Source organism: Cornus florida, unplaced genomic scaffold (assembly GCF_030987335.1).
Source record: "Cornus florida cultivar Cherokee Brave unplaced genomic scaffold, ASM3098733v1 CherokeeBrave_3.0.0_Hap2_Chr08, whole genome shotgun sequence".
In the NCBI taxonomy this organism is placed as follows: domain Eukaryota; kingdom Viridiplantae; phylum Streptophyta; class Magnoliopsida; order Cornales; family Cornaceae; genus Cornus; species Cornus florida.
The window spans coordinates 12,853,955-12,921,794 of record NW_026775578.1 but is presented as its reverse complement, the minus strand read 5'-3'; the positions used below and the strand labels follow the sequence as shown (position 1 = coordinate 12,921,794).

Below are 67,840 nucleotides of genomic sequence, written 5' to 3'. Positions count from 1 at the left end.
ACTACCCGAGGATATCAAAACAATTAGTAATAAACGAACACAGAATATAATTAAGGAAACATGAATAAATAAAAATTTGCTGAAAAGAAACTAGAATGATAATCCAAATACTGAAACCTCAGAATAAAATTAAATTAATAAAGAATTATTCTGATACATCCAAATTCTCCATTTCTAATACAGCTCTGGAATCCATCTGGTGGACCCCTAAAAACTCCAACACTGAAATCATCAACTGAAGAACTCCACTGCTAAATCATGAAGAAGCTCCTACGTCGTCGGAAGAACGAAAAGTCGTCTCTGCTCAGCACGAACAAGATCTAAGACCTGGAACCGTCCGTTACCTGAAAAATAATAGTGGGTCAGGCTTACGAACAAGTTCTATCTTAACTATAATCCAAATAGAGACCCGATACGCAGATACATCCTAGATGTCTCAACCATATCTATATAGTCCGTAATAGATAAATATATATCCACACTACAGGACTCTCACTAAACTGTGTTGAGGGTCTCAACTTGAATATGCACCTGAGTGGGCATAACTACCTAAGCCTAACAGGGTATACCTCAACTAACATAACTAGCTACGCATCATACCGTATGTACGCACCCTAACCGTCGACTATGAGACTCAAGCTCAGATCGCGGTACCATAATTTATATATATATATTCCCATCCAAACCAATGCAGTGACACTCAACAATTTGTTGCCATGACACGACATAAAATTAGGATTTAAGTGTTTAAATTAAAATCCCTATCCATTCTACTAACAGAAAATATAAACAATCATCCGTTATGTCATTCAATTGTTTTAGTTAACAGGGCATGCACCCATGTAGGATTTAACTATTTTAGTTAATCCATTCCGTATGTATGAGTGGGTTGGAATTAGCGTTTTGATCTAATCCGTCCCTCCGTATGTCACCGTCCTATACCGGTACATACATGCAAATGATTCGTAAATGATGCAACATTTTATGCAATATATCAAACAAATCCATATAATCCAAATAGATAATAAACAGAAACAGTTCATTATCTATAATCCAGAATCCATCCACGTAACTAACAAAACAAGATTTAATAGTTCATCAAGTTAATTATCCAGCATCCATCCAAGTAATTGACAGAAAATATATATAATTAATTCTTCAATTAATTCCAGGTCAACCTCCAATTAGGTTAACAGAACCTAATTACTAATTCAGCAATCTAAGTCCAAACCCTAATCCCAATAATTGCTGTGTAGTGCTTAATATTACAGCAATTACAATCACAAGCTTAATTCCATGTATCGCAGTACAGAATTTAATATTTCCAACAATTAACGTCCAAGGTATATATAGATCAAAAATGATATATAAATGACCCCAGCATGCAACCAAAATAAGATTTATGAATATATATATATATAATCCGTTAAATTACTAAAATTAAATTAGGCAATTAAACCCCTTCCATCCGTTAACAGCCGGCACCGCTGTGTACTTTCCTACGGTTAAATCCAAGAGTACCAAGCCATTAATTTATTTAATGTGGCTCTAGTATAGCCTAATATCATGTTTAGAGTCCATGCTACAATCCGTTAAATTTTTAAAACAAGATTTAGCAATTTAGTCTTTCTTATCCGTTAGCAGCGTACAAATTTGCTTAATTTTTACACTATTTATTCCATTTGCCCTATGGACCAAATTATACAATTAGAAGGATTAAAATCCATTAAAATTACTTTTAGAATCCTCATTCCAATCCCTGAAACCATTTAAAATTCCAAACAAGGCCCAAATAGTGTCCATGCAGTGCCTCAAACACGTCCAAACACTAGACAACCAAATGAGCCTACTCTAAAATCATAGAGCAAGCTCTAAACACTTTAGAGCAGGCTCCCTAACCCCTTGGAGCCGGCTCTATGAAGGGGGCAGCTGGCTCCCAACTTCCTGGAGCCGACTCTCTCCTCATTTGAGCCCACTGTTCCGCTTCCTGCTTCGTCTTGCATCATCTGTTCATCTCCGGCCTCTTCCTACCCTTCTGTTCTTCCTTAACACTAACTTTAACAGTCTAATATTTATACATTATCATCCCAGTACTTGGTTTACAACAGTAAGTACCACAACAACAATTAAAACCATAACAGTTTCATATTTTAAAACTAACCACGAAGAACAGAAATGCAAGGAAAATTTCAGACATATTGTAAACATATACAGATGATTATTTTGGCATATGATAGGCATGTAAAAACTCAATTAATATTTAATTAAAACCCTATAGACCATCTAAGAGTGCACAGAACACAGGCCAAGGGGAGAGAGACAGAATAGAACTTGTCTTTACAGTTTTGGATTCAAAACCATGTCGTCGTCTTCTTAAGCTTTCCGACAACGTCCGAGTACTGTCAACTCCACCTTCTACTGCTCAACCTTCCCTTCTCCTAAGTCCGAACCCTAATCCGCAGCCGAAACCCTCACCTAGGTTACTCTGTTTTCCTCAAACCCTCTCTTTGTTTTCATTCTAAAAGCTCTCTGTAAAATAAACCCTTATATACGTGAATAGGGTCTGTGTTTATTTTCCAACCCTAAAACGACCTATTGTTGTATTTATATAAGCTTAAAGAAAACCTAATTCCAATTCTGAGAGGAGATGGGAAAAAAATAAAATTATACTAAGTCGGCTAACTCATGAGATTAAACGAAACCCTAAAATTAATATTCATTTAATAAAAAATTTCTAATTTAATTATTAATAATTCCTTATAATTAAATTAACCCAAACATACATATATCCCCATAAATACATGAATATAAAATCATGAGTATTAACCGTACCCATGTAATCCAACCCATCCAATCTGCTAAAATAAAAATAAAACAACTAACCACAGTTAAATCAAATAGACTAATTAATCAGATACGAAAAATTCAAATACACTATGAACAATTAAATCAAGTTAAAATAAAATAATCAAACACATAACCAATTTGACACATAAGCACCTAGCCACAAAATCAAATTAAAATTGCACATAGAATAAAATTTAAATTCCAATCTTATCATTTTGAAAACTAGGGGTATTACAGTTCGACACCAACTTGATGTTCTTAATGTGTTTGTAGAAAGGCTTTCCAAGGCCCCATCGTCAGAGAAGGAAGAACAACTGGTTGGCTCGTCCAATAATAGTACGATTGTTTTTGGTATGGGCACTCTACAGAACAAGGGGCCAAAGATTGACCTCTTCAAATATGATGGTTCAGAGGACCCCTCTGGTTAGATTTATTAGCAGATCAATATTTTCTCTTATATCAAATTCCTGTTCATCAGTGCCTTTTATATGCCTCCTTTCACTTAAAGGGTGCAGCTTTCCAATACTTCAAATACTTGCAACATGCAGGAGAGCTTTCAGATTGGGCGTCCTTTGTTCAAGCACTTGAGAAGTGGTTCGGACCAACTGAATATGAGGACCCAGAGGGCGAGTTATCCAAGCTACGTTAAACATCAACTGTTGCAGCTTATCAGAATCAATTCGAGAATTTAGCCCAGCGGATTGATGGTCTTCCTGATAAGTTTCTCACTTGCACCATCATCAGTGGCCTCAAGAAGGACATTCGGATTATGGTAAAGTCCTTTCGCCCCACCTCTTTAAAGGATGCCATTGGACTTACTCGTCTCCAAGAGAAGAATTACTCTAAGGATCGCAAATTTTTTTCTACAAACAAACCATCTTCTTCGACACCAACAGCCCCTCAACCAACTATTAAAAAAATTTCCCATGAGGAAATGAAAGCCCGTCATGACAAGGGGCTTTGTTATAACTATGATGAAAAGTTCAAACTTGGCCATAAGTGCAAGTCTTTCACTTTGTTCCTTATTGAAAAGCGTAATTTCAGTGATGAAGACATGGATTGTTCGCTTGACGATGCTGCTGTCACACATCCCCAAATCTCTCTTCATGCCATAGATGGTACTCAAACTCCACAGACCATGCGTGTTACTGGAATTATTTGCAGCAAGCCCCTTTACATTCTTATTGATTCCGACTTCACCCATAATTTTTTGGACCCATTAATTGCCTCCCGAACTGGTCTTCCTATCTGTTCTAAGGCTCAATTTGATGTTATGGTAGCTAATGGTGATCGATTATCTAGTGAGGGACAATGTCTTGATGTAAAACTTAACATACAAGGAGTTCCAGTAACAACAAACTACTACCTCCTTTCCCTTGGTAGTTATGATGCCGTATTGGGTGCACAATGGCTCCAATCATTGGGGCCCATAATATGGGACTTCTCCAAAATGTTGATGCAATTTTCTTATAAAGAAGTTACATTTAAGCTTGTTGGTGTCGCTGCTAAAGAACTTTCTATTCTTTCTCGTCATCAAATGGAGCACTTTTTTAGACGTCTCTTTCCGTGTTTATTATTGCATATCTCAGAAGTTTGTGCTGTTACAAAAGTACCCAGTCCTCCGCCAAGCATTCAAGCCATTCTCACTGACTTATCTAATGTGTTCTTTCCACCATCTAATGTGCCCTCACTTCGGTCGCACGATCATCGCATCACGCTTCTTTCAGGATTGTCACCAACTAATGTCCGACCCTACAGAATATCCATTGATGCAAAAGGCAAAAATAGAACGCATTGTTAGATAAATGCTCTAAGAAGGAATAATTAGACCAAGCTGTAGCCCATTTTTATCCCCTGTTGTGTTAGTTCGTAAGCATGATGGTAATTGGCGGCTATGTGTTGATTATCAAGCTTTAAACAGTGCAACAGTCAAAGAGCGGTATCCAATTCCAATGGTAGATGAACATTTGACTTAAGGTCTGGATTCCATCAAATCCAAGTAGTGGAGGACGACATTCCTAAAACTACTTTTCAAACACATGACGGCCATTATGAATTTCTTGTGATGCCTTTCGGCCTCACAAATGCCCCATCAACATTTTAGAGCCTCATGAACGAGGCATTTCGTCCGTTCCTAAGGAAATTTATTTTGGTATTTTTTGATGATATATTAGTTTACAGCTCTACCGAGGTAAACCATGTCACTCATCTAAAACAAACCTTGGAGCTCATTCGTCAACACAAATTGCATGCAAAATTGTCAAAATGTCGTTTTGGATGTTCATAGGTCAATTATTTGGGACATGTGATCTCTTTTACTGGTGTTGCCGTAGACCAAAAGAAGGTGGACATAATTCTACAATGGCCTCTACCATCAACATTGAAATCACTCCGTGGATTTCTTGGCCTAACAGGATATTACAGAAAGTTTGTTCTAGGGTATGGAAAGATTGCAGCGCCCCTTACAACTATGTTGAAGAAAGGAACTTTTCATTGGACAGATAATTCCAAGGCAGCATTTGAGTTGCTTAAGCAAGCATTGACTTGTCCCCCTGTTCTTGCACTTCCAGATTTCACCAAAAAATTTGTGATCGAATGTGATGCTTCTGGAGTTGGAATTGGTGTCGTGTTAATGCAATCAGGTCGTCCAATAGCTTATTTTAGCCAAGCCCTTCATGGTAAGCATCTTCATCTCTCTACTTATGAGAAAGAACTACTTGCATTAATCTTATTTATTCAGAGATGGCGTCCATATTTGCTGGGAGGTTGTTTTTTAATTCGGACTGATCATCGTAGCTTAAAATATTTATTAAAGCAACGAGTGGGGACACCTTCTCAACAACGTTGGTTATCAAAACTTTTGGCTTATCATTATATATTTGAGTATAGACGGGGATCCATGAACTTAGCAGCTGATGCATTGTCCAGGCGTGATTAAGATCTTAACTTACATTTTGTTTCACGAATTATACCAGTATAGATGAAAGAATTAGACAACCTTTTTCTCGCAGATCTGGACGTTGTTGCCAAGTTACAATCTTATCAGGATGGGAAACTGGACTTATTTAAATATTCTATTCGGAATGGGCGACTCTTATACAAGGGAAGATTTTATGTTGGTACTAATTATACTTTTCGAAGTACTGTTCTGCAGGAGTTTCATTCCAGCCCCGTTGGTGGACATTCTGGCTTCCATCAGACCTTGTATTGTGTTCAACAAGATTTCTATTAGCCAAATATGCGCTCCTTTATTAAGAAATTTATACAAGAGTGCGAAATTTGTCAAAGAAACAAGACTACAAATACTTTGCCTGCTGGTCTTCTACAACCTCTGCCCATTCCGAATCAAATTTGGGTTGATATCTCAATTGATTTTATTGATGGCTTACCTAAATCAGGTGGCAAGGATGTTATTTTTGTAGTAGTTGATAGGTTGTCGAAATATGCATACTTCATAGCTCTATCTCATCCTTATACAGCTTATTCCGTTGTGCAAACCTTTTTTGATAACGTCTTTAAATTTCATGGAATGCCTAAGACAATCGTAAGTGATCGAGATAGAGTTTTTCTTAGTGATTTCTGACAGCAATTATTCAAGCTACAAGGAACAAGTCTCCAATTCAGTTCGGCCTATCATCCTCAGACTGACGGCCAAACTGAGGTGGTGAATAGGTGCCTAGAAACTTATCTTCGATGTTTTGTAAGCCTTTGACCTAAAGATTGGGTGAAATATCTCACCTTGGCAGAATAACACAAATATTCATTCTTCTACTGGTATCTCTCCCTTGAAGCAGTCTATGGTTGCAAACCTCCGAAACTTGTTCCTTATACAGATGGGTCAAGCACATTGCCACAACTTGACGAACAATTAAGGGACCGTGATTCAATTTTAAAGTTGTTGTGTTAGAATTTGCATGAAGCTCAGAACAGCATGAAGATTTTTGCAGATAGGAGGCGTGCAAAACGAACTTTTAAGATCGGTGATTATGTTTATTTACGCCATCAGCCTTATCGCCAATGTTCGGTAGCAGTCCGAAAATCTCTTAAACTTTCACCTCGTTATTATGGACCTTTTCAGATTTTAGAAAAGGTTGGAGCAGTGGCTTACAAATTAAATTTGCCTTCTTTAGCAAAAATACACAATGTTTTTCACGTCTCTCAGCAGAAGAAAAAATTGGGCGATCAAGAAGTACCACAAATTTCACTTCCTGAAATTTCTACCGAAGGAATATTGGAGCCGAAGCCTGCTCAAAATTTGGAACGTTGTATTGTTCGCAAAGGTCAAAGAAATATCACAGAAATTTTAGTTCAGTGGGTAGGTACTTCTAGAGACAGTGCAACATGGGAACGACTCTTAGATATGAAGAGGCATTTTCTAAAACTTAACCTTGGGGACAAGGTTAATTTTGAGGGGGAGACACTGTTACGTGCATAATGGGGTTGATAGCTGAAGTAGAGTTTCCTTGTTGTAGTTGAATTAGTCTCCCAGCTGAATTAGTCTCCCTATTTTCTCTCTTTTTATCTCCTTTAGAATTGGTCTTCTATTAACTTTTTGTTTCCTAGATAATAGGAGTTTGTTTTGTAACAAACTCTATCCTTCTTGTATTTAAGAGTTTGACATGAATAAAGAAAGTAAGAATAAAATTAGACTTAAAGTCTTGTGGAGGTTGCTACCCTCGAAGTAGCTTGGAAACTTAATATTTTTCCATCCCACTCTCTTTTATTTTCACTATAAACTCTTGTTCAGTCATAAGGAACGTATCAATATGCTACTAATCTCATAGTATAGGAGTGTTATGTGTACATTATCTTATATATATATATTTTTAAAAAAACTTTTTTCTCTATATATATATATCTAAATATTTTTTTTAAAACTTTGAGAATTTGTAGAATAAGGATTTGAATTTTTTGAGATTCCAGTTTACTCTTTTCTACTATTTTTTTTTTCTTTATATATATATTTTTGGTACCAACAATGTTAAAATAAATAAATAAATAAATAAAAATTTGTAATATCAGTGTGCATTAGTTTTCGGAATTTGGAAAATTTTTGTTTTATTTAGTTTGCACTTTATTTTTATTTTTTATTTTTTATTTTTATTTTTACTTTTCTTTTGTAATTTTATTTTTATTTTATATTTTTATCTTTACTTGTTCATTGCCGGCGTCCTGCAATGGTGTCATTTTCGGTCATTTTATAAAACTATTTATTTTTATATATTTTATAAAATGATTCAGTAAGAGTAATTTTGTCAACTTAGGGTTTAAATTTGTCAGAATGATCTATTTGAACCGGATTGAAACTTTTTTAGGGATGTTTTTTTGTACGTAAAGGGCATCATTCAATAGTGTCATTTTCGATCATTTTACAAAATTATTTATTTTTATATATTTTATAAAATAGTTAAATAATAATAATGCAGTGAACTTAAAATTTAAATTTATTAAAAAGATCTATTTGTATTAAATTAAAATTTTAAATATATATTTTTTTGCACACGAGTAGTGGGACCTTTAATCTAATTAATGATTGAATGAATTAGTTTTGTGACGGGATTGATTGTGTCACGTTTGAATGGCAGGTTGTGACCCATGATTATACTTTTGCAATATAAAACCGTACATCATATAAAAGTAGAAGATTTTGTTAGATATGGCGGGGGGAATTGTCTTTTATTCATTTAGTAAACTTAATTGTTTAAACAATACATGATTTACATAATATAAAGAGTACAAAATTTATAATTGGACCTCTCAACAAACAAATTTAATAATTAAGGAAAAATACATCTTTTAGACAATTTTTACAAGATGAATAATGGTACAATTAATATAAAATAATTAAAATTAATAATAGCAAAATAGACTTTATGAAATAGCTGGCGTAATAAAAGAGTGGATGATGCAATATATATATAATCTGGCAATGATACAGGGAAGATTCAAAGATTCAATTTTGGCACACACACAGTGAACACACAGAGAAAGAGAGAGGTGGGGTCACATTTTCATGAAGGGAAAAGTCTGAAAAATACTTTTGTGGTTTTTAATTTGTGCGGATTATATCTGTTTTTATTAAATTTGTTTATATAAATTCATATTTAGATATAAAAATATGCAATTAAGCACTTTCGGTGAGAATTTGGTGAGTTGGTCCTGTGCATGACAGATGACCATTTTAAACTCTTTATTTCTAAAATTGTCATTTTATATATTTTTACTATCTCTCACCATATATGTGTGTGTGTTATATGTGTGTGTGTATGTGTGTGTATATATATATAATTTCACTTTCTCTTTCTCTCCCTACAGTCTTTCTCTATCTTAGTTTGATTTATAGTCTCCGGAATTGGCACCAAGCGAATTGTAAATTACTGAAATAATAACAATAATAATAGCGGTAGTTATCATAGCGAATGAGTATAGTAGATTTAAGTAGAGTAGGGTCATCTTTCAATATTGTTTGAATCTGGAATTTTTGGATTTGGTTGATGTGTGAATATGAAATAGCTGGCGTGATAAAAGAGTGGATGATGCAATATATATATATATATAATCTGGCAATTATACAGGGACGATTCAAAGATTCAATTTTGGAACACACACAGCGAACACACAGAGAAAGAGAGAGGTGGGGTCACACTTCCATGAATGCAAATAATTATGAAGATTCCTGGTAGATTCATAACATAAAGTGGCGTAGTGAATTGCTGACTTGAAAAGTGGACTCACAATTTGTTCAAAATTGATAAATAATGAGAATAATAGTGCATGAAATGATCCGAACCGTCCGCTGTGGTGGAGGATCTGAGCTCATACCCAATACCTCCTAATAACTCTTCCCCGAGCAGACAATGCAGGCCAACATAATCCTAAATGGTGGGCCGGCGGCTATAGCCATTTTGGCACCATATATTTAATAATTGAATGCTCTTCTTTAAAAGTGCAAAGACAACTCATTTTAACACGATGGCCTTGAAATTGGATTTGAAGAGCTCGTTTGGGGTGGTTGTTGGAATAAAAAAAATGCTTTTGTCAATAAAACTGTTAAAAAATTGAGATTGTGTTTGGTGACATAATTATTTTTTGATTTATTTTTAAAAATATTTTTATTGCTAATTTTATAATAATACCAACTTTATTAAGAAATAAATATAATTTTCTTTATGAAAAATAAAAATAACATAATTGACTAATGAAAAATAGTTACTTAAAATATTCAACTTCTACTCCTTTTAAAAACTCCAAATATACTAGTTTCATTCAAAAGCTCTATTGAATTAAATTTAGTAATTATTAAAAAACCAAACACATCTAAATACAATTTTTTTAAATAAAAGCACTTTTAAGCAGTACAGAAGCAATCTCAAACGGGCTCCAAGTCGAACTAAGGACAGGTTGAATCTTGGTCCGCCTTCAAAATCAGGATCCTTTTTTTATGTCTCAAAGTGTCTGATAATCTCTAATGTAATAACTTTACATTATTTATACACTAAGTTTAATTCGACAATATAACAAGAAGTTAAATTAGAAGACAAGTCCGGCTTCGAAATGAGGATCCCATATATGTTAGTCTCTGATGCAATAACTTTACATCATCAATTAAACTACTTTTAACCGACAATATAATAATGTAGTTCTATTAAATTCTTAATTAAATGATGCTATAAAGTTGATATATTTTTAATATAAATGTGTTACATAATTTATTTAAATTATTATTATTTTTTTATAGAAGAGATATTCCCACATATTACAATTGAGATTAATTCACGCACAAACAACACTCCCACAAGACGTACACTAGATAAGACCGGACAAATGGGGCTCATCCTAACTTATTTAAATTAACGTTTTGAATTTCTCCTTCACTTTTGATTTATATAAAGTAGGTTCACTAATCTTTATCACGAAGGAGAATAAAATAAAATAATAAAAAAATCTTTTAACATGAGAATTAATTAAATAAACAATAGAAGCAAATAGACAAAATGATAAACATGAGCGTCCAGGTTCATCCTCCCGAAATGAGTATATAAAAAAAAAACCTACCTAATCAACACTATAAAATCTAGACGTGAAATCTATCCCAAGTCCAGTAACTATTTCATATTGTATCCCACGTTGGAACATCCCACATTTTATTCCCAAAATACCCCCTCTGTCTCTCTCCTATCTCCATCGTTATTGTTAATTTAGTAACAACTATACCAGAGAGGGGTCTAAAAGTCAGTCTCGACCTTCAATGGCGACCATGGCCTCTCTCTGCATCAAAACCTCAAACCCGTATCACTTTGTACCCAGAACCCACAAAAGTCATTTCATTGCACCCCTCAAAACGTCCATTTCTCTTCATCCGAACAAGAGGACTCATCAGAAGGCCCGAATTTCTTGCGGGTTGATCGACCCGGATGGTGGGAAGCTTGTGGAGCTCTTCGTTGACGAGTCCAAGAGAGATGAGAAGAAGAGACAAGCCTTGTCGATGCCTCGAATCAAGCTGTCTCGGGTTGATATTGAATGGGTTCATGTGCTCAGCGAGGGCTGGGCCAGCCCATTAAACGGATTCATGAGAGAATCCGAGTTCCTCCAAACACTTCATTTCGGGTCGCTCCGACTCGACGACGGGTCAGTCGTTAACATGTCGGTGCCGATCGTGCTCGCCATTGACGATCTGCAGAAGAATCGGATTGGCGAGTCGAAATCCGTTGCTCTCGTCGACTCCGACGATAACCCGGTTGCTATTTTGAGCAAGTAAGCATTTTGGTTTTTTTAATTTCCTCTAAATTCCATTTTTGTTATGTCATATATATATGTATGAAATTATTATAGTGTGAAGGCTATTTAGTAGGAGTATATGATTTTCTTTATTGTTTCTTGTGATTTCTATATATATATACAATGTGATAACCGTGTGTAAATTTAGTTGTATGATGTAAATTACTAAATTATGATAATTTTATTTGTATCAATGCGATAACGACCACTTTCTTGGTTGAATTCCTCCAAATTTTCATTTTGATTTGCAAATTTTGTTGATTTGGACCCTATCTCTCTGTCTTTCCCAAGTTTCATTTAAAGTTCAAAATGGCTTTTGGTGGGTTGATTGTTTGTTAAATTTTAAAAAAAGAAAAAAGAAAATATATGACAGAGGCTGACTTTACGATGTTCTCCAGTATACTTGGGATATTCACAGCACAAAACAATGGACCAGTAAACATGAATACTAGGAGTATCAAAAGATTCGTATTAATTTCTATTGCCGAAAATTACCTCTAAAATTTCCTCAATTTTATAAAAATTTTAGTTTCTTCTCAAGTAATTTTATGTTTTTAGTCCATCAGATTTCGATACATAGATAATCAAATGCACATCTTACTGATAAACCTTCACTTTTACTGTTTAAGCTAAAACTTCTCCGGTGAAATTGGACATATGGCTTGCTACAACATCATGCAGCTTGTAACAGGGTGCCTTATGCTTCATTTCAAATGCTTAGGGCTGCCTAAAATATCAAAATTTGTTAATTGTTAAGTATTTAATTTTTTACTTAATGCTGGATTGTAATTTTTTCTTGGGAGAATTGCAAAAAAACCCCCCTCGACCATCACTCACTTGCAAAAAACCTCCCTTCTGAATACTTTTAGCAAAAAAAAACCCTCAACTATATACTGAGGGGGGTATTTTAACTTAACACCGTGCAATGATTTTTTGAGGCAATTTTTTGGACCAAATTACCCCTCAATGTTGTGGACCGGGTCATTGTTCATTCCTCCATTAAATCCGGTGAATACCAAATTCAGTCAAACCCAAATGTTCACTCCTCCTTCTTCCCCATTCACATTCACGCCATAACTGTTTAAGAACTGGATACCTCTGCAACAATTTATTTATTTTTGGGTAAAATCTCTGCAACATCTTCCTTGGGCGAAAGCAAGAGAATCAAACAGAACAACGTAGTTGCTGAGACACAAGCTCCACAAGAGGCAAAGACTGAAGTTTTAAGCTTGTCTCAAGCTGAAAGTAATAAAACAAGTGCAGAGCAAGATCAAATTATTGCTTAGCAGTTCAATGGTCTGAACTGTGAAGGTTTTTTTCTGGGGGTGTTTTACTGCCTTCATTCCTTATTTTATCTATTTGAGATTGGTGTGGAGAAATAAGGTTTCGTATTAAGTATATAGAATTTAAAACAGACCTAATATTTGGGAATGTTCCAATCATCATTGTTGATTCTGTAGAATATGCGTACTAAGGGGTTATGAGTTGTCTTGCTATAATGGAATTAAGGATTATAATATGTAAATTATTGTGCCAACTATGGAATTTATGATTTAAACTTCTATGATTCAGTTTTGTTTGGATTCTTCTACCGTGGACTGACTTCTTGTTTTCTTTTTAACGCACTCCTTCAACAAGAAGGGTCCAATTACACAAGGAAAGCATAGCTTTCACAGAATTATATATGCCACTCCCACTCTCTATTCATTCTGGTGCTGCAGTAACGTTTTGATAATAGATGAGAGAGAGATGTTGCAGTGGTGGTATGGAGAGAGAAAAAGTTGGGGGCGGTGGTGGTGGTGGTGGTGGTGGTGTTGAGAGAAAAAGTTGGGGAATAGAAAAAAGACTATTCATCTTCTTCTTCGCATCTTAAAAAATAAATTTCTTGCAAACCTAACCTCTCTCTCCCTTTACTGTTACACCCAAACAAAGAAAACTAGGATGATGAATCATCCCCACCTACCCAACAAGGAATACTGCTGGCGTCAACTTGGAACCCCATAGAACCCACACACACACACAAATACAAACACTATTTATCTTCTTCTTTGCATCCTTTTGATAAAAAAAAAAAAATTTCTTGCCCGTCGTCGAATTGATGGTTCAAATTGAGACCCAATTGATTGTTTCGGCGAACCCAAATTGAGAACCCAGCATATCCTATCTTCATCAGCTCCTACAAATTTGGGGGTTTCGCCCAAGGAAGATGTTGCAAAGATTTTACCTAAAAATAAATAAATTGTTGCAGAGGTATCCGGTTCTTAAACAGTTATGGCGTGAATGTGAATGGGGAAGAAGGAGGACTGAACATTTGGGTTTGACTGAATTTGGTGTTCTCCGGCTTTAATGGAGGACTTAACAATGACCCAATCCACAATGTTGAGGGGTAATTTGGTCTAAAAATTTGCCTCAAAAAATCATCACACAGTGTTAAGTTAAAATACCCCCCTTCAGTATAGTCGAGGGAGGTTTCTTGCTAAAAGTAATCATAAGGGGGTTTTTTTGCAAGTGAGTGATAGTCCAGGGTTTTTTTTTGCAATTTACCCCTTTTTTCTGCAATATGTTCCATAACATGGGATTTTGTGAATTAACTCAAATGGACATTTTACCCCATATTTCATTTACTTTATGCATGTTTAGCTATATGACTTGTCAAGAATTCTCACACCTTTCTTTGTCGCAATTACAGTATTGAGATCTACAAACACAACAAAGAAGAAAGAATTGCAAGAACATGGGGTACCACTGCCCCTGGTCTTCCTTATGTCGATGAAGCTATAACTAATGCTGGAAACTGGCTGATTGGCGGTGACTTGGAGGTTATAGAACCAATTAAGTATCATGATGGTCTTGATAGGTTCCGCATGTCCCCTGCAAAACTTCGTGAGGAATTTACTGCACGTGGTGCAGATGCAGTTTTTGCTTTCCAGCTCAGAAATCCTGTACACAACGGCCATGCTTTGCTGATGACTGACACTCGTCGTCGGCTTCTTGAGATGGGCTATAAGAACCCTGTCCTCTTGCTTCATCCATTGGGAGGCTACACAAAGGCTGATGATGTTCCACTAAGTTGGCGAATGAAGCAACATGAGAAGGTCCATTCACTTTCTTATCTTCTTAACTGTTACCATAATTATAGGCATTGTCTGACTGTTTGTTGGATACATAAACTCCGATAATGTAGTCCGGCAAGAGATTAAAAATTACCTCAGTAAAGGCCCTTTGCCGTAGGCTTGATTTTCCCAAAGCTCCTCTCCCAACCCAGCCAAAAGAACAAAGGAAAATGAGGAAAAAATAGGGATAGGATCCTAATCATTAAATTAAGATGACTACCAAAAAATCTGCTCAATCTGAGTTTGTTCCCATCTCCAACAAAAATCTCGAAAAATTTGACAAATCTCCTATAGGACCTAAGAAGTACGGACACGGATACGACACGACACGGACACGGCGACACGGCAAGTCCAAAAAAATTAGGACACGGACACGGCGAATAGTATATATATATATATATATATATATATATATATATATATATCAGCATTAATAATTTTTTAAAAAAAACACTGATATGTTTAGGTTGGAATATATATATATATATATCACTGATATGTTAGTATATATATATATCAGCATCTTTAGGATACGGACACGGCGAATTGTGGCATCTTTAGGTTAGTATATATATATATCAGCATCTTTAGGGTAGTACAAAATAAAAAATAGAACATATCAGCATTAAAAAATTTTTTTTTTAAAAAAAAATTAACATATCAGCATTAAAAATTTAAAAAAAAAAAAAAAAAAAAAAAAAATTCCAGAAAAGTGTGTTCCGAGCCGTGTCCGAGCCGTGTCTGAGCCATATCCGAGCCGTGTCCGAGCTGTTTGAGCCGTGTCCGTGCCGTGTCCGAGCTGTTTGAGCCGTGTCCGAAAATTAAAAAAAATAAAAAAATTCCAGACACGTTTTTTGGCGTGTCCGACACGTGTCGGGGCGTGTCCGACGCGTGTCCGTGTCCGTGTCCGTGTCCGACACGTGTCGGACACGGATTCTTCGCCCATTTTGGAGTGTCCGTGCTTCCTAGTATAGGACTGAAAAATGCGGAAATGAGCCCAAACCAACTTATTTCATGAGCGTAGCTGGTGATTCTTAATCGTTTGATTATTTCCAATCGGAAATGGGTCTCTGTGGGTTGAACATCGCTCGCTCATCAAAACTGCACCGAAAACATTGTCGGTCCCACCATTTGGGTTTCTAAGGGACCAAACGGCTCACGTATGCTTCGGCAATCTTTTCTGCATCATAATCTATATTCTTTTTAGCGAAGAGAAACATGTTAATTCCATTTTTAATTGGGAAACAAGTTCACCTTTGCCAAGCGGACAATGAGACACTATTTACAATTGCCCGGCCTTGTGGTACTGACTTTATATTACAAAAAAAAATGAAACTTCAGGTGCTTGAAGATGGTATTCTTGATCCAGAGACTACTGTGGTATCTATATTCCCATCTCCTATGCATTATGCTGGCCCCACTGAGGTGCAGTGGCATGCAAAGGCTCGGATTAACGCAGGGGCCAACTTTTACATTGTGGGTCGGGACCCGGCTGGGATGAGCCACCCAGTTGAAAAAAGAGATTTATATGATGCTGACCATGGGAAGAAGGTACTGAGCATGGCCCCTGGACTAGAGCGGCTAAACATCCTCCCCTTCAAGGTATGCAAACCAACCTAGCTTTTGTTAGCTTCACGATGTCAATCTTCGTCATTTGATTCTGTAAAGACTCAATATTCATTATTTGAGTACAACTATAGGTGGCTGCATATGATAAGACCCAGAGTAAAATGGCATTCTTCGATCCCTCAAGGACTCAAGATTTTCTCTTCATCTCAGGCACCAAGGTATCTTTTCCTCACATAATACTGGAGTTTTATTTTTGTTTTTTCAAATGTATGACTGATGTTGAACCCAAATACCCAATTAAGGCTGTAAACTGAACCAAGCTACTTAAGCTTAGCTCACAATTAGCTTGATAGAATCTTTTCAAGATCCTATAGAGATAGCAAGTCAAGCTGACCAGAGTTTGAAACCTGTTAATTTGTTAAACTCGGCTAGAACTTGGCTCGACAAATTAAGCTAATAAGCAGCACTCTACGATTTTATAAAAGAACCAAGATAATTAAGCTTGGCTAGTGATCGGCTTAATTTGAGGATCATTCGAGATTAGCTCCAGAAATGAGACTGGTGCAAGATCTGCTCATGATTAAATAAGCCGAGCTTGATTGTATTTTGGAGCATTTTTTTTTTTTTTTGAGCTCATCAGCAAGGCTCATTTGCAGCCCTATAACCAAATGTTACTTGAAATAGGTTGGAAAGAGAAAAATTATTGAAATAAAATGCATTATGTTCTTTTGAATTACATTTCTCTGCGTGATTTAGCGTTTAGCATACGTATATCTGATTGCTGCATGTTTACAGATGCGAACACTTGCAAAGAACAAGGAGAACCCTCCAGATGGATTTATGTGCCCCGGTGGCTGGAATGTCCTGCTCGAATACTACGACAGTTTGGCTGCCGCTGAGACTGGCAAAGTCCCTGAAGCTATTCCAGCTTGAAAGGATTTGTATTGGCAAATGCTTGGGAGAAACATTAAATCTTATTTATCTCCAATGCGTGGTTGGTTGGCTTTGATGTTGTAAAGGTTTCATGTCCACCTCTCTAATAAATTATGCGAGGCGCTATAGAGATGCAGAACTTTGCCTCGCTCTGTAATTAGAGCCAAAACGCTGTCACGAATTGTATAATATTGTGGTTGTAAAATAGCTTGTCGAATGCAGTTTTAAATGAACATGACCCATATGCTTTAACATTTGGTTTGGATTGAGAAAATTGGAGAGAAGAAAGGAGGGAGAAGATAAAAAAGGGGGAGATAGGAGAGAGAAGGAAAAAAGGGGGGAGAGGAGAGGAGAGGAGAGGAGAGGAGAACTTATCCAGTGTTTGTTTCAAAAAGCAGGAGAAAAGGAGAGAGCCAACGTTGCCTAACCCTTTAAACAGGGTTATTGCTTGAATTTCTCCAAACAAAATGCATATGATGCCAAATGATAATTGTATATTTCAAGAGAAAAAACAAAAAACACCAGTGAGAAGGTGACAATTGTATCTGGACAATCCTGTCCTTTTACTTTTTAGTGATAAGTTTAGGGGCAAGACTAGGCTTCACTTTAATCCAAATAATATGCTAGTCCTTTCCTTGGTTCAGGAATTATGTGGTGCTATGCTGTTCCAACACAATACTGAAATCAGAGGCAGGAGTTGGTCAAGATAATACCGCGGGTTTGTCACGTTTGGTAGAATAGGTTCTTTACATCAGATAGCATCAAAATCACGTATTAAAAAAAAATAATAATAAAAAAATATCATGTTATAGAAAGAATGTGTTAATAGCTCTGTTATATAGAACAATCTCTACTACATGAGGTCTTGTGATTGACACCCCATTTACTTTTTAAAATGAATGGGAGTTTCGTTGCATTTTCTAAATTGAGCATGTAAGGATATTTTGTGACTAAAATAACTAATATGCCCTTAAGATAAAATAAAAATAAAAAAACATTTATTTCAGTCTTTTAAGAAATATTAAGGCTATTATGGAGTTTTTATTATTAAAAAAAAAAAAAAGATCAAAATTGACAAATATTAGAAGCGATTTGGACATATTTTCAAATGTTAGCCTACTAACAGGAAATACATTCATACACCCACTTGCCTCTATATGAACTTAAACTCTGAACATTTTATTTTATTTCAAAAGACTAAAAAATATCACTAAACCACAACCTTGTATATATACTAAAAAAACAAGCGTGATTTTTTGCACATGTTTTTGATTAATCTTTAATTTATTTTAATTTTACTGAATTAAAATCAAGTAAATCATACAAAATAATAAATAAACTAAAGTTAGGGATAATATATATATATATATATATATATATATCCAAAACAAAAATTTGAGACTACATTAACAATTCCAATAATATTACGGAGTATATTTTGCAATACAAATAGGTGCAATTCACAAATCGCATTGAATAGCGAAAAATTGTTACTAGCAAAAAAAAAAAAAAAAAAAACTGTGTCAGCATATTTCAACTTGGGAATCTCGGTTCTCTCACGCAAATACACAACGTTTCTTTGAATATGTCAACCCCTCTTCTCTCTTGTCTCTTTCAACAAGTGTGACTTTTTTTCCAATATACTTTAAATTTTTCCTCTTCTGATTACATAAGCAAAGCTCTTATTTATTTGTTTATTTATTTTGGAAACAAGAGCAGGTGTAGAATTAGTATATGAATCAAAATGGATTAGTTATGCTTTGCCACTTCTACTCATCTTCTACAAACTATTCTAGATTTCTTTCTTTTGTTTTTTTCTCTCCCTTTTGAGCCACCATTTGTTCTCATTTGATCAATTATGTCACCCTTTGGCGGCAACAACAACGGTACCAATATGGGTTCCCCTTTTCTCCATGAACTCAAGAAGCAAACATCTTTCTTCTTCAAGGAGAAGATCAAGACTGCCCGATTGGCTCTCACCGATGTCACTCCCGCTCAACTGTAACCCTTTCTTTTTAATATACAGATTTTCTTTCTCTTTTTTCCCGGAAAGTAGTTGTTAATATACATATATGTATATATGATTGTATCAGTTTTATATGTATGTGAATCTTAGGCTGTTCTTGATTTTGAATTTGAGTATGTATGTGTTTGAAGATTGGCTGAGGAAGCTACAAATGGAAATTCATGGTCCCCGGATGCACGGACTCTCAAGACGATATCCAAAGCTGCTTTTGAAGTAGATGATTATTGGAGAATTGTGGAGATTCTACACAAGAGGTTAATAATAGTTGGTTCATTTTCTTGATGTCTGTGTGTTTTTTATGTGTGTTTTTTGTGTTATTGAATTTGATTTTTTGTGCAATAGATTGGGTAGGTTTGACACGAAGAATTGGAGGTTTTCATACAAGGCTCTGATTGTGCTTGAATACTTGTTGACCCATGGACCAGAGAGTGTTGCAGAGGAGTTTCAGAGTGACAAAGATGTCATCTGCGAGATGGGAAGCTTTCACTATATTGATGAGAAAGGGTCTTTTTTTCATTTTTCTCATTTGGGTTTTTTCTATTCTTTTTTTTTTATAGTACTATGATTGTTATCATGAGCTTCTAAAATTTAATTTGCAGATTCAATTGGGGACTTAATGTTAGAAAGAAATCTGAGAGGATACTGAAGCTGCTTGAAAAAGGGTCTGTTCTCAAACAAGAAAGGGATAAAGCAAGGAAACTAAGTAGAGGGATTGAAGGGTTTGGGAGCTTCTCGGAGAGATCTTCTTCAGCACAGAGAATTCTTACTGAATCAGAGAGACTTGGATATGGAAGGTGTCATTCTGAATCTACTAGTCAAGGAACTCAGGATGATTGGTTTTCATTCTCGAAGGACAAAGGTCCATCCGAATCAGAGCATGAAATATCTCAGCAGACTCATTTGGAAAATGTGAATTTGGTGTCCATCAAGAAAATGGAGAACTCCAACTCTGTGGGTAGTTTTAGTGATGATGAGGTACTTGAAAAGTTTGGTGCTAGAATGAGTTTCAAACAAAATTTGGCTCCCGAAAAGGAAGTTATGACCGCGGCGGCCGGGGAGTCGCTACCACTTTTGGGTGGCGGTCAGAAAGATGATCCCGGCATTGGTATGCCCACAGAAGATCACCCCTTTAGTGAAACTGAGCATAAAACTACTGTTTCACTGCTTTCAAGTATGGACCAGATGTTGCAAGCATGTTGAAGATTAGGTCCGTGTAGAATTGAGTGAAGTAGACACCTTGCCTGCAGACTTGTTTTCTTACATGTATTGAGAGGTTGAGGTTCATTGAATGAAGTATACACCTTGCCTGTAAACTTGTTTTCTTACATGTATCTTTCAGTTGACTGATTGAGGTTTTGTTCTTCCTGTGCAATTAGATTTTCAACAGTTAAAATTGGACAATACAAAAAGTCCTTTTGAGCTGTAAGTACATAACACGTTGCTACACTCTTTGGTTAATACAAAGTACATCAGACACAAGTATCTTTCTATGTCCACAAAACTATATCAATATCTAGATAGTTTCAAGAACTTGATTGAAGCAACGCAAAGGGACAAACAGAACCAACTCACTGTTTTGAATAATAATTTGCCTCTGAATTCACTAGCAGCCCACAAACACCATTTGCTTTAATGTACCAGCAAGAAATGTATTATTTTTTAACTACTATTATATTATTTTGTTGTATTATTCTTTGTATATAACTTTCAAATGTGTCTCCTCAAATCAAGATTAATGGAATGCATGAAACAACATATTTTAGAGAGTGTAAGTTCTCCAACTACAGGGAAAAGAATCACCATTGTAGAGGAACAACAAGCATGAAATCATCAAATGTTTTGAGAGCTTATACAATCTCAATGAGATACAAAAACATAAAGCATGAATATATGCTGAACCAAAGAAAAAATTGTACAATTGGAACACCAAAGGAGCCAAAGAAAAGGATTGTCATATTGCAAGTCTGAATGCACAGCAAAAGTTGGAATTACTTGCAAATTGCTAATAGCTTTAAATTAGTAAGAATGGCCAAAATTCAAAAACTGCTAATTAAAGTGTCACGATAATAATTTAAAATTTCCTGCCGTCTCTCCACACTCTGGTAGGTCGCTCTTCCACTACAAAAGGCATGGAAGTTATATACCAAGGAAGAGTACGAACTCTCGAGCAGTAAAGTTCCCTGATGAAGACAGAATATTATTCTATTTCCACAACTTCCGTCCGAAGAATTAGAAGCATTTTCTGTGCACAATGGACGGCCCAGATTCGTCATACTCTGCCTTTGCAATCCACATCTGCATCAAAATATAATATTGCATCAGTGATTCAGCATTCCTAAGAAACTGCTATTCCAAATCCATTCTTGATTGCATATATAACAGTCACTCTGTCACAAGGGGAAATGAGATAAGAGGAACATGTTGCGTGAACACCATTGGATGTAGGACTAGACAATATCAGTTATTTGTACAAGTTACAGCATTAGATTATTTGCATAGAGTGAGTGAGTGTAGCCAACCTATTTGCAAGAAAATAATATCCCAAAAAACTGGACACTTATTCCCATTTTTGAGGGATAAATACGATATAAAAATGAGTGCTAGTTTTCTCATGGTGCACCAATATGATAATGTCAGTTCATGAATCATTTTCAGGATCTGCCATAGCTTATACCAAGTGCATTTGTCAATTAAATGCAGGTGTGCCATTCATACGCATAACAAGCATGATTTGATAATGATTGTAAGCCACAAGCAAGATATGTAACAAACCTGCTGAAAGGTGCTGAGGGATGCCAAGATGGAGCCTCCAATCCAAACACTGTACTTCCTCTCAGGTGGAGCCACCACCTTGATTTTCATGCTGCTTGGTGCCAAAGCAGTGATTTCCTTGCTCATCCGGTCACCAATGCCCGGGAACATGGTGGAACCACCACTGAGGACAATGTTACCATAAAGATCTTTCCTAATATCAACATCACACTTCATGATAGAGTTATATGTGGTTTCATGAATGCCTGCAGCTTCCATTCCTATCATGGATGGCTGGAAAAGGACTTCTGGACATCGGAAACGCTCGGCCCCGATAGTAATCACCTGCCCATCAGGCAACTCATAGCTTTTCTCAACAGAAGAACTAGTCTTGGAAGTTTCTAACTCCTGCTCATAGTCAAGGGCAATGTATGCTAGCTTCTCCTTCATGTCCCTCACAATTTCACGTTCAGCTGTGGTGGTAAAGGAGTATCCGCGCTCAGTTAGGATTTTCATGAAGGCGTCAGTGAGATCACGGCCAGCTAAATCAAGACGTAGAATAGCATGAGGGAGGGCATACCCCTCATAGATGGGGACAGTGTGGCTGACACCATCTCCAGAATCCAAAACAATTCCTGCAGCAAAAGCAACAGTCCATGAAAACATATGTAGCGCACATACATTAAGTCCAATTCTTTATTATTAAATACTAAGCTCGGATTATCTATGTAACTACATTCGATGAAAACCTTTACTAGAAGAACTGATAGAAAAAGAGTTGTAAGACAAATCAGCAAAGAGGTATTGTTTTGGTTTTGGCATGCAATTTCATGAGCAACAAAGCCCACAAAGGCTGTTCACATGGATAGGCATTTTCTTAAGATGCTTAAAAGAATTCCACAGAGGATCAATGACATTAAATGGAAAATTGAAGGTTTCCAATAGCCCATAAAATACTTTATTCCAGATTCTTGAATTACAGTCTTTTTTTCTTGAGCTGTACATGCATCTAGTAGGTAGCACCAGCGTCATCTAATGATGATTCAACATGGAATTTACAATCACAATTATGCTAATTGAGTCTCAATGTTGAAAAATATCATATTCAAACAAATAAAATTGGATGTTTTAGGTATTATTTGCCAATCATTATCGCTATACATCAAACCATATACACATTTTTCGACCCAACTAATACCATGAAATGATACTGACTATAAATGATTTTCAACCCAACTACATACCAGGAAATCATACTGACTTAATCAAAATGCATACCAGTCGTACGGCCGCTGGCATAAAGGGAAAGAACAGCCTGGATGGCAACATACATGGCAGGAGCGTTAAAGGTCTCAAACATGATTTGTGTCATTTTCTCACGGTTAGCTTTCGGGTTGAGAGGTGCTTCAGTGAGTAGAATTGGGTGTTCCTCTGGGGCCACACGGAGTTCATTATAGAAGGTGTGATGCCAGATCTTCTCCATGTCATCCCAATTGCTCACAATACCATGCTCAATGGGGTACTTTAGAGTTAGGATACCACGCTTGGACTGAGCTTCATCCCCAACATAAGCATCTTTCTGGCCCATGCCAACCATCACACCAGTGTGACGTGGGCGACCCACAATGCTAGGGAACACAGCCCTTGGAGCATCATCTCCAGCGAATCCGGCCTAAAAGTTAAAAATCCATCAGAACAACCAAGGCTAAATCAACAGATTTTTACATGTCATGACATTTTTTCAGGTGCACTTCACATATATAATAGCAGTGACCAATATAATAGTATTTTAATAATTTTTGCCATAAAATTTTCACATAAAAAGATATCCTAATTTAGTACCTTAACCATTCCTGTGCCATTATCACAGACGAGTGGCTGGATGTCATCAGCTTCTGCCATCTTCTATCAACAATCTAAAGAAAGTTACAGCTTCAAATCAGAAAACTAATACAAGAGCCAAAAGAAAAAAATAAAAAATAAAAGAAGGTACAATGATGAAAAATAAGCTTTCAAATCTCATTCACCATCAATTATGACCATCATATTTAAGTTAAGTCCACATGTTTGGTGATCTAGAAAGCTGTGTGTCTGATTGTCTTTATATGCATGTACGTGTGTGAATGATGCATATAAAAAGGCTAAAAAGAAAAATACTAACTCCAACTTTTGTAACACTGAGTACTGATCCTAACGGCGTAGAAAAATTGTCACGCGCGCGCACACACACACATATATATTAAAATAATGTATAAGATGTGTTCACGAGTTAAGCCTATACGAGCTGTGTTCACAAGCTTATACAAGGTGTGCACTTACTAGCCTTAGTGTTCATGAACCTATATAAGCTGAGCTGAACACTATTTGAACTTGGGTCACTTATCACACTAGCCTATAAATGAGCTTGAGCCTAGCTGGTTTGCTTGATTAAAAATCAAGAACAAAAGATCCATATGAGCTAAATAAAAACCTCCGTCCATTAGCAACTTTCATTTAAGGGAATGATTGTCATTTCCTTTATTGAAAAATGCAAGTGCAATGTGAGAGTACTTTTGTTGATTAGTCTTACAGTCTTACTGTATATCTTTTGTATGTAAATATGTATACATGTGTATAAATCATATGATATATACCTTTTAAACTTATGACAAGGACATCATTCTACATGGTAAATGTTTTATATTTTTTCACTCTTGAATGGTAAAAACCCATTTCATTTCATTTTCTTCCGTTCAATCAAATAACAAGAGAAAATTCCTGTCATTTTCCTTAGTTAGACATCTTCCATCCTCCTATCTTTCCTTCCATTAATTTTCCACCCTTCACACCAAACACAACACTAAAATTTCTCTTAGAAGTTAGATCCACATCACTCCCCTTGAATAATAGGGTATTAGTATTTAATGCATAATATTATAGTAATGATACTTTAATTACAAAGACACAAATATTAAAAAATTCAATAGAGACAATCAGAGAAGCAGTCAAACAAGAATTTAGATCATCCACCAACTCATAAAGAACAAAAACCTCATCATATCGAAAGTTCAAAACCTATACATACAATATGCATATATATATATATATCAAATTATAAATGAATGTATGGATCATTATAACACCAACAACAATGAAATCTCAAGAAATCCATCTTAAATTTACAAAAAGAAGGGCAATTTCAAACCGAACGAGCATCTACATAAGGCTATTAACATTTCACACAGAAAAAGACAAATCAATGGTGGTGATGACAGAGAAATAAAGAATCATATATGAATAATGATTGAAGAATTACACATTAAACAGAGCGAGTGATGGAGAGAATTTTCGTCGTCCTCTGATCGTCAGCTGCTTGCCGTTTGGTGGAGTTTCAATTCAAAAAAGACGGGGTAAGGAAAGCAACGCCCAAATGAAAATCAAATGCACTTTAAATTCAAATTAAATGAAAATCCGTGACCCGAATTTCTTGTCTACATTTCTGCCCGTCCACTCATTTCAGTCTTTGAAAGAAACGCCTCGCGACACGTGCTATTCTTGGTTCTAGTAGATACATTTGTCAATTTTTTATTATTATTTTAAAAGTACTAATTTAATCCCCTGCTTTTCACAAAGATCCTTCAAAATCCTTGATAAACGAAAAAGTAGAACTTTCTTTTATTTTTAGCAGATTTTTTTTTTAGAAAAAAAATAATAATAAAAAAAATGGTTATTGAAAATTACTTTTCCAATTTTTTGTTTATTATTATATTTATTTTTAAGAAACCAACGCACTATGGACCAATTTGAAAAAGGGCCTGGCCCAATTATGAGAAGCACCAAATTTTGGTGGACATTGGTATGCCGTATGGGTCAGAAATAGAACAGTCCAACAAAAAATATGGGCCTTATATGGGCCATGAGGGAATCACAGTCCAAAACAATTTACTACCACGGCTTCAACTTGGGTTCTTGAAATACGGTAAATAACTATGAATCATAATTTTAAAAGTATTTCTATGTGAAAACCCTTGTTACATTCTAACCTATCTAAACTCGTAACGTTCTCGTTGCGGCTCGGGCCACTCTGTCTACCCGAGGTGTTCACCTTGACGTCTTTCGGACCGGGCGCTTGACGTAACACCGGATCAAAGATTAGATCTGGCTCTGATACCAACTATAACAGGTGGGCACTTGCTCATTTATTCAAAAACTCGAACTATTGAGTAGTGCTGCATACCTACTCATTTATACCTAATTATTTTTTCATCCAATTTTAATGTATGATAAATGACTCTTGTTATACTATAATACCATTATGGGTGAGAATATATACGCGCTCACGCGTGCGTATATTTTTTTGCTTTGTATAACATTTCCCAAAGACTATTCTCCAAAAGCATATTAATTAACGATGTTAAACGGTGTGTATTGAAAGTGGGTTTGAATGTAAATGTCTAAATCCAAATCATTGTCTTGGCCAACTCACCAACTTATCTTGTTAAAGATCATAATTAACCGTGTTACTGTTATTGTCTTGAGCGAACGGTACAACATTTGATCTTATAATTATCTGATTATCACAAGCCCACAAGCTTAATATTGCGGTAAATATCTATCTATACAGTGCATGTGATATGTTATTGTAGAAGAGTAATGGAGAAAGTGAAAAAAAAAAAAAAAAAATCGGAAAAAGATGAAATGAGTGTGCGTTGAAATTGAGGGTTGAAATGATTGTTAGAGATGGGACACATTATAACGGGAGATGGGAAGCAAAATGATTAAGCTTACTGCCTTTGGGGGAAAAGAAATGATTAAGCATAGCATGAGATGCAATTATGTACCATGAGAGTGTGTGTTTCCACTATTATATACAAATTAATCATACCTTACAATATTTGTTAAAACCATTAAACATTTCATAATCATAAACCATAAATAATTAAGCATGTAATCACTACTCAATTTGATAGTTACAAAAAATTAAATTTTTTAAAGCATATAATTAGATGTACTCAATCTGATACTTCCGGTACAAAAGCAAATTGTTCTCTCTTGTTAAGGTGTTTAGTGTGGGTATATTACTGTTTTGTTTAGACCACCCAATTAGTATTTTGAATTTAAAATTTAAAAAAAAAAATTTAATTTAAATTTTGAACTAAATTAATTTCAATTTCAAATCTAAGATATCGATTCCATACTTTCAAACATAACAAGTGTAAAAAATAAAAAAATAATAATAATAATAATAATAATAAAAAAAAAAAACAACAACAACAACACTCAAATTTAGCAACATTCATAAAATCTTACCTTTTTTTTTTTTTCATAATTAAACGTGTTATGTTTGGGAGTTTCATAGCATGTGTAATTACGAAAGAAAAAAAAAACTCAAATTTAGTAATATTTACAAAAATAACTAACTGACCAGTGACATAATGGTATCAGATCATTACTTTCCAAAGGGAGGTCAGGAGTTCAAATTAGTATATATATATATATATATATATATATATATATATATATATATATATATATATATATATTACAAAATAATAATAATAAAAACCACATTAACTTAATAATACATAATGGAGGGACATCCTAGGTATGGAACGCATTTGAATTTTTTTTTTTTTTAACCCTGGCAAACAAACACAGCAACATGCTCAAAACAAACAGTCCTTCGCTGCCAAATTCAGAATATCCCGAGGAATATGGATAAGAGTAACATCATTATGAATATCCCAGCGAGAAAGTTAGGCAAGCGCATGGGCAACCCCATTGCCATGTCTACAGACCAGAAAATGATAACCGCCCAAACAGCACATGCACATCAAAGGAAATATCATGAATCTCAACCGGCCCACAATGAACATCATTCACCGCCTGCACCATTGATAATGAATCACATTCAAACCATACCTGCGCATAAGAATTACTTAAAGCCCACAAAACGGCTTTACGGAGAGAAATAGCCTTTGCTTGAGATGCACTTCGAGACGGAAAAGGCAAAAAAACCACTGTCTGCACTAGCATACCCATAGAGTCCCAGAAAACCGCTCCCCCACCCCCAACATGTGTGGAAGAACAAAATGACGTATCGACATTACATTTAACAATACCCGCTGGAGGGGCAACCACTGTGAAGGGGATGAAAGAGGAGCTAAAACAGAGGAAGTACCCACCCGATTAAGATCCAAGCTGTGGATAGAGGAAGAAGATTCCTTAAAATCCCAGAACTGAGAAGAAGCCCAACAGACAACCCGAAGAGGGTTATAAAGCTCCCCCTTGATGACAAATCTATTTCGCGCCTTCTAAATACCCCAGCAACAAAACGTCACCATACTCAACACATCTTGTCCCTCAAACCGAGACATCCATTGGGTAGCCAAAGACATCCACTAATCCTTAAATGATTCAGGAGGATCAATCATAAAATCAAATCGCAATGGCGATAATTTCCAAATCTAAATAGAATGAGGGCACTGAAACAACAAATGTTCAATGGACTACTCCTCAAGCCACACCGAAGACACACTGGCTCAACCGCCATGCCATGCACCTTGAGAAGCTGATGAACTGGGAGAGCACACTTACAACATTTCCACATAAAATGTTGAACTTTGGGAGACACTTTACATTTCCATAGACTACGCCAACTACCGATGTTTGGAGGAGCAACATTTAAAGAGTCCTGGGAATGAGTATCGGCATTCCGTGCCAAGAAGGTAGCCAAACGATAAGCTGACTTAACAGAAAACCCACCATTGGCCTCACCATCCCAACCTAACGTGTCTTCCCTAGAATAAAAACTGAAACTACAACCAATGATAGCAGTAACAATAGAAGGCGGGAATAAAGATTGAAGTAATTCCACATTCCAACCAGAACGCTGAGAATTAAATAGCTCATCCACCATAATTAGAGTCACCATAAAAGGCGGCCGTACAAGTGTATCAGGTAAACTTGGGACCATCGATCATTCCAAATGTTAATAGAACGACCGTTCCCCACAACCCATCGAGAACCAACACGAATAAGGGGTTGCGTAGACCAAATACTTCTCCAAACCCAAGAGGGGTTAGAACCCAATTGTGCTTCCAAAAAGGAACAATTCCTAAAATATTTAGCTTTAAAAAGTTGAAAAGCTAACCCCTGTTGGTGAACTTGAAAGTTTCAACCCTGTTTAGCTAACAAAGATTCATTATATGCTTCGAAATTGCGAAAACCTAACCCCCTTTCCTCCTTAGCAACACATAAAAGATCTATTTTTAACCCAATTAAGGTTAGGAGAATCCCCCTCTTTACCCCCACCAAAAGCGACGAATAAGCTTCATAATTGAATTACAAAGATTACGGGGCAGCTTAAAACAAGACATCACATGTGTAGGTAAGGCATTCAACGCTGCTTTAATTAAAATTTCCTTACCCGCTGGAGACAAGAATATGGATTTCCATTGTGCTAACCGAGCAGCAACCCGTTCTGAAATGTAATGGAAAACATCCTTAGAACGGTTGATAATGGCAGGCATCCCCAGATATTTAGCACGCAGCCCCTCCTCCTAAATACCCAGCAACTGACATAATAGAACATAATCCGTTGCACAGGTATTTCGAGAGAAAAAAATACAGGATTTAGAGAAATTAATCTGTTGTCCAGATGCCCTTTCATACTTATGTAGGATATTCTGAAGAAACACAAGCTTAGATGTAGAAGCTTGGTAGAAAACAATCGTGTTATCTGCAAAAAACAAGTGTGAAATAGGTAGCGCATGTGGACAAATACGAACCCCAGATAACACACGATGCTGAAGAGCTACCCGCAAAGAAATGGAGTGAGCCTCTGCAAACAAAATAAATAAATACGGAGACAACGAATCCCCTTATCTCAATCCTTTCGTGGGCCGAAACAGACCCACATGTGTACCATTAATCATCACCGAATAAGAAATCGTGGAAATGCAAGCATAAATAAGTTTAATCCAATGAGGATGGAAACCAAGTTTAGAAAGCATAGCCAACAAAAAAGGCCATTCGATCCTATCATAGGCCTTACTCATATCCAATTTTAATGCCAGGAACACCATCTACCCTTTACGTTTTGTTTTAAGGTAATGAAACAAAAATACTATCAGTAATGTTATCTGTAATGTGGCGTCCTGGAACAAAAATACTTTGACACTCACTAACAATAAATGGAATGATTTGTCAAAGCCTATTAGCCAAACACCTTAGCCACTATCCTATAAGGAACATTGAATAATTGAATTTTGCATGCTGCGCACTCTACAACGAATAATCAATGCTTATACGGAGTGGAACACCTACGTGAAAAGGCATGTGAAGAATATATGTGGATCTGATTGGATCTTGGCAAGGGGGTATATATTATATATATACACACACAATACACAAACATATATAGAGTGAGGGTGTTATAGGTCAATAAGTCATTTATAATTTTAAAATTAAGTCGTTTTCTTTACAATTAATGTGCAAATTCAAATGAAATATCTTGCTCTTTATGAACTGATTGTTTGGATATTCGGATGCATGAATTTGTTGGTGAGAGAGGTGTTTTGAGTCGTCAAAATTGAGGCAAAGCGTGCTTCAGATAATTGCTAGGGTGGGTTTGTTGGCAGACAGGTGTTTTTTGATACTTCAGTAGCTATGGATCGATGTGAATCATGATGTTGAGGGATGGATGAGCAAGTTGAATGTGAGTTATTGTTGTCACCATAAAAAAAAATTAAAAAGAAAATTGTTAATTTATGCAGTAAAATGATGTTGTGGCAACAAAATTTTATTATTTTTATTATTATTTTTTATTTATAGATGCAGGGCAACAATCAATTGGCTTGAAATGAAAAGGATTCACATTCTTCCATCCCTTGGCAGAAGTTACTTTGGCCAAGCCATGGCCGTTAAAGTGTCATTTTCCAACTCATAAATGAACTCTATATATATATATATATATTGAAAATTACATAAATAGTCCTTATAGTTAATTATCTTTAAAAACCCGATGGAAAAAATAATGTAGTTTGACGTACAGTGAGATGGCATTTATATATATAATTCATGGAAAAGGTGAAGGTGAGGTGTGACCTCTCCCAATTGCGACAAACAAAACCAAGAATCCGAGAAAGGGAGGGGAAGAGAGGAAGTTAAAGAGTGTTGTAAAGCACGTGCATTAGATGCATCAAAATTGCGAATACGAGACCTTTGTAAGTTAGTCAGTGTCCGATTGTTGGAATAATATTATAGAAAAAGTCCCCTTCACTTTCACTTATAAGCACAGACATACAGAATTTGAGAGAGAAGTAGTTTATTTTGCATTGGATCCTTCGCCAAATATGCATATCAAAACATGCACTTCTCTCTCTCTCTCTCTCATCCAAAACGTAGTTGGAAAAGCTAACCTCCAAAGTGTCTGAAAAGATGGTGAGTTTCATGATCATTAAATCCTTGACACACACCATTCCTAGCTAGATCATCCACATCTCTCTCTCTCTCTCACACACACACACACACATCTAGATATATATCAGACGTCTCTAGCTTTTTAGGTACGTTTATTGTTCTCATTGTCCCCCTTTATTAATGGCTATGCCTAACTCTGGGAAGGATCTAAATCCCATGGAAATCAATTCTCTATCAAGACCCGCGTTGGAAATTCAAAATGGTGATGATCAACTTCAAGAACAAGAACATGAAGAAGAAGAATCAAGAAAAGAATTACTACTACAAAAGGATATTCACGAGAAAGGTAACGATGATCAGTTAGAAATTTCTTGCTTGGAGTTCATCAAAAGGCCATCTCTAGGTGAATTCGAAGACGACGAGGAGGAGGAGGAGGAGAATGATGGGTTTCGAACTCCAACATGTTTGGATCAAAGCGCCCCATTGATCCCCGAGTGCCCACCAGCACCAAGAAAGCCCAAGTCACTTCCACTCACCAAGAAAAGAAAAGCGGCGAGCCGCCCAATTCTACTGGATCTGTCCGATGAGGTTGAATCATTGTTTCCTCCACCTCTACTCGCGGATCTTGGAAGTAAGATCAAGAAAGTGAAAATAATGAATAATGTAACCTAATAATATTGATGTACGTACGTTTTGTATTTTTTATGGTTTGTGAATCAAATTATGGTTAGATTTGTTGGAAAATTATTTATAATATATAGGTCTTTCCAATTAATTAATGCTACTATTTGTTTCTCAAGTTCTAGCTAGCTAGCTAATGTTGGGTGGTGTTTTGGCTCTAGGCCAAGACGAAAACTAACAGAACCACATGTGTGCAGTACTACTTGAAGATTAGCTGCATCCTTACTGTCATGTGAGCTAGATTGTATAGTTAGTCGGGCTTCTCTCTCTATATATCTATATATATATATATATATATATATATTGACTTGCTATGCTGGATTCATAAATAGGTTGCATTGAAATTCCCGAGAGATTCAAACAGACATTCTTCATGGTTTTTAGTTTTTACTGTACTTTCTACCAAATTTGTGACCAAAACCATGAGGGGATATTCCCCTACTCCATAAATCACTGTCCCTGACTTCAAGGAACTTTCTTTGCCTCTTCAGGTACATTTTTTTTTTATTGGTTGGGTCGACCTTGTTTTTTGCTGCCATCACTCCTGACTTTTCGCACCTAACTAAACTTTTATCACATGATCAAACACCCAAAAAAAACACCCAATATTAGTATTTTTTATTTTCTATTTTAGTAAATGATATATTTTTCCAATACAGAGATGTTAAATGGGTGATGTGTGAGCGAGGGTGTAAGTCTATTACCTTGATATTATGTGGGTTCTCACGCCTCTACTCACTAACTATTTATTTGACAATTCGAAAGATGTATTATTATTATTATTTTATTACAAATATGCATATATTTACACATAATATAATGTGGCTTAATGGGTGCCGGCCGACTCAGTGGATTGTTCACATTGAATTTTTGGTTGTCCACTTGAGTTTATATTTGTTGGATGTTTAGGTTGATTTGAATAAATAAATAAAAGCAAATAAATTAAGAACTGTTTATCTCATACAATCCTAATTTTTAAGATTGAAGCACGGGAAATCCTCTGTTCCTGTGTAACTGTGAGTAAATTAATAGTATGAATTTCCTCTCCATTAATCATATGGCCCATTGTCACGGGTTACAGGCTACAATTGAGAGAATACGGCCCAACCCAATAAAACAGCAGTGTGAAAAAGCCATATCATCATCTTGTCGGAAACAAAAATGGTAGTTGGATTTCAAAAAGACTAGTGCTACAAAAATTGATCATTTAATGTCTTCAACGATATGATATACCTTCAAATTTTGCGAAAATCATTTACAAGTTCATTAATTACTTAAATTAATTTATTTTTATGTTTTTTATTTGATAGTGTCATACCTCTTATACTCTTTTGTGTAAAATATACGCTATTAGGTATTGTAAATTTTTTTATCTCCTACTTAAGATACACTGCCAAGTCATCAATATGTAAAATTATTGTGTATTTTATTCAATTTTTTTACACAACCACATTAGCATATTTCTTTTTTTCTCACTCTTTCTCATTCCATTAAAAAATCAACCATTTATTATGAGTATCTCCAACCGTTGTGTATAATTTTTTTTTTGTAAATATGATGTGTTATAATAGATTTACACAAAAAGTTTGGATTATTTATTTTTAAGTCCAATGGTTGCTTTATACATTTTGTGTAAAAATATATCCTCCAATAACAATTAACCAGTGTCATGCCTAGATCCCACATAATTTTTACAAACTTACTTAATATAGGGTTAATTTGTTAATGAAATAAGAAAGAGGGAGGATAAAGAAAATATGCTGATGTGGCTGTGTAAAAAGGTTGTTAAAATACATAATAATTTTACACATGGATAATATGACAATATATCTTAACAGACTGTTAGAGATAAAATATACATATATATATATATATATCTTTACACATCATACATGGCTTTTTACACAAAAGATGTCTTAAGTAGATTTGTAAAATTTATGTGGGTTTCAGACATGACAATGGTTGGTTGTTACTGATGAATATATTTTTACACAAAAAGTATAAAACAACCGTTAAAAATAATCTAAAATTTTTTTATAAATTTATTATGACACGTTAGGTTTACACAAATATATATATATATACAATGGTTGGAGATGCCTAAATAATTTCCCCTCTTCCGTCCACTAATAAATTATTAAAAATTTTGGCTCTAAGAAGATTTGAACTCCAAACCTTTAAGATCGGATGTAAGAATTTTTGCCAAGTAAATAATTTGTAATTGTTATAGCCTCATAGTCAAATGACTCGAAACGGTATATTTCTGCCCGTGGTCTCATGACTAGGTTCAGTACCGACCAAGCATGCTAGCAGTGGCCTTTCTGTGTGAACGCAGAGTCTTTGGGGCTATACGTCGAACGCTTGCCATCTCTTGGACTGTAAACCAAACTCATTCTTGTTTCACCTTCTCTACCCAAGCACTTGATAATTCGTCTGGGAAGGAGAGTTCAGTTTCGAATCGACGAGAAGAAGAAGAACCCAATAGTTTGTGTAGGACTATCAATCAAACCCATTCTAGTTTCACCTTCTCTACCCAAACACCTGGTAATTCGTCTGACAAGGAGTGTTCAGTTTCGAATCGACGAGAAGAAGAAGAACCCAAGAGTTTGTTTAGGACTATCAACCAAACCCATTTTGATTTCACCTTCTCTACACAAACACCTGATAATTCGTCCGAGGAGGAGGAGAGTTCAGTTCCGAATCGACGAGAAGAAGAAGAAGAACCCAAGACTTTGTGTAGGAGGATTGAAAGGCTCGGCAAAGGAGAGCCTGTTGGGTCTGCCTTCCAGAGCTGGATGGGCGAGGGCTTACCCATTCATAGAGGCGACATCTTTCACACCATCAACCGTTTGCGGAAGCTCCAATTCAACAAACGTGCCCTTGAGGTCACTATTTCTCTTCCTATATATATATACACGTCTATAATAGATAGATTATACGCACATATATATGATGGGTAGTGTTTATTTTCTCGTTGATAATGGTAAATGCGGATGCAAAGCATGTAAGCGCAGTACCTATTTGTCTAAATGCTTGAAAGAATTATGCCAGTTGAATAAATGGGGTAAAATTCAGGGCTATTCAACTTATTCAGTTAATTGATTTTGGGTACCTCTATTTAGTTTTACACGCAGTACCTGTTTGTCTAAATGCTTGAAAGAATTATGCCAGTTGCATAATGGGGAAAATGCAGGACTATTCAACCTATTCAGTTAATCGTTTTTGGGTACCTCTATTTTGTTCAGTTGAATTGAATTATTATATTGTAATATAATGTCTGGACAAAAAGCATGGTCAGAATCGATTTTGTGATCTTGTCTAATAGTTTATAAAGGAAGAAAAACCAAAATATCTTCTTTATGGGTATTATTGCTTCTTCTTTTTTTGGTTAATTTAGCAGACAATTTAAATTGTCAAATACTTTTTGTAGTCAATATATCCACCTTTAATTCAAAGAATCATGGTCAACGTATTCACCTTTGATAATAGACGTGAGGACGATCAACCTTGTAGTTTCAAAAGTTCAAAGAGCAATTCCCCTGCACCTATGCCACCAATGTTGGGGGTGTTTGGAGGGGTAGACTGCATCCGACCATATTGTAATTTAAGACGTTCCATTATAACTTCGTATGAGATTTTGTATAGGGTAGGATTTTAGTACCAATTGCTTGTTTAGCGCCATATTTATTTTGACAGAAAAATCATCTGCTTTTCAATTGGAAATCTAATAACCCCTTTTAAGTTGAATCACTCGGATGAGAAACATGAGCATGGGCATTTACAAAATTAACTTGAATTATCCTTTACTCTTGATAGGTGATGGAATGGGTGATCAGAGAGAGGCCTTACAGACCAAAGGAACTAGACTACTCCTATCTTTTGGAATTCACAACTAAGCTTCATGGGGTATCACAAGGTGAAAAACTGTTCTGTCATGTCCCACAGGAGTTTCAAAACGAGTTACTCTACAACAATCTCGTAATTGCATGCCTGGATAAAGGCATGATAAAGCTTGCACTTGCATACATGAAGAAAATGAGGGAATTTAGTCACCCCATTTCACACCTAATTTTCAACCGCCTTATTATCCTCCATTCCTCCCCAAGCCGTAAGAAAGCCGTCCAAAAAATTCTCAGACAAATGAAGGCCGATAAGGTAGATCCACATGTCTCCACCTACAACATTCTCATGAAAATAGAAGCTAATGAACACAATATTGAAGGGTTGGTAAAGGTGTTTGGTGAAATGAAGCGAGCAAAAGTAGAGCCAAATGAGATCTCCTTCTGCATATTAGCTACTGCACATGCTGTGGCAAGGTTATACACCGTTTGTGAGGCTTATGTTGAAGCTGTGGAGAAGTCCATAACAGGAAATAACTGGTCAACACTAGATGTCCTTGTTATATTGTATGGGTATTTGGGGAAGGGAAAGGAGCTTGAGCGAACTTGGGGCCTTGTGCAAGAACTCCCCCATGTTAGGCCTAAGAGTTTTGTGCTGGCTGTTGAAGCATTTGGGAGGATTGGAGAGGTAAGTCGTGCTGAAGACCTTTGGTTTGAAATGAAATCAACAAAAGGCTTGAAATCGACCGAGCAATTTAATTCAATGATATCTGTTTATTGTAAACATGGGTTTATTACTAAAGCAACTGGGTTGTATAAAGAAATGGAGAAATATGGATGCAAACCAAATGCCATAACTTTTCGACAACTTGCTCTGGGTTGCTTGAAAGCAGGATTAAGCAAAGAAGCCCTGAAAACACTGGAGTTGGGGATGGATCTGACAACAAGCACCAGAGTAAAGAAATCGACCCCATGGCTGGAGACCACTCTTTCAATAGTTGAATTGTTTGCAGAGAAGGGTGATGTAGAGAATGTTGAGAACTTGTTTGGAGAATTGAAAAAAGCAAATTATGCTAGGTATACTTTTGTGTACAATACATTGATCAAGGCTTACGTAAAGGCCAAGATTTATGATCCAAACCTTCTGAGAAGGATGATTCTGGGAGGGGCTCGACCAGACTCGGAGACCTATAGCCTTGTGAAACTACTTGAGCAGTTCCGAACCTGATTCTATTTTATTGTGATTAAATAAGTTACGTTTTATACCAATCACTGATTTCTAGAAATGGGATACAAGTTTGGTATGTGGATCTTATCAGTGGAACAAAGTAAAAACAAGAGAACTGGAATAAATTTGGGAGTATCATCCTGCAATGGGGATGCCACATACCGGTTTCGATTATTAATGTTCTTTTCCCTGCTTGGGGCTGGTGAAGAAATTTTGTAATAACGGTATGTATCACTTCAGGTTGTTTTTCCCTTGTCGTCAAAGACTCCTCCTTTTGAAGATTCTAACAGAATAGTACCAGAGAAATATTGTCTAAGCCAGTCTACACCTCCAACATTGCTAATTTGATACGCTACAACCGGCATAACCTGGGGTTGAAGCAGACACTCTCTTCTTGGTTGCCGCTCCTAGTTGGGCCAATTTTTACCCTGATAAATGTTTTTGAAGCTGACCGGTAGTTGTGAGTTTCTTTGTAATTCAAAGCATTATTGACATTTATATACATGCCTAGTGCAATACAATTGTAATCACTTGCTTTTTTTTTAGGACTTGTTGCTGGCCATGGATGAAAATGGAATGAGTATAAACGTTCATCTATGTACTGAAATTCTGTCTTCCTTTTTATGACAAGTTGATATATTCATGTTTTATGGGTTTTGATTTTTCACTTGCGGTGAATGTGTTGATTTAATGGAATTGAAAATGTCATTTACCCAAATCATGGTCAAATTCAGAAATAGACAAAATTTTGGATGGAGAAAAAGTTTATCCATGAATTCAGGATACTTCCCTTAATATCGAGAGAAGAAAAAAGAACTGAATTCAGAAATCAATAGAAATATCAGCTCTTGATTTTGTTTTTATTGATAATTCAGGTTAAAGTAGGCCCTATTCAGATATTCAAATTATGTTTAGCCTTTAGTTCAGGTAATCAAAATTGGCTTCTAGATTTCTAATTCTTAAAATTATCTTAGAACAACATTTATGCGAAATGAAAATCCGTTGTTTGAATGAATCATCTGAGATTCAATTACTGATTAACTTTGATTTATTGTCTAAAATTGAGTCTAAAAATAATTCCAAGTAGGTGGTGAGGTGACGGTGGTGATAGCAGGACAAACTTCAATTAATGATGATGATTCCAAATTGAGATTGTGAATAAAAAAAAGACAGAAATCTACTTCACACCAAAAAATTAGAAATGGAAAGCTGGCTAATACATGGTTTAAAGTCATTTTACATGATCGTTACGACTCACAGGGCTGTTGTTATTTCCTACTACAACCAAACAAATTAGAAGAAAATGACAAAAGAAACACATTAGATATTTCACCATGATTCGCAAAGATGTTGAGAGAATATAAAGATCTCCTTGTTCAGGTGATATAGTTTAGGAACTCTGCAGCAGTCGCAACCGCACCTCCGGTGATTGCATCCTTTACAATTTGGTCTCTGTTCTTGCTGCTGGCTGCAGAAACCAGAGCCCCCGTCAATGCACCCCCAAGCATTGCATTCTTCTGCAACATGAAAAAGGAGAGTCAAAAGGCAGAAACATCACCAGCAGCTTATATGATTTGAATTCTTTACTCGGAATGGTGTATAACTGATGCTTTTGCAAGAGGGACTCGAAACAAAGGGAGAAAAAAGAACAAAACAAGCCATGATTTAATCAATCCTTCTGATGATCAGGGGGAAAATTTGCAATAAAAATGAGCACAGGTACAACCTCAAGCTCTCGTTAGAAAAAAGTTGAACCACCGCATTTTGCCTGAAGCTATATAATTTTGCTCTAAAAAAGAATGGGTTATGTGCTACTTATTTAAAGTGCGTGCATAATTTATAATCAATTGGGTATCTAATTCAGAAGGAAACCAGATTCCAAATATCGCAGGGGATCCAAAATCCTCTATGTTCATTTTCCGCTTTCTTTTTTGGTCCATAGGAGGCAACCCTTGCACCAATCTACCCCAAGTCTTGGTGAAATGAGCAATTGATCCCAAGTGCCTGCTACAAATACCTAGAGACTTCATTAGCAAGCTAGCTAGCACCTTGCAACACCTCCATCTTGGATAAAAGAGTTGTCACCATACAATCTAAATTGCAGCTAAAATTACAATGCATTAAAGTTTTGGAACTACTACCAAACTAGAAATTCAACATTTGAATGTCAGTAGTAGCTTTGGATCCTACAGCTAAATTGGTTATGTTTCGAATGAAGGAGAATAAAATAGAAAAAGTAGAATGCCATGTGCTTCAGAAATTACCCAATCCCTGGTGCCACGGACCCTCTCCATTCCATACTCCATTCCGACATATACCCCAGCAACTGTTCCTGCTCATGCAATAAAAGAAATCTTTCAAGTGATCCCCCATTTTTCAAAAAAGGAAACCAATCAATAATTTCAAATAACTGTTTTGTCTCCTGCCTAACAGATCACATATTTTATCAGAGTCAATATAAATGACACTCACCCCAATAGGCCCCTTCTTTACACATTTTCTTTAGCTGCAGAGAAGTAACTTCTGTTAGCATGACAACAAGCATGTTGAACTACTTTCTGTTTCTATATTTACTGTACAAGTAAAAAAATTTGGGTGGGCATAACAAGGGACCGAGACCGTTCCTGTATAACCCCCTAAAATTCAGTACCCTGGTTTCAGAATCCAAAACTTTGTAACTTAATAATTTAAAGTTCGTGTATTATTGAAAACTGTGAGTGCTGCAAGAAATTGATTGAATTAGAAGAGACTTAACACTTCAAAAGAACATTTATGGGGATGTTTGATGTCATGGGTAACAAAAACGATCAAGTACATCAAATGGCTCATCATGGGTGGGCAGCCCCAAAGAATTCACACTTGTGCAGCTTCATTTTGACAGCTTAATCACAATGAAGCAAGTAAAGCAACAAGAAGCTATAGTATAAGATTTGAAAAAAATTAAACACCTATTCAACTAAGGGCATTTGAAAACAACTTAGATACCATTTAAAACAATAAGTTTCACTTAAAATTTTAAGTGAAGAAAACTTCACTTGACACTGAAAATTGAACCCTTATCAACTTATAATTAGCTCTTCAAATTTTCAGCAAACAGCACCTAAGTGTTGTATGTGCACTCGCTTAATTACGTAGTCCTCATGTCAGAAATGGGTTTTGTCTCCCATCATTTAATTGGCGGAATACATCCAACAGAACTAAATTAGTGCATAATACCAACCATCTCAAAAAAACTACATACAGATACTGAAATAAGCTCAATAATTCAAGTGTGTCATCAACAAACCAAATAACTAAAATAAGCTCAGAGATCTCACCGAATTCTCAAAACTGTGACTTGAAATACTCCCTGGAAAAAGAAAAAAAAAAATTTGCTACATCAACACAATAATTGAGAGAGATTTGAAAATTAGTCCCACTCAAGAACCCATTGTAAAATTACTTAAATTTTGAAAAATGAGGATAGTAATGTGTTTGTCATTATTTACAAGTGGTCAAAATTTAATAAGAATAACATGCACAATTTAATTTAGAGAAACCCTATTTAGGCCGATTTCTCAAATCTATTTGTCTAGCCAAAAGGCTTTCCATCCGTTTGATGTGGTGAATAAGTTCCGAGTGTAGGTCCCATCTGCTACATGAAAGTGATAGAAACCCTTATGCTAGAATCGTTTAAAAAATCATTTTCAAAATATACATGATCCAAATAAACATAGATAGATCTTATGCCTATTATATACCTGCATACATTATATATACACACACACACACACACACACACACACACACAAGCAAACAATGAAACTGTAATCTGAACCTTTTTTGACGACGTGATAGGTTTCCTCTACAGCTGTTTTGGCCACGGCAACCTGAAAGAAATAGAGATACAAACAAACAAACGATGAATAGAGATGATTAGGAAAATGATTGGATGATAGTAAGATCTATATAATTATAGTGAGGATGATGGTGATTACACTTCCGATCTTCAAAAAGCCATCGACGGTGAGATTGAGAAATGGATTGCCCATATCCACCATCACGTCTACCTTCGGAGTAGAGACTGTTCCAGAAAATCTGCTACTCGGCATCTTATTCCTCCCGATTCCTCTTCGTCACTTTCCCTTTTCCTCTCTCTCACTCCACTTCCGATTCTTCTGAATCTGGTTACTGCTGTATTTATTTAATTATTTAATAAGCTTGTAACTGTGTGATTAACGGAAATGCCATCCACCTGTAAGCAACTCTGTCCGTCTATACCATATTCGGGTTTCGGATAAGATGGCTGATTTAATTTTTTAATTTTTTTGAAACAAACAAAACAGTTACAGTGTTTGATTGTGATTACACGATCACGTGGTACCGTCAATTATTCAACTAAAGTATATCGGGTGGCAAAGGATTGTATATTTTAGTACTCCGTATGATTTTGTTTTTAAATAATATTTGTCACTATCCTGTGAGGTAACAAAATATTTTAAACTCAAGTTTGGAATCCGTTTTGTTTTTGTTTTTGTTTTTTATATTATTGTGATAGTAAATAGTAAAAAAAAGTTATTTGTCAAAAATTATTTTATTTTATATAGTGTCAAAACGTTATGTGAATACTGACCAAAAATTGAAACACTTATTTGGTATTTTTATATACTTATACATTGTAATCTTTAATCCCATGAACATTAAATTTTTTTTCATATTTTTATTTCCAAAAATTTTACAACAAATGGATGGTAATATTTTCGATTATTATTCAAAACACTTTGCATCAAAACACTCATTTCAAACAAGATCTAATATTTATCATCCCATTCACAAGTTTTTAATATATTCATAATTAATAATTTTTGCAGATTAGTAATAATTTTTCACAAATTGGTGTGAAAAATGTATAAAACTTGTACAAATCTATTCATTTGTAACATATTCATACTTAATGATTTTTTACATATTGGCACAAAAATGTATAATTTGTATAAATCTTTTCATTTGTCAAGTAAATCAGCTATTTAGTTACTTTATACACAATTTGACCCACAATTGCATGTCATTACATTATTTATATTTCTTAACTTGGCTAGCTTTTAGTTCAAGAAATATTATTGGCTTGTCTTTCACTACACGAAAAGATTCAAAATCTTATTAGAGGGTAATGTGTAAAAAAATACCTTTTCTATATAGAAAATGTGTCAATACTCTTCTGTATTTAACAAAAATTCCTTATAATTTTTAAATTGAATAAATAATGACCTTTCATCAATTTAAATATTAAAATACTTAAAATGCTCTTAAAATAAAATAAAATATAAATAAAGAACACTTATTTCAAAATTTTGCAATTTTTATATTAAAAAATATATATATATTTGAATAACATTTTTAAATTAATCATTATATTTTTTTCATATTTTTATTTCCAAAAATTTTGCAACAAATGGATGGTAATATTTTCGATTACTATTCAAAATAGTATGCATCAAAACACTCATTTCAGACAAGATCTAATATTTGTCATCCCATTCACAAGTTTTTAATATATTCATAATTAATAATTTTTGCAGATTAGTAATAATTTTTCACATATTGGTGTGAAAAATGTATAAAATTTGTACAAATCTATTCATTTGTAACATATTCATTGATTTTTCACGTATTGGCACAAAAATGTATAATTTGTATAAGTAAATCAGCTATTTAGTTACTTTATACACAATTTGACCCACAATTGCATGTGATTTCATTATTTATATTTCTTAACTTGGCTAGCTTTTAGTTCAAGAAATATTATTGGCTTGTCTTTCACTACACGAAAAGATTCAAAATCTTATTAGAGGGTAATGGGTAAAAAAATACCTTTTCTATATAGAAAATGTGTCAATACTCTTCTGTATTTAACAAAAATTCCTTAGAAATTTTAAATTGAATAAATAATGACCTTTCATCAATTTGAATATTAAAATACTTAAAATAAAATAAAATAAAAATAAAGAACACTTATTTCAAAATTTTGCAATTTTTATATTAAAAAAAATTGGGTATTAGGGTACCTTGGAGTATATAGAAGCTTCACTGTGTCTTCATCTTAAACCCTGCGAAGGTTTACAGGGGAGAACAAAAAAAAAATTCCTTGATCAAGAATTAAATCGAAGATGGATAAAAGCTTTATAGGAGATCTCTCTTCTCTTCCTGAAGAAGATAAGATCAAAATGACCTCCATGATCGAGCAGCAACAAATCCGCGACAGATTCTTGCCCTTCCCCCCTCTCTCTCTGCGCGCGCGCGCGCACACACATATATATATTGTATATCTATGAATCTGGCACCTTTGTTGAATATATGATTGTTCATGGTTTATTTATTTATTTCGCTCCATCAACTAATCAATTCAGAATTTTGAATCCTTAAACCAAGATTCTCTTTTTCTTTTGAAGTATTTTAGAAATATCGAGCGTTAGTGTCAGATTGTTTGATTTACTTTTTGGGTCTCTATGAATTATGTTGTGACCCATACATTTGAGATTTTAGGAAAAATTACATATAAATGGAGTCAAAGTTCCATATTTACTTAGAGACTGAGTCAAAGTTCCATATTTCTCTAAAATGAATTACTAAGGTAGCACATGGTTTTTTACTGTTTAAAAAATTGTGGTGCCTAAAATGCCCTTTCCTAACAAAAAAAGTAGTACATTCAGTTCAAAAAAGTAGTACCTTCAGTTCAAAAAAGTAGTACCTTCGGAAAAAAAGTAGTACTTTCGCGGGTGTTTAAAAAACATGGACGCCAAAAAGTAATACCTTCAGTTCAAAAAAGTAGTACCTTCAAAGAAAAAGTAGTACCTTCGCGGAAGGGTATTTTAGACACCACAATTTCTAAACAGTAAAAAACCATGTGCCACCTCAGCAATCCATTTTAGAGAAATATGAAACTTTGACTCAGCCTCTAAGTAAATATGAAACTTTGACTCCATTTATATGTAATTTTCCCTTGATTTTAAGTCACTGTCAGTATTCAGTACTTTGATACCACAACAAATGCACTAAAACAATATTTTAGTTTCAATTCAGATACATTTAGTCTCAATGTCGCAAAATATAAAATCTATAGTATGTAATAAATGATAGAATTAGATCTGAAAATTGTAACACTACACACAATCTCAATCTAATAGTAAATAATATTAATAATAAATTTAATATAACTTAAATTAAGTAAAATAAGAACATGATTAAAAGATTAACACTTACTGCACCGACTTAATTTTGCTTTATTTGCACACGCAAAAAATTGTTCCGAAGGTCTACAATGATCGCATGCGTTGTCCTGTACCTAACAGCCAATAATTTTCCCTGCGTGGAGCCATCATTCAATCAATACATCAAAAAATTATGGATCTCAAAAGTATAGTAGATAGATATGTTTTAACAGGAAAAGGGGAGAAACGGATGCTCAATTGAAAGCGAGTAAACATAATTCCATGCTCAATTCCACGAAAGATGCATATAAAATTCTGTGGATCCATTAATTTTTTTTTTTTTTTTGATAGCATTCGATTTAAGATTTAGAATTGTCAAACAAAAATCCACCATTTTACATGGCCTGGCACTCTCATTACTGTTGCATAATGGCTATTATTGATAATTCAGCTTAAAGAAGCCTATAAATTGAATCTTTAAATAAAAATACCTTAATTAAGATACCTTTGAATTCAGATTATTCAGATTCTGTTTAGCCTTTAGTTCAGGGTATCAAAATTGGCATATAGATTTCTATTTCTTAAAATTATCTTCGAATAACAAATATGTGACATGAACATCCATTGTTTGAATGAATAATCTGAGATTCAATTATTGTTTAACTCCCATTTATTGTTTAAACTTGAGTCTAAAAATTATTGCAGGTAGGCGGTGAGGTGGTTGTGGTTAAAGGGCAAACTTCAATTAATGATGATGATTTCAAATTGAGATTATGTGACTAAAATGACAGAAATCTACTTCACACCAAAGAATTAGAAACGGAAAGCTGGCTAATACACATTTAAGTCATTTTATATGATCGTTACAACTCACAGGGCTGTTGTTATTTCCTACAACCAAACAAATTAAAAGAAAAATGACAAAAGAAACACATTAGATATTTCCCCATGATTCGCAAAGATGTTGAGATAATATAAAGTTCTCCTTGTTCAGGTGACATAGTTTAGGAACTCTGCAGCAGTCGCAACCGCACCTCCGGTGATGGCATCCATTACAATCTGGTCTCTGTTCTTGCTGCAGGCTGCAGATACCAGAGCCCCCGTCAATGCACCCCCAAGCATTGCATTCTTCTGCAACATGAAAATGGAGAGGCAAAAGGCAGAAACATCACCATCAGCTTATTATATGATTTGAATTCTTTACTTGGAATGGTGAATAACTGATGCTTTTGCAGGAGGGACTCGAAACAGAGGGAGAAAAAAGAACAAAATAAGACGTGATTTATTCAATCCATCTGATGATCAGAGGGAAAAATTGCAATAACAATGAGCACGGGTACAACCTCGAGCTCTCGTTAGAAAAAGTTGAACCACCTCATTTTGATCCTACACAGCTAAATTGGTAATGTTTCGAATGAAGGAGATTCAAATAGAAAAAGTAGTATGCCATGTGCTTCAGAAATTACCCAATCCCCGATGCCACAGAACCTCTTCATCCCGTATTCCATTCCGACATATACCCCAGCAACTGTTCCTGCTCATGCAATAAAAGACATCTTTCAAGTGATCCCTCATTTTTCAAAAAAGGAAACCATTCAATAATTTCAAATAACTGCTTCGTCTCCTGCCTAACATATCTCATATTTTATCAGTCAATATAAACGACACTCACCCCAATAGAGCCCTTCTTTACACATTTTCTTTAGCTGCAGAGAAGTAACTTCTGTTAGCATGACAACAAGCATGTTGAACTACTTTCTGTTTCTACATTTACTGTACAAGGTAAAAAAAAAAATGGGTGGGCATAACAAGGGACCGAGACCACAACTTTGTAACTTAATAGTTTTAAGTTGTACACTTAGTGTCTTATTGAAAACTGTTAGTGCTGCAAGAAATTGATTGAATTAGAAGAGACTTAACACTTAGAAAGAACATTCATGGGGATGCTTGATGTCATGGGTAACAAAAACGATTAAGTACATCAAATGGCTCATAATGGTTAGCAGCCCCAAAGAATTCACACTTGTGCAGCTTCATTTTGACAGCTTAATCATAATGAAGCAAGTAAAGCAACAAGCAGAAATAGTATAAGATTTGAAAAAAATTAAACACCTATTCGATTAAGGGCATTTGAAAACAACTTAGATACCATTAAAAACAATAAGTTTCACTTAAAATTTTAAGTGAAGAAAACTTCATTTGACACTGAAAATTGAAGCCTTAAATTTTTTTTATAAAAACCTCAACATATAATTAGCACTTCAGATTTTCAGCAAACAGCACGTAAGTGGTGTATGTGCGCTCGCTTAATTACGTAGTCCTCATGCCAGAAATGGGTTTTGTCTCCCATCATTAAATTGGTGGAATACATCCAACAGAAGTAAATTAGTGCATAGTACCATCCATCTCAAAAAAAAAAACTACATACAGATACTGAACTAAGCACAATAATTCAAGTGTGTCATCAACAAACCAAATAACTAAAATAAGCTCAAAGATCTCACCGAATTCTCAAAATTGTGACTTGAAATACTCCCTGGAAAAAGAAAAAAAAAAATTGCTACATCAACATAATAATTGAGAGAGATTAGAAAAATAGTCCCACTCAAGAATCCATTGTAAAATTACTTAAATTCTGAAAAATGAGGATAGTGATGTGTTTGTCATTATTTACAAGTGGTCAAAATTTAATAAGAATAACATGCATAATTTAATTTAGAGAAACCCTATTTAGGCCGATTTCTCAAACCCATTTGTCTAGCCAAAAGGCTTTCTATCCATTTGATGTGGTGAATAAGTTCTGAGTGTAGGTCCCATCTGCTACATGAAAGTGATAGAACCCTTATGCTATAATCGGTTTAAATATCATTTTCCTTTAGTTCAGGAACGTCTTTCGAGTTCTAACAAATTAGATACACCAATATACAACATATAAATGATCCAAATAAACATAGTTAGATCTTATGCCTATTATATACCTGCATATATATTTTATATACCCACAGAAGCAAACAATGAAACGGTAATCTGAACCTTTTTTGACGACCTTATAGATTTCCTCTGCAGCTGTTTTGGCCACGGCGACCTGAAAGAAATAGAGATACAAACAAACAAACGATGAATAGAGATGATTAGGAAAATGATTGGATGATAGTAGTAAGATCTATATAATTATAATGAGGATGATGAGGTTACAATTCCGATCTTCAAAAAGCCATCGACGGTGAGATTGAGAAATGGAATGCCCGTATTCACCATCATGTCTACCTTTGGAGTAGAAACTGATCCAGAAAATCTGCTCCTCGGTATCTTATTCCTCCCAATTCCTCTTGGTCACTTTCCCTTTTCCTCTCTCTCTCACTCCACTTCTGATTCTACCTTTGGAGTAGAAACTGATCCAGAAAATCTGCTCCTCGGCATCTTATTCCTCCCAATTCCTTTTCGTCACTTTACCTTTTCCTCTCTCCCTCACTCCACTTCAGATTCTTCTGAATCTGATTACTGCTTGTACGTGTGTGATTAACGGAAATGCCATCCACGTGTAAGCAACTCTGTCGGTCTATTCGGGTTTCGGGATAGGATGCTTTAATTTTTTTTGGGACAGACAAAAAGTTACAGTGTTCGATTGTGATTACACGATAACGTGGGACCGTCAATTATTCAACTAAAGTGTATTGGGTGGAAGTCTGTCTGGCACGTGATTTGTTTTTTTAATATTTTTTAAAAAAATTTAAAAATATATTTAAAAATGATATTTTATTATAAAAATATCAAAAACAAAAATATGCAAAATATGTTTAATTGGTCATATATTTTAAAAATTTTAAAAACATAAAAAATTTTAAAAACAAAATATGTTTTAAGTATTGTAAAAAAAATATAAAACATTATGATATTATTATGATCAGCAAGCCCCAACATTTCTTTTGCTTTCTTTGGATTACATAATCTTTCTGCAAATCGTAGACTATGTGTCATTGCCTATTGGTTTGACTTCATTACTTAAAATTTTATTAAAGAAAAATTTTCATCCTATAAGTTCTCTAAAAGAAATATATATATATATATATACAATTCAATTCAACTCAACAAAACCATCAATTCCATTGAAATACATTTAATAGCACAATATACAACCTGTTGTGTATAATAAAAAAAATTCAAAAATTTTACATAAAAATGTCTCATCTGTCTATACACAACTCTTGAATTGTATTATTTTCAAAGGGCATAATTTGGAAAAAAAAATTCTTACAACACTTCAAGTGCTTTCTGAAACTGCATTGGCACCATGAAAAACAACCAAAAAGGGCAGAGTAATCCCTTTTTAAGTCCTGCATTACTGAAGGAAGCAAAGTCCAGTAGGTTCTGAATTTTGCCAACAACAACATGATCACAATTGGAAGTCTTCTATTGACACACCCCAACCCAATTTACACCATTGAATAAATTGAACAAATTGGAATGTATCCAACCATCTGCATTAACCTCTTTCATACATGACGTCATCCTACATCAGAATACCTGCTTAACAGTTTACAATTAAAGATAAACTATAAATCCACCTCGCAAGTTCTAAGAAAACTAAACAAGTAACTTCAAGTCATAATATTAAGTTCTATTACAATATTTACATTTTATACAAAAGACGTTCCATGGTTCTTTTCCCCATTCACACCCAAGACTCTAGACTTGGCAGTAGCAACCCAACCTGATACTTGAAAAATATAAATATGGAAGGAATGAGCTTAAAACCCAGTGAATGCAACAATACTACATCAGAGTAATATAAACAAATATTATCTAATAACTTCAATTAAACTTCATTAACATATTACAGGTATTAAAATATAGTACTCTCCTTATAGGCCAGAGTATGGACCTTATATAATATAGTACTCTCCTTCTTGGCCAGAGTATGGACCATTTTTAATGTAGTACTCTCCTTCCAGGCTAGAGTATGGACCTTATATAATATAATCAAGTTATATATATATTCATCTTCAATTCACATAAACCGCTGCAATACTTCAATTAAACATATCCAAGAATAAACTTCTAGTTAGTACACTCACCTTGGCTACTTCCCAAATTATCTATTTTTCCCCTGGAAATGTCAAAGTTGTCAAGTCCTTCTCATTGCCTATACAATATTATAACTATGTTATATTTATTTCAAAAAGGTTAAACTATAAATTAAGAATTCAAACATATATAAATTCTAGCCTTTACGTAGTTGAAATTTAAATTCTAATCACAACTACATAGATTTAACTTCAGCACAGTAATTACAATAAATTAAGAATTGTATTCCTTCATATAATTAACACTCAACTAGGAAAATAATGAAATAAATGGATTTTATTCAAGAGCACCTCAATAAATAAATTATTGAAGAAATAGATAATTTAAACTTCAAATACGTAATCACAAATCTGAAACCCCCTACCTTTAGTACTATCTACAAGAATTTTAGAGAATTCCTTTCTTCCTCTTTCCTTCCTCCCTTTCTTGCTTTTCCTTCTCTTCTATTTTCGCTATCTGATGCTTTATAACAAAACACGTTTTTCTGTCTTCAATAAAATGAAGCACTGTTGTTTCGCCCAAAAGAAAACTTTTATATGTGTGAGGATTTTCGGTTCCAAAGGCAGTCTCAAACTAGTTTGTAAAGTAACATACCATTCATATATATATATATATATATATATACAAACATACGTGTCTCAGTTGGGTGTAAAGAGTTTTTGTACTGACAGCAAATTCTTTTCTTCTCCATAATTCCATACATGAAATTCTCTATTGCAAGAACATGTGAACTCCACTTGTTTCTCTTTATTCTAATTGGTCACAACAATCTATCTACATGTTTAGTGAAAGCAAATAAATAGTGTGCTGGCAGATTTGGCCTTTCATTTGGAATGGTCATATAAATAAACCACAAGTCAACAAAGCTGCTCTAAAAAAAAAATATTTCAATTAACTAGCACATATCCAACACATACACTTCCTAACCATATATCACCTCACACACCAAAGTTTCTACAAAACTTTGTAACTTATTCATTAAATGATACTACGTATATATTATATATACATATATTAAAACTAAATAATAAGGTTGTTCCCAGCAGCTTCCACACAATTCTATAGTCAAATTCTATGGTCAAAGCACATACCAATTTTTATCACATTCCCTCACACCCACATACCATCTGATGTACCAATAAAATTTTATTATTCTTTTTATTCTTTTTCTTTCTCCAATCACTTAACTGCTACAAGCTTAATTTATAAGCTTTAACAAAGAACAAAACTTCACAAAACAGGTCACCGCATAAAATATTCATATATAAATCATGTCTAATTAAAATAAAATTATGCTGACAAAATTAATTTTGTATCGGGGTATAACATCTATATAAAAGCACAAGTCAATCCACTCCAAACAACAACAATGACCCATTATAGCACCAAACACACACAACATTATCCAAATAATACTTGAATATTCCAGTCATCATCAACATGAATTCCCTTAAAAATTAGAAACAAAAAGGCACATTAACATAATGCAGTAACAACAGGAAAATTTATATAAAAGCAATTGAGTAGAAAAATGGCGTGTTCAACTTTTTTTTAATACTCAGGCACCATATAGCACCAACCCCTAAGAGTATATTCCACCCTAAATTCCTTATTTTACAGTGATCATCAACATCAATACTCAAAAAAAATTTAGAAACAAAGAAGGAATAATCTCTCTCATCCAACTTAAAGCACCCACAACAAAATTATAACAGGCCAACTTATAATGAAACCCCACAGAGTCCAGCAAATGGTCCAGAGCAAGACTGCCAAAGGGTCTCATATTTGAAAGTTCACATATGGCTCTCAATTTTAGGAATCTCAGTCGGGCCCTATGTATATTACATCATTCTTGTACATGTGGAGTAAACATGTCAATTAGGATTTAGGAGTAATGTTCTAGACTATCTATGATTTAGTGTGATTAATTGAGGACAGTAACATAGAGTCTAACCTTCCTGTCCTTGATTTGAGTTCTCTCCAATAGTTCATTTCTAAAGACTATTTCTTGAATTGCGAATGTAAAAGGCATGATGAGAGGGAGATAAAAAGCCCTATGAAATTATAATCCTCTAATTTGGTAACCAGTGCAGGCCATTTTTATTCCAATAAGCTTCCAAACATGATATACATTACAGTAAATCCTGTGTCACTAAAGACAAATCTTGATTTTCTAAGTGATCTTGTTCTTATAATACAATCCTAAAATAGGAAAAATTATGAATAACAAAAGTTAGGGAGAGTTCTAGAAATTTTTAAGCTTCCACAAAGATAATTAAAATAAAAATGGCAAAGACATTACTTGGATTTTCTAGGGAAGGACCAGCTCATTTAGGTGTTTCAAAGCTCAAACTAGCTTTGGATCATGCTTCTATGGGATGTGTTAATCCATAAGTACTCTCCTTCACAATCTGAATTGAATGAAACTTATTAATTCAAGCAAATCGATTACATTCTGAACATTTAAAGAGTTGAAATAAATAAACCCCTTCAACACACAGAATAAAACTCAAACAACAGATAACCCAGAATCTTAATGAGACACATTATTGATAATCTATTTACAGACCGAGATGGTTCGTGCTACTGCACATGTATAATTACTAATAAATCATCCAACCACATGAGCTCATTTCCTTAAACTTCTTGAGGTTCACAACCGTATTTTGAGGTTACTAAACAACCTCCAAGGAAACCTATCAAATGAAAGAAGCTAGCAATCCCAAATTGAGATCACATACCCACTTCCAAAATCATGCATAATGAGCAAGTATACATATACACACACGTAGGGAGAGGGGGAACAACAGATGCAATCATCAATGAATGATCATCGTATGAGAGAAATATATCAAAATCAACATATCACGCAATGAATTTTATCAGGAACTAGAAGCAATTGAATCAAACAACTCAAATATATACATTTACAAGCAAATATAAACAGAATAAAACTAATTTCATAATAACTTCTCACTTGATTGATTCAAACAAACTGAAACCAGAAAAACCAAATCAAATTGGGGCATTCAAATTCCTCACCCACAAGATCACAGAGTGTATAATATCGGCATACTTCACAGCTAAATTGAGCGACATACCTCGCCGGCGCAATCGCATAACACCGCACATGACTCCTCGGAACCCCGCCGAGCAGGTCACCGCGGTTCACTACTATCACCGTCAACAAAGCGGCAACACCAGACCCCAAAGAATGTCCGGCAAAAATCATCTTATATGACGACCCATTTTCGAGCCACAGTCGCTTCAGATTCTTTGATTCCTGCCTTGTTCTTCGACGAAGACAACAAAAGAGCAAAGATCGGTTGTCGGTTTGGTCGTTTTCAGCCAAACAAGCGCACATAGTAGAGTCGCCACAAAATCGCCTCCGCTCGAGCTCTCTAGAAAACCCTATAAAATGACTGAAATGTTTTAAGCGTGGTTTATATACATGTTGTAAGTCTGGTTTAAGTTGTTTTCCTCCACTACAGTGATTGGCCTAACTTCTTTCCTAAACAAGGTGTTTTACTTTTTGGCCCAATTTTGACAATATTTTACTACTGTTTAAAACAAAGCAACAGTTACCAAACATGTTTTGGGTCTAAAATGAGGTCCCGCAACAAAAACACCTAAGGTACTGTATGTATTTTATTTTTATTTTTTTTCAAGTATTGTAATCTAAGTCACATAATCCTTTTCAGCAGGTGTCGCTCTCACACTTTGAGCGTGCTTTCGCTCAAATTCTCACTGCTTATAACTTAATTCTACCTCCCTTGCTCTCTAATTCGTTCTTGTTCACACTCCCGCTCTCGCTTTATGTGACTTAGATTATAATTGTGAATAATAAAAAAAATGTGTTTACTAAAAATTATCTTATTTTATACGGTGTCAAAACATTTCGTGAATTTGATATTATTATATGTTTTTGCTTGGAAACAAATTTTTTTTTTTTTTTTTTAAATTACTTAAATGACATTTTTAAACTAACCATTACATTTTTCAAACTTGTAACATTTTTTTACCAAATAGGTTTTCATATTTTTACTTCCAAAAATCTTGCAACAAATTGACGTTACCAAACATATTTTTGATTACTATTTAAAACACTTCACATCAAAACACTTATTTTGTGTCAAATTAAAACAAAACGTTAAAAACAAAACTCATACCAAACACGCCCTAATATTTATCATCTCATTCACTAGGTTTTTAACATATTCATAATTAATAATTTTTTCCAGATTGGTGTGAAAATGTATAAAACTTGTACAAATCTATTCATTTGTAACATATTCATACTTAATGATTTTTCACATATTGGCACATAAATGTATAATTTGTATAAATCTTTTCATTTGTCAAAGTAAATCAGTTATTTAGCTACTTTATACACAATTTTACCCACAATTGCATTTGTGATTACATTCTTTATATTTCTTAGCTTGGCTAGCTTTTAGTTCAAGATATATTATTGGCTTGTCTTTCACTACACGAAAAGATTCAAAATGAGGGTAATGTGTAAAATACCTTTCCTATATATAAAATGTGTAAATATTCTTCTGTATTTAACAAAAATTCCTTATAATTTTTAAATTAAGTAAATAATACTTACAATGCTCTTAAAAAAAATAAATAAATAAAGAACACTTATTTCAAAATTTTACAATTTTTATACAATTTTTTTTTTTTTTTGAAGTTTTTATAAAAAAATTTGGGTATTGGGGTACTTGGAGTTTTTATATATATATATTTTTTTTTTGAGATTTTGGAGTTTTTATAAATAAAAAAAAATTAAAGATTAAACTATCTGAAATACCCTTAAAGATATTTTGGAATTTTCATAAAATAATTTGATCAAAATTGTTGATGACAATTTGTTTCGGAGTATAAATTTTTAAAATACAAAAATTTATATATAATTATCAAAAAAAACGGTGTGTTTCTTGTACATTCTATATATGGCTGTTTTTTTTTTCTTCCTCTTTTTTGTACTTTGTGTACTTATTTAGACAACATCATTTCTAAAAATAAAAAAGCAATTAGAAAGTTAAAGTTACTACTAAAAACGACAACGTTTAACACTTCGCATGGGTTGAATCCTAGGGTTTTATTTGGGGAGGACTGTAGACTATATAGAAGCTGCACTGTGTCTTCATCTTAAACCTTGCGAAGGTTTAAAGGGGGAGACCAAAAAAAAAAAAAAATCCTTGATCAAGAATTAAATCGAAGATGGATAAAAGCTTGGTAGGAGATCTCTCTTCTCTTCCTGAAGAAGACAAGATCAAAATGACCTCCATGATCGAGCAGCAACAAATCCGTGACAGGTTCTTGCCCTTCCCCCCTCTCTCTCCGTATATATATATATATATATATATATATATATGAATCTGGCACCTATGTTGAATATATGATTGTTCATGGTTTATTTATTTAGCTCCATCAACTAATCAATTCGGAATTTTGAATCCTTAAACCAAGATTCTCTTTTTCTTTTGAGGTATTTTAGAAATATCGAGCTTTAGCGTCAGATTGTTTGATTTATTTTTTGGGATTATATTCATGTTTTTCAATTTAACTGAAATATTAGTAGTGTTGACATGTAAGAATGATAGAGATACAATATGGAAGTGCTGAATTAATTAATATCTAGATGATGCCTATATTAAAGTCTTTTTTATCCTTTTGTTTTATTTTAATGAAAATTAAGGTTTAAGTATGGTAATGACAGCCATAACATTAATGCTCAGTGTATGGTCATCATTATGTAATAAAAATGACCATTAAAATTGTGAATTCTTGTTGTCTCTCCCAACTTTCACATTGTGTATGCATATGTTGTAATCTCACAATTCATAAATTTGGGTCTCTATGAATTATGTGACCCATACATTTGATTTTAAGTCACTGTCAGTAGTATAGGATTACTAATTTTTAGTTTCAGTACTTTGATACCACAACAAATGCACTTGAGCAATATTTTAGTTTCAGTTCAGATACATTTAGTCTCAATGTCGCAAAATATAAAATCTATAGTATGTAATAAATGATACAATTAGATCTGAAAATTGTAACATGACTTACAATCTCAATCTAATATTAAACAATATTAATAATAAATTTAATATAACTTAAATTAAGTAAAATAAGAACATGATTAAAAGAATAACAGTTACTGTACCGACTTAATTTTGCTTTATTTGCACACGCAAAAAATTGTTCCGAAGGTCTAGTCGCATGCATTGTCCTGTACCTGACAACCAATAATTTTCCCTTCCTGGAGCCATCATTCAATACATCGGAAGAATTATAGATCTCAAAAGTAGTAGATGGATATATCTCAACAGGAAAGGGGGGGAAACGGATACTCAATTTAATTGAGTAAACAGAATTCCATTCCCACGGATGATGCATATAAAATTCTGTGGATCCATTTTTTTTTTTATAGCATTCGATTTAAGATTTAGAATTGTGAAACAAAAATCCACCATTTTACAGGGCCTGGCACTCTCATTACTGTTGCATAATGGCTGTTATCTGAAACAATGATAAAAATAGGGATCAGCAACTCTGATGTCTTCATGAACTAGTAATTCGTGTAAGGCTAAGACATTGTTTTGTAAGCAGTGTTGCTTTGGGTCTTTATGTTGTGCTTCACTTCCTATGTGTTGCACGTGTGGCTTTGTTACGTGAAGCAAGAATGATGTTCCCCTCAAAACCAATGCAGCATTTGTGTTGCAATTGGACGTTAAGGGAACAACATTTATGTTTCGCTGCAGCTCTGGTGAACATGTCAGCTTTCTTCAGGCATTACGTGTTCACTTATTTATTAGATTTCATATGTGACACTTGCAGCCCAGAAAATTTGAATCTATCATTTTTTTTTTTTGGAAATACTTTCTTAAGGCTCTCTTAGTGATATGAAAGACTTTATTTATTTATTTATTTTAAATTTCAAATTTGTTGATTTTGTTGATGTCACAAATGTGGATCTGATAAATTTTCTTGGAGCTTAAGAACAATTGGAGCTGTTCAACTTTAGTTGAACCCTCTTTGAAGGCCTATTTCTCTTATTCTTTCTTTTTTTCTTTATTTTATTTTATATTTACCCAGGGAAAAGAGAAATAGGGACAAATTTTTCTCACCAATGGATCGTTATTCTAGTTCCTTCAGTGCACTTAGTAGCACCACATAATTCATTATGGCCTGAGGAATTCTTTGTTCCCTTAGTCGTGGCTTCACTGCCTTGTATGGATTGCATGGTTGAATTTAACTTGTGTGACAATCTTAATTTGAAGCCAGAAGAAGGTTCTCCTAAATACCAGTGCAACATCTATGTTGTTGTTGGATGTTTAGGGAACGACACAGTTGTACACTGAAATTTTTGTAGATTGGAGTGAACGTCATACGTTCATATGCCTAAGAAAATAGAAAATTTAAATGATACCCTTCATGAAAGAAGGGAGATTCAGATAGAATCCTTCAGTAATCCTGTCATCCGAGTTTTACCTGAAATGTTGTATTATGATATATTGTGGTAACAATTTGCAAGAGGTTTCATTCTAATAGTATTATATGGTTTTTTTCCCTATTCTATTTGCAGTCTTAGGATGTATAATTCTCTTGTGGAGAGATGTTTCAAGGATTGTGTTGACACATTTCATCGCAAATCATTAGAAAAGAAAGAGGAAAACTGTGTGCGGAGATGCACAGAGTTGTTCTTGAAGCATTCAATGCGTGTTGGCATGAGATTTGGAGAGCTCAACCAAGGTGCGGCGACGCAAGATCCCCCCAAAAAATAATTAATTAGCACCAAGGAATTCTTTAGTTTTCAGTTGAAAAGGGTTGTTCTGCTCTCTTTTTTCCCCTGTTTTACTTGCTCTAGTGGAAAACAGACAACTGAGCCTCTAAAGTCTCACCATTGTAGTCTGCAGAATTTCACTTTTTCTATGATCAAATTAATATTAACAATCTTTACCTCTAAGAGAGAAAACAGTCAAGAATGGCAAATTCAGCAACAATCAATTTTTTAAAATCTAAAGGGGTATTTTAACAATTTTATAGAAAAGAACTATTTGATGTCCAGATTAGTTGCGTACTACAGTTTTATTTTAACTCTTGAATATGTCAGTTTCATATTTCAAGAACAGAAGCCAGAAGAATATATAAACTAGTCCTCTTCTTCATAGAGGCATATTTCTTGCTAGTCTGCTCAGTATGTATTTTTTTACCCTGCCCCTTGCATCATCCAGATTGTCGGTGAATGGAGGTGATAACTAAATTATTTATTCAAGTAGAAATATATATAAATCAAATAAATTAAGATTTCACTTGATTGCAGTTTCTGAATTGAGAGAGACACCATCTGTAAATTGGAGAGAGTTTGGATTTGTTGGCCATTCTCGTGGCATTTATATGCAACACCCCCACGCCCCAAGTCGTTGCGTCTCGGACTGTTAAATTATTATTTGGGCCTTCCCTAGTTGGCACAGAGTCTACCAGCCTCGGCCCAAAGAATCATTTTCTTTGCAAATATTAGATTCTCAATATTTTTGTGAGTCATAGTTTTCAAAACTGTCATTTATTTTTTGCGACAGAGGCAATAGATATATATATATGTGTGTGTATGAAAAACTCTTAAATGACCACTATATTTTTCAAACGGACAACATTTTTTTTTTTTTTTTTCAAATGTATTCATATTTTAACTTTCAAAAATTTTTTAACAAATTTTATATTATCAAGTATATTTCGAGAATAAATTTTACATTATCAAATATACTTTTGAGTTACTTTTGAACACACTTTTGTATACATTGAATCACTAAGAAAAATGTGTATTAGATGAACGAGCGAGTGATGAAGCATACGAGTATATTTACATATGCACGAGTGATGAAGCATATGAATTTAATTTGGAATAAAAAAAATAAAAATAAATAAATAAATAAATTGATATATTCATGGCTACAAGTACTATACATTCATTTCTAGAAGAACCAAATCGTTTGATGCCCTAAACCATAAGTCAATTGTGGTCTAATCCAATTCAAACTATTAGACGAATCTGCACATTAGTTCCGTGTGGTTCCATAGTGGCGCAGTTTGGTTAGCACAATGTTAAGGCGAGATCAATCCATTTATTTCAATTCAATGTATTAGATAAAACCCAAAAAAAAAATTAATTAAAAAAAACAAAGAACTATTTCTCTTTATAAATTAAAATTAAAAAATACATAAATTAAAATAAGAAATACTGAAAATTGCAACCGAATAGAAGCTCAAATTAGATATATTTATAGAATTAAGTATGAACATACACTAATAGGTAAGTTGGCACAAATTAAATTAATAGCAACAATACAGTCCCAATGGTGCAAATTCAACTCAGTTAATGTACCAAAACCCATTTGTAACAACTCTTCCACTTGTAATTCCCTTTCAAGAGACGTACTTGCATTCCTGATAACCTGCAACGTCAAACAATACATTATATTATACAAACATAAATATACACACACATAGTCTACATAGATAGTAAAATGTGTATAAAATTAGTACTAATTGTTGGATTAATGAAGTACATACTGGGATCATCGGTGGTGATAACTCCGGTGTGAACGAAATCACAGTCAAAATCATTGCGACCATTTGACTGGTAGTAGGCGTTCATGGCGTATGATGCATGTGATCTCACGGTGTTGGGCTGGAAACAGGGCCCACCGTCTTGTATGGGTTTGCAGTCTACTCCATGACTGCACACAAAGTCTATGTTCGCCTGCAACGCTTCATCGCTAGCGTCCGCTTTCGGTACACACCACTCCGACGCCGCCGACGACGACGGAGACGGAGACGTAGGCGTCGCAGGTGTGGGCCCACCCTTCTGAAATCACAACCAATATCCATATGTACACTTTAGGTGTTTATTAATATTCGAAAATGGTGGGACCAAAATATATTTATCACCGGCTGAGTAATGAAGAAAAATAAAAACGTTTAAAAAATGTCTTCGGGAATCGAGAATGCACTGAATATATGAAATTATTCTGACAATAATACCCCTCAAATCACCCCATACATAGAATACAGGGGTCATTTGGTCATTTCAAAAACAAAACGGACAATTGGGCTTCTTAAAAATTCAAAGGTCAATCAATACTTTTGCTGGTCTGGTAAAAAAGCTGCATGAGCTGGCGCATCAGAAAACGTGCAAGTGTTTTCAAAGTACAGAAACTTGTGTATTTACCAAATTATCCTCGGACTAATCAAGGAATTACCTGCGGATTGACCAAAATGCCAACGTCGTACACCGGTGTGAAATCAGGTCGGAATAATCCGAAGTTTCGCTCCGACGTGGAGGGTTTGAGATTCTCATTGAAGAGAGAGAAGATATAGGTCTCGAAAGTCCTGTTGGGCATCAACGGCGTGCCTTTGCCGGAGTTCACGTGTTTCACGAGGTTTCCGTTATAGGACACCGCATTCTCGACGTTCACGCCGGGCTGGTTCGGGTCGCCCGCCGACGGCCACCCGGTCTCGGCCACCACCATGTCCACGTCGCCGTACCCGAGCCGCTTCATCGCCGAGTAGACAGCGTCCATCTGCGCATCAAACATGTTGGTGTAATTTTTCCCGGTGGAGTTGTCGAAAACGCCGCCGTTTGGCTTGAAAAGCGCGTAGTTCAGAGTCTTTGGACCGAATCCGAAGTACGGGTAGGGACAGACCATGAAAGGTGACTTTGTCTGGCGGTGGAACTCCAGCATCGGAGCAAATACGACGCGATCGTACCCGCGTCGGAACCGACCCGTACTCGGCGCATCAGTTGCTGATAGTATGCCCAGAGAGTGGGGCGTCGTGACCTGAATGTCAGTTATTCCGGCGAGTTTGAGGGCGTTGTGGAGAGATTTCATCGCCGGGACGAGGTGGGCGATGAGGTTCTTATCTGCAGTGGCGATGATTTCGTTGCCGACGGCGATTCGGTTGATTTTGGTTTTGCGGTAGAAAGGGGAGATGTTGTTGGCGACCCAGGACTGGGCAGCGGGGAGTTTGGCGACGGCAGGGATGTCGCCGTTGACGACGGACACAGTGACGGCGATGGTGGAGTTGACGAAGGCGCGGAGGATGTCAGGGTTGGCGTCGAAGATCTTGATTCTGTCGATGGTGGTTTGGGCTTTGAGGAAGGAAGCCACTTGGGCTGGTGGAGGGAGATTGTCGGCGACGGTGCCGTAGTTGACGCCGATGGAGTAAGCAGCTGCAGAACGGTGTATGAAGAAGCTATAAATACAGAATACCATGAGGAATTCTAACGGTTTAGCCATGTTTGGAAGTGGAGGATGTTTGGAAGAAGTTGGTGATGAGTTGTTATTTATATAGATGTGGGGAAAGAAGAAAAACATACACACCTAGGCACTAGGCAGGGGTAAAAAGGTCTTATTGGTGGTGGTTTGTTTAGAGGGAAAGTGGAGAAGAAAAAAACGTTAACGCGTTGATGATACTAATATTACGCGTTGATGATACTAATATTCTGGCCTGGGAATACAAGCAGTGTACGCCTCTGCTGAATAGTGTTGTAGTAGGAGTACATAAATGGAAAACAGAAAGAGACGTGGTTAATCCGTGGGGAGAGTGGGGCTTTGATTGTTGGTTTGATTGTTTAAATCAAGTCCAGATAATTCCATCCTATGTTGTCTTAGTGGTCTAATTTGACCGACCATGTTTTAACCCGCTGTCTCATTTTATTAGTTGTCGACATATTAAAATCTCTCTCATATTTTTGGATTGCCACACCACACAATTTATTTTGTTTGCGCTGTTCAGTTCATAAAAGAAATAATATAATAATAAATAGTATTATTAATAATTAATGTTGATATAATAATTTTATTTCTTACCTTAACAAATTTAATTGAATGTATATACTCAATGACTCTCTATCACAAATATAATATATAATAGTAATAAATAAATAATAATAAATAAAAAAAACGAATAAGAAATATAGAACTGTTTTACTGCTATATTTTGGAGTATATGGAATGAGACAAATAAGAGATTTCTTGGTGGGTTAATTGGGGTAGTTAACAGTCCTTATCAATTGGCCACGGAGGTTTGCCACGAAGGCTTACTTAATGCTAGCCTAATCATTTCTGATCTAAGCCAAATTCTGATCCATTAGTGGTCTTTATTATACGTAGTAGTATTTTTTTCCTATACTACTTTATCTGGCTTTAGGGTATTTCTGTTCTTGTTTTTTGGGTGATTCTTGCTTCTGCAGTTCACTTTTCTGTCTCATTTTACACTTTGTCTCAATTGATTTTGATTTTAATTTGCACATGAAAAATAAATGATTCTTGAAGGGAGAGACTGCATAGAAATAATGTTGGTTAATTTCAATTCTTCCATCGCTACATTGTGATCATTGCTGATGCAAAATTCATACTTTGAATTTGGGATTAGAATTAAAATTTGTACTTTTATTTATTTTTTTTATTTAATGGAGTATATATACTAATACCCCAAACTCATCACATCAATTCCTTTCCACCTGGGTAGTCTGATCCTTTGCTTTTCCTTTGCCTGCTCCCTTTTACAGATTCTAGTTTTTTTGAGTTGCCCGTTGGAGTTGCTATCTTAGATTTGCTGTTCATGACGCTGTTTTTTTGTTGTAATCATGGTTCGTAATATCATTTACGGTCGCGATATAACAGACTCCAACCAAGTCAGTATAAACTGACCGATATAAATCATATATCGAACCTGAAAAAAGATCGCGTATCGATCAATACATTGCGTATCAGACGAAATGGTGAGCCATGCAACTCTCTCCTATTCTAAATTTTACATCATTTTATGAATTTAACTCATTCTCACATATTATTTAACACCATTTTTTATAGAATATTAAATAATGGACAAACTATTTACTTTTGGATTGTCAAATAAGATGTGCAGTCAAAAATTTTTTAGCTTGACTTAGTTTATAGTCAATTTTTTGGGCTTCGCGAATGTGTGAATAAGAATATCATCTTATACAATAAACATGTACTTTAAGCTTGGGCCTGAGTCCAAATCCAAATAGTCTGAGACCAGGCTACAAGGAGTAAGACCCGTTCCATCGGGCCTGATTGGAATACAAATCTTACACATCCGCGCAAAAGGTTAAAACCCATTTTTAAGGGGTAAAATGAAAATTTTATTTTCCTTAAAATGAATTTCAATTCATTCCAAACACAAAATTTTATTTTATTTTATTTTAATTATAATCCAATTTCTTTTTCTAATTATAATTTCAAATTCCAAAAGAATTTGGTTTCAATTTCCAAAAAAAGTGTTAGTATTATCAAGTTCATCAGTTTGGATTAAAATTTAAGTGCCAATCCATAATTCATAAATCTTACGAGGTGGCCCAACAATTCTGTAGTAGAACAATCTCTATTCATTTATTTTTCTACGCCGGCCTTTTATTCTCTAAAAAAGAAATTTGTAATCTATTATTTTTCAGAATATATATATATATATATAGGTATTTTGGTATTTATAAAGAAAAAAAATATATTAAAACCTAAAAAAAATAACTCACTTATTAATTTTTGACAAGTTATTTTATGCACCTTGCTCAATGGACTTGACCTCAACCTGAAAAAGAAAAAAAAAATACGACAAAAAATATTTTTGAACCTTAAATCTATCTTATAAGCTCAAAATTCAAACACTACCACCATAAATATAAAAACTATATTGACCAATATCAAGCAAATTCATTAATGGTAGTATAATTATAAAAAAAAATCTTAGGCAGTAAATCCAACCCATAAAAATAAGAAAGCATCAGAAGATAATATTACTTACCAAACTAAACTAAATGAAATAAAATAAAAAGAAACAAAAGACACTATTTATTTATTTTGGTAAATTAATATTTTAATAGAAGAGAAAACTGTACAAAGAGGGACAAAGTCCAAAACAACAGGCCAATAAAGCCTAGCCCAAACAAACAGCCCAACCCAAACAAATTATAATCTCTCTCTACCCTTAAATACTCTTTTACAGTCAATTAAAAAATTTTAAACTCCCCACCTGTACAATACTTTATCCCACATTTTTTTTTTCCCTACCAGTTTATTAATTGAAAATTAAAACCTAAAAAGTGTAAGACCAACCCTAGCGTTTGAGAAAAAAAATCCTCTTCATTTACTCTCACTGGAAGACGTTCTGAATGTGCAAGAAACTGCTCTCTCTATTAAAAAAGTAAATTTGTTACACTTCAATCGAATCATTTTACATTTCTTCTCTTTTTCTATTTATAAAAGTCTCTCCTTACCCTAAAAATCTGTTGCTCTTTCTAAACCTTGAGATAATATGGGCTTTATCCCTCCTAAACGGGCTTGATATCTTCTTGGGCCTCACTCTCCGTCAGAACAGGCCTTAAATGAGAGTGGATGAGTTGGGGCTCGCTGGGCCCTTTCCTCTACTGGCGGGCTGGGCTGAAGTTGGCCCAATGGGATTTTATGTCCCTTCAGGTCTAGTGAGCATTAACGCCACATTTTTAACATAACTTTGTCATCGCCAAGTCAGCAAGGTTAGTAAAAAAAAATTATTAATCTACACCTAAGTCACATCATCATTCTCAACAAGCATCGCTCTTACGTTCCGAGTTCCCGCTGTTAGGCTCTGCGCGCACTTTGGCTCAAATTCTTACTATTTATGATATAATTTTATTACTCTCACGCTCCCGTTCTCGCTCTCGCTCTATGTGACTTAGATTTACACTTTATTTTATCATATATGCTATATATACAAATATTGATTTATACAGTTATATTTGATACCATATATTATATTACTAAAAAAAATACCATTCAACTTTACCTTTTTATTTAAAAAATATACCATTCAACTTATCTTTTTATTTAAATTAAAATATCATACCATATGAATATTGATTTATACGGTTGAGAACAGTAAAGCTGTACAAAAATTATATTTGATTTTATTTTTTAAAAATTATTTTCTGAAAATTCAAATGTTCATGCTTTTTTTGCTACCATTTTTCAAATTACATTCAATTCATCGGGAAGAGTACTGGTTTTCCCTAAAATAGAAAAACTTTTAAGTGTGATACCATGAGAGGTTTGTGATAATTTTTAATGCTCAATTGGAAAATTTAATTTATTAAAAATATGGTGCAATTAATGTTATTGAAACGAGTTTGGTTTGAAACCTGGATGAATGCAATGAACTAGTCAAATTAAAAAGTTATTGACAAGACAAAAGAAGGCAACGGAATAGAAGTAGGAGATTACACAGAGTTGCTTTGTTGTTTTCTGAATCATATATACACTCTGCAGATTCTTTGTATTTATTTTATATTTATGTTATAATCTAAATAATTTGTGCAAAGATAAGCATGACTTGTGTCTACCTACCTCAGCAAATGAGGAGTAAATGCATTGAGTAAAAAAATAAAAAAATAAAAGGTTAATTACACTTACATTTCTTGGGATTTGCCTTATTGGCAGTCAAATAAAAGATAGTCATTTTTTGAACAATGACACCCTTGTCAGATTTTGCAACCAAACAAAGCCTAAAAAGGAGTAAAATATCTACATTACCCTTTACTACTTTATTCATATTTAATCTAAAATATCAGAACCATTAAATTACCGAAATACCCTTTTTTTTTAGGAAAAAAGAAAATTAACTACACCTACCTACTTTCTCTCTCTAACCTCAATATCCTCAACCCATCGTCGCCACAACTCACATCTGCCACCGCCACAACCTCCACCCGGTTTTTTTATTTTTCTCTCTCCACTCAACCGTCAGATTGCAATTCTCCTTGATTAACGCTACTTCTCTGCCAATACGTCGTTTCTCACAGTAGATTTTACTCCATTCGATCAAGAAGAGCCCAATAAGTGTAACAACCCAGTTCTGTGTGTGTGTGTGTGTATATATATATATATTTTTTATTCACAAGGAATTTAGAGGATTTGCGGCGGCGAGAGGTGATGCACGGAGAGGAAGAAAGATGGTTGCTTCGATCCGACGAATATTCCGATCACCACCCATAGTCTTGTTTGAGCCCGAAGATTGATGTTGGCTTGGAGAGTTCACTGTTCACGAATGCTGCATCGTCATGCTCGCCGAATCTGTTCAACATATTGTCTTATCCCAATCGACACTCTCAAAATCCGACGTGACGGCAATTTGGGTTTTATTACCATCTTCAACCTTCACTCTCCGGAGTTGACTAACCACCATCGCCCCTAGGTATATTAGTTGGTGAGCACTGGTGTTGTTGGCGGTGACAGAGAAGGTTGCAGTAGCCACTTAGGGTTTCGGCATTTGTTGTTGGCTACTTAGGGCTTTCAATTGCATTGGTCACTTTGGTGTTTAAGGATTTGCAAATCATTGATCAGCAATTCAGGGTGATCGATGATCATCGATTTAGGGTGTTTTGCATTAGTAGGAGTTTTCAATGGGTTGCAGGGAATAGAGGTTGAAATGATGAATAACGTATTTTGGTGGTATAGATTACATGAGATTTTTTTTTTTAGGTAATCAAGGTGTTCAATCGATTGTTAATGGAGAGGAGGTGGCCGACGTACTTTGGAGTGGTCATGTTTGGTGTTGTACATGGGGCTATGGTGGTTTTGGTGGTGTGCCGCCAGTGGTCATGTTTGGTGTTTGACATGGGGCGCTATGCTGATGGCGGTTGTGGTGGTGTGCTGCTAGTGGAGATGGTAACCACCCTCTTCTTCTTCCTTCCTCTTACCCCATGCTCTCTCTGTATATCTGTGTATATATATATATAAAAGCAGGGGATGATATATATAATTAAATGTATATAATATATATATCTGATAGGTAGTTTGGTAAATTAAAATTAGTGAGAAGGTTAAATCGGTAATTTTAATATTCTAATGGTTCAATTGACAAGTCAAAGGGCATTTTAGTGATTTGATAAATGTCAGAGTGTTCAGATGTGCCTTTGTCAAACTCAACAAACTTGAGGGGGTATCATTGTTCAAAAAATGGTTATCTTTCGTCTGCTTGTTAATAGGGCAAACTTCAAAGAGTGTGAGTGTAATTAACTCAAAAATAAAAAAATAAAATTTAATGACTTCTTCTGTGGTCCACCGTTAGTCTGCTATACAGTTCAAGTTTATGCACATTTAAGTTTTATATGAATCATCAACCTTGTTCTTCGAGTGTCACTGCATTTTATCTATCCAATAATGTTTCAAATAATATTTGCATATAGGATTCTAAGGTATTTTTTTAGAAATAAAAAAAAAAAAAAGGCTGATAAAAAAAATTATTTTTTTGGAACCGCTATCTAAATAGTAATTATATACTCATTTCTTTGATTTTATAATAATTTAAAACGGATTTTAAGTCAATCAGTCGGGTAGGTGCTCTAAAGGACTAATCAACCATACTAACTAAAATGAATAAGTTTACTTTAATTTTTAGGGAGCGTGAAATCGCAACAAGAAAGGAACAACTACCATTACAACAATTTATAAATGATAAATTAAAATTTTTAATTTTGTTAAAATCGTAATGAGAAACCAACAATTACATTTCGATAATAAACAACAAATTTTAAAATCTATTTCTTACTGCGTGTTAAATTGCAACGAGAAATTAACAACTATCATTACAACAATAAAATGACAGAGCTCAAATTAATTGAACTTCCTTATACTCTCACCCTCGAATAACTCACTCAAAAATTAATTCCTTAACGGCGAGTAAATAGTGATTTAAAAACAACAAATGAAGATATTTATTCTCTGACGGCGCATGAAAGCACAACGAGAAATGAACAATTACCATTACGACAATAAAACGACAAAGCTCAAATTAATTGAACTTCCTTATACTCTCACCCTCGAATAACTCGACTCAAAAATTAATTCCTTAACAATGAGTAAATAGTGATTCAAAAACGACAAATGACAGATATTTATTTCTGACGGCATGTGAAAGCTAGGGCAACGAGAAATGAACAACTATTACGACAATAAAATGACAAAGCACAAATTAATAGAAGTTACTTATGCTATCAATCGAACAACTACCTTTACGACAATAAAACGACAAAGCACGAATTAATTGAAGTTACTTATGCTATCAATCGAACAACTACGTACAATTACGACGACAAAACACAAATTAATTGAAGTTACTTATGCTATCAATCGAATAAATTTCTAAGTGACATCCATTATTATCATTATCTTAGATTTTTAATATTTCTAGTGTTTAATCTAATAATAGTATTATTGGAAAACAAATAAGAAGTGATTAATTTATTTCATAGGTCTTTCATTATATAAAAAGGGTAAAAAGTTCTTTAAATAAAAATATATATACACACACACACTAAGCATATCACA

The 67,840-nt window shown here is 34.6% G+C and overlaps 9 protein-coding genes across 9 annotated transcripts; 5 read left to right on the top strand and 4 right to left on the bottom strand.

The window, feature by feature from the left end:
* Positions 1–10,909: 10,909 nt before the first annotated feature.
* Positions 10,910–17,492, top strand: LOC132269446 (ATP sulfurylase 1, chloroplastic-like). The gene is made up of 5 exons (XM_059770633.1): positions 10,910–11,601; positions 14,315–14,720; positions 16,080–16,340; positions 16,439–16,525; positions 17,103–17,492. Exons 1-5 carry the CDS (start codon positions 11,096–11,098, stop codon positions 17,238–17,240), a joined length of 1,398 nt encoding a protein of 465 aa, XP_059626616.1. The 5' UTR covers positions 10,910–11,095; the 3' UTR covers positions 17,241–17,492.
* Positions 17,493–18,913: 1,421 nt separating this feature from the next.
* LOC132269445 (uncharacterized) lies at positions 18,914–20,622 on the top strand. The gene is made up of 4 exons (XM_059770632.1): positions 18,914–19,241; positions 19,398–19,520; positions 19,609–19,770; positions 19,866–20,622. The coding sequence occupies exons 1-4, from the start codon at positions 19,099–19,101 to the stop codon at positions 20,464–20,466; spliced, it is 1,029 nt and encodes a 342-aa protein (XP_059626615.1). The 5' UTR covers positions 18,914–19,098; the 3' UTR covers positions 20,467–20,622.
* Positions 20,623–21,127: 505 nt separating this feature from the next.
* LOC132269444 (actin-like) lies at positions 21,128–25,408 on the bottom strand. The gene is made up of 5 exons (XM_059770631.1): positions 25,313–25,408; positions 23,860–23,933; positions 23,296–23,689; positions 22,039–22,652; positions 21,128–21,561 (listed from the first exon to the last, which is right to left on the bottom strand). Exons 2-5 carry the CDS (start codon positions 23,917–23,919, stop codon positions 21,496–21,498), a joined length of 1,134 nt encoding a protein of 377 aa, XP_059626614.1. The 5' UTR covers positions 23,920–23,933; positions 25,313–25,408; the 3' UTR covers positions 21,128–21,495.
* Positions 25,409–31,325: 5,917 nt separating this feature from the next.
* On the top strand, positions 31,326–32,144 carry LOC132268411 (cyclin-dependent protein kinase inhibitor SMR10-like). The gene has a single exon (XM_059769261.1). The coding sequence runs from the start codon at positions 31,600–31,602 to the stop codon at positions 32,089–32,091; it is 492 nt and encodes a 163-aa protein (XP_059625244.1). The 5' UTR covers positions 31,326–31,599; the 3' UTR covers positions 32,092–32,144.
* Positions 32,145–34,380: 2,236 nt separating this feature from the next.
* Positions 34,381–37,832, top strand: LOC132269442 (pentatricopeptide repeat-containing protein At1g07590, mitochondrial). Its single transcript, XM_059770628.1, has 2 exons — positions 34,381–34,985; positions 35,917–37,832. The coding sequence occupies exons 1-2, from the start codon at positions 34,404–34,406 to the stop codon at positions 37,165–37,167; spliced, it is 1,833 nt and encodes a 610-aa protein (XP_059626611.1). The 5' UTR covers positions 34,381–34,403; the 3' UTR covers positions 37,168–37,832.
* A 530-nt stretch (positions 37,833–38,362) lies between these two features.
* On the bottom strand, positions 38,363–41,363 carry LOC132269443 (outer envelope pore protein 16, chloroplastic-like). Its single transcript, XM_059770630.1, has 6 exons — positions 41,145–41,363; positions 40,985–41,036; positions 40,485–40,516; positions 39,640–39,673; positions 39,432–39,499; positions 38,363–38,684 (listed from the first exon to the last, which is right to left on the bottom strand). The coding sequence occupies exons 1-6, from the start codon at positions 41,256–41,258 to the stop codon at positions 38,544–38,546; spliced, it is 441 nt and encodes a 146-aa protein (XP_059626613.1). The 5' UTR covers positions 41,259–41,363; the 3' UTR covers positions 38,363–38,543.
* Positions 41,364–45,167: 3,804 nt separating this feature from the next.
* Positions 45,168–47,774, bottom strand: LOC132269736 (outer envelope pore protein 16, chloroplastic-like). Its single transcript, XM_059770989.1, has 7 exons — positions 47,733–47,774; positions 47,550–47,684; positions 47,388–47,439; positions 46,859–46,890; positions 46,027–46,060; positions 45,821–45,888; positions 45,168–45,485 (listed from the first exon to the last, which is right to left on the bottom strand). Exons 1-7 carry the CDS (start codon positions 47,772–47,774, stop codon positions 45,345–45,347), a joined length of 504 nt encoding a protein of 167 aa, XP_059626972.1. The 3' UTR covers positions 45,168–45,344.
* A 6,739-nt stretch (positions 47,775–54,513) lies between these two features.
* On the top strand, positions 54,514–57,508 carry LOC132268410 (mitochondrial import inner membrane translocase subunit Tim9-like). The gene is made up of 2 exons (XM_059769260.1): positions 54,514–54,763; positions 57,040–57,508. The coding sequence occupies exons 1-2, from the start codon at positions 54,669–54,671 to the stop codon at positions 57,236–57,238; spliced, it is 294 nt and encodes a 97-aa protein (XP_059625243.1). The 5' UTR covers positions 54,514–54,668; the 3' UTR covers positions 57,239–57,508.
* A 1,204-nt stretch (positions 57,509–58,712) lies between these two features.
* Positions 58,713–60,897, bottom strand: LOC132269440 (glucan endo-1,3-beta-glucosidase-like). The gene is made up of 3 exons (XM_059770627.1): positions 59,714–60,897; positions 59,025–59,319; positions 58,713–58,906 (listed from the first exon to the last, which is right to left on the bottom strand). Exons 1-3 carry the CDS (start codon positions 60,827–60,829, stop codon positions 58,878–58,880), a joined length of 1,440 nt encoding a protein of 479 aa, XP_059626610.1. The 5' UTR covers positions 60,830–60,897; the 3' UTR covers positions 58,713–58,877.
* Positions 60,898–67,840: the final 6,943 nt, after the last annotated feature.

What these genes read in the sequence shown, in the direction of transcription:
- LOC132269446 (XM_059770633.1), top strand. Translation starts at nt 11,096, where the DNA reads ATGGCGACCATGGCCTCTCTCTGCATCAAAACCTCAAACCCGTATCAC. An exon ending in CCGGTTGCTATTTTGAGCAA is followed by an intron (nt 11,602 to 14,314) that starts GTAAGCATTTTG and finishes TCGCAATTACAG; the next exon opens with TATTGAGATCTACAAACACA. An exon ending in GAATGAAGCAACATGAGAAG is followed by an intron (nt 14,721 to 16,079) that starts GTCCATTCACTT and finishes ATGAAACTTCAG; the next exon opens with GTGCTTGAAGATGGTATTCT.
- LOC132269445 (XM_059770632.1), top strand. Translation starts at nt 19,099, where the DNA reads ATGTCACCCTTTGGCGGCAACAACAACGGTACCAATATGGGTTCCCCT. An exon ending in GTGGAGATTCTACACAAGAG is followed by an intron (nt 19,521 to 19,608) that starts GTTAATAATAGT and finishes TTTGTGCAATAG; the next exon opens with ATTGGGTAGGTTTGACACGA. An exon ending in CACTATATTGATGAGAAAGG is followed by an intron (nt 19,771 to 19,865) that starts GTCTTTTTTTCA and finishes TTTAATTTGCAG; the next exon opens with ATTCAATTGGGGACTTAATG.
- LOC132269444 (XM_059770631.1), bottom strand. Translation starts at nt 23,919, where the DNA reads ATGGCAGAAGCTGATGACATCCAGCCACTCGTCTGTGATAATGGCACA. An exon ending in ATGGCACAGGAATGGTTAAG is followed by an intron (nt 23,690 to 23,859) that starts GTACTAAATTAG and finishes TTTAACTTTTAG; the next exon opens with GCCGGATTCGCTGGAGATGA. An exon ending in TGCCAGCGGCCGTACGACTG is followed by an intron (nt 22,653 to 23,295) that starts GTATGCATTTTG and finishes CTTTTGCTGCAG; the next exon opens with GAATTGTTTTGGATTCTGGA.
- LOC132268411 (XM_059769261.1), top strand. Translation starts at nt 31,600, where the DNA reads ATGGCTATGCCTAACTCTGGGAAGGATCTAAATCCCATGGAAATCAAT.
- LOC132269442 (XM_059770628.1), top strand. Translation starts at nt 34,404, where the DNA reads ATGCTAGCAGTGGCCTTTCTGTGTGAACGCAGAGTCTTTGGGGCTATA. An exon ending in TCAACAAACGTGCCCTTGAG is followed by an intron (nt 34,986 to 35,916) that starts GTCACTATTTCT and finishes TACTCTTGATAG; the next exon opens with GTGATGGAATGGGTGATCAG.
- LOC132269443 (XM_059770630.1), bottom strand. Translation starts at nt 41,258, where the DNA reads ATGCCGAGTAGCAGATTTTCTGGAACAGTCTCTACTCCGAAGGTAGAC. An exon ending in GCTTTTTGAAGATCGGAAGT is followed by an intron (nt 41,037 to 41,144) that starts GTAATCACCATC and finishes TATTTCTTTCAG; the next exon opens with GTTGCCGTGGCCAAAACAGC. An exon ending in TCCGTGGCACCAGGGATTGG is followed by an intron (nt 38,685 to 39,431) that starts GTAATTTCTGAA and finishes TTCATGTTGCAG; the next exon opens with AAGAATGCAATGCTTGGGGG.
- LOC132269736 (XM_059770989.1), bottom strand. Translation starts at nt 47,774, where the DNA reads ATGCCGAGGAGCAGATTTTCTGGATCAGTTTCTACTCCAAAG. An exon ending in GATCAGTTTCTACTCCAAAG is followed by an intron (nt 47,685 to 47,732) that starts GTAGAATCAGAA and finishes GGAAAGTGACCA; the next exon opens with AGAGGAATTGGGAGGAATAA. An exon ending in CTATAAGGTCGTCAAAAAAG is followed by an intron (nt 46,891 to 47,387) that starts GTTCAGATTACC and finishes TTCTTTTTCCAG; the next exon opens with GGAGTATTTCAAGTCACAAT.
- LOC132268410 (XM_059769260.1), top strand. Translation starts at nt 54,669, where the DNA reads ATGGATAAAAGCTTGGTAGGAGATCTCTCTTCTCTTCCTGAAGAAGAC. An exon ending in CAGCAACAAATCCGTGACAG is followed by an intron (nt 54,764 to 57,039) that starts GTTCTTGCCCTT and finishes TTCTATTTGCAG; the next exon opens with TCTTAGGATGTATAATTCTC.
- LOC132269440 (XM_059770627.1), bottom strand. Translation starts at nt 60,829, where the DNA reads ATGTTTTTCTTCTTTCCCCACATCTATATAAATAACAACTCATCACCA. An exon ending in GCATTTTGGTCAATCCGCAG is followed by an intron (nt 59,320 to 59,713) that starts GTAATTCCTTGA and finishes TTGTGATTTCAG; the next exon opens with AAGGGTGGGCCCACACCTGC. An exon ending in TATCACCACCGATGATCCCA is followed by an intron (nt 58,907 to 59,024) that starts GTATGTACTTCA and finishes TTGACGTTGCAG; the next exon opens with GTTATCAGGAATGCAAGTAC.